Source organism: Lagenorhynchus albirostris, chromosome 4 (assembly GCF_949774975.1).
Source record: "Lagenorhynchus albirostris chromosome 4, mLagAlb1.1, whole genome shotgun sequence".
Classification (NCBI taxonomy): domain Eukaryota; kingdom Metazoa; phylum Chordata; class Mammalia; order Artiodactyla; family Delphinidae; genus Lagenorhynchus; species Lagenorhynchus albirostris.
In genome coordinates this window covers 40,548,069-40,620,157 of record NC_083098.1, presented here as the reverse complement: position 1 = coordinate 40,620,157, position 72,089 = coordinate 40,548,069, and the positions used below count along the sequence as shown (strand labels likewise).

Sequence of the window (72,089 nt, the reverse complement as noted above, 5' to 3'; positions counted from 1 at the left end):
AGCCATCTGGTCCTGGACTTTTGTTTGTTGGAAGATTTTTAATCACAGTTTCAATTTCATGACTTGTGATTGGTCTGTTCATATTTTCTATTTCTTCCTGGCTCAGTCTTGGAAGGTTATACCTTTCTAAGAATGTGTCCATTTCTTCCAGGTTGTCCATTTTATTGGCATAGAGTTGCTTGTAGTAGTCTCTTAGGATGCTTTGTTTTTCTGTGGTGTCTATTGTAACTTCTCCTTTTTCATTTCTAATTCTATTGATTTGAGTCCTCTCCCTCTTTTTCTTGATGAGTCTGGCTAATGGTTTATCAATTTTGTTTATCTTCTCAAAGAACCAGGTTTTAGTTTTATTGATCTTTGCTATTGTTTTCTTTGTTTCTGTTTCATTTATTTCTGCGCTGATCTTGATGATTTCTTTCCTTCTGCTAACTCTGGGTTTTGTTTGTTCTTCTTTCTCTAGCTCCTTTAGGTGTAAGGTTAGATTGTTTATTTGAGATTTTTCTTGTTTCTTGAGGTAGGCTTGTATTGCTATAAACTTCCCTCTTACAAATGTTTTTGCTGCATCCCACAGGTTTTGGATCGTCGTGTTTTCATTGTCATTTGTCTCTAGGTACTTTTTTATTTCCTCTTTGATTTCTTCAGTGATGTCTTGGTTATTTAGTAATGCATTGTTTAGCTTCCATGTGTTTGTGTTTTTTACCTTCTTTTCCCTGTAATTGATTTCTAATCTCATAGCGTTGTGGTCACAAAAGATGCTTGATATGATTTCAATTTTCTTAAGTTTACTGAGGCTTGATTTGTGACCCAAGATGTGATCTATCCTGGAGAATATTCCATGCACCCTTGAGAAGAAAGTGTAATCTGCTGTTTTTGGATGGACTGTCCTATAAATATCAATTAAATCTATCTGGTCTGTTGTGTCATTTAAAGTTTGTGTTTCCTTATTAATTTTCATTTTGGATGATCTGTCCATTGGTGTAAGTGAGTTGTTAAAGTCCCACACTATTATTGTGTTACTGTTGATTTCCTCTTTTATAGCTGTTAGCAGTTGCCTTATGTATTGAGGTGCTCCTATATTGGGTGCATATATATTTATAATTGTTATATCTTCTTCTTGGATTGATCCCTTGATCATTATGTAGTGTTCTTCCTTGTCTCTTGTAACATTCTTTATTTTAAAGTCTATATTATCTGATATGAGTATGGCTATTCCAGTTTTCTTTTGATTTCCATTTGCATGGAATATCTTTTTTCATCCCCTCGCTTTCTGTCTGTATGTGTCCCTAGGTGTAAATGTTGTGTTTACTATTGTTCCAGAGGTCTGTTAGGCTGTCTTCATTCTTTTTTCTTTATTCTGTTCTGTGGCAGTGAATTACACCATTCTGTCTTCCTGGTCACTTATCCGTTCTTCTGCCTCAGTTATTCTGCTATTGATTCTTTCTAGTGTATTTTTCATTTCAGTTATTGTATTGTTAATCTCTGTTTGTTCTTTAATTCTTCTAGGTCTTTGTTAAACATTTCTTGCATCTTCTCGATCTTTGCCTCCATTCTTTTCCCGAGCTCCTGGATCATCTTCACTATCATTATTCTGAATCCTTTTTCTGGAAGGTTGCCTATCTCCACTTCATTTAGTTGTTTTCCTGGGGTTTTCTCTCTTTTTCTTCATCTGGTACATAGCCCTGTGCCTTTTCATCTTGTCTATCTTTCTGTGAATGTGGTTTTTGTTCCACAGGCTGAAGGGTTGTAGTTTTTCTTGGTTCTGCTCTGCAGGCGGATTCTTAACCACTGCGCCACCAGGGAAGTCCCAATCCTGCTTTCTTGAGTAATCATTAACTTACAGGGGTGTCCCATATTTTTTCTACTTATGATCCCCTAGTGGGATTAACTATTTAATCACCTACTTTGTCCCTTTACTCTTCCTATTACTTCAACTATGTAAGATTTTTCTCTCTCCATAAACGCAAATACAGCTTTATTTGTTTTACAGAATTTACATAATTTTCCTTTGTATTATACTCATTTGTATGTTTTTGTCATTTTGATTGTAAACTCCTTAAAGTCTGAGACTAAATAATTTAACAAAATATTTATTGAATTCTTTTTTTATGAAAGCACTCTACTTAGCACAGGGTATGTTAAGGAGAAAATATCCTATTTTCAAGAGGTACACAGACTAGAGGGACAACAGACAGAATTTAATACTATATGACAGTGCTGTGCTATATAGGCCCAGGGCCCTGTGCAAGCATTCAGGAGGAGCATTCTTGTCAAACTTTGAGTGGGAAGGTCAAGAAAGCTTTCCAGAAGAAGTGATGTGTAATCGGAGATCTGAAGTTTCGGCTCAAATTAACCAGGTCAAGACAGGATAGGGGGAGGAGGGATGGAGGCAGGATGTACTAATCGAAGTACACATACAAAGTTCTGAGGTGTAGGAAAATAAATCTTCCTGGATTTCTCAGTGCTCCTGTAAAAAGCCCTGGCCTCCTGAGATACAGAGATATATATGGTATAAAGACAAAGAATGTTGGTGTTCGCTTTCCCTAGAAATACTTTGCTTTTCACATACCATGAGGAGCAGATCTGTAACCATTTATCCAATGAATTGCTCTGACCCAAAGGACAATAAAATTTCTCTTATCTCCCTGTAGAGGACAAATGGTAATACCCCAAACTAGACCTCTAGGTTAAGCTGGGTGTTGTTTCCCCAATAACAATTCCCAGTTTTCAAATCCTCTGATACCAACTGGGTGTCTTAAAATTCAATTCAATTCTGATACTAACTGGCTAGAGCTAGCACAGATCCCATAAGTTAAGTATTCAGTCCCATTAGACTGCCCCTACTTCACATGCCAGCCACAAATGGGATCTCCAGATTAACTGCACTTGGCCTGACTGATCACAAATTCAGGGGTTCCCATGACCCTCTCTCAGGTTTGATAATTCTCTAGAATGATTCATGGAACTCAAGAAGGAACTACACTTATGGTTGCAATTTATTAAAAAGATACAAATGAACAATCAGTTGAAGAGGTACATAGGGCAAGGTTCAGAAGTGTCCCAAGCACAGGAACATCTGTCCCTATGGAGTCAAAGTATACCACCCTCCTGGCATATCAATATGTTCAACAACTTGGAAGTGCTGTGAATCTTGTTCAAGAGTTTATCAAGGCTTGAGATTGGTTCAAGATGGCGGAGTAGAAGGACGTGCTCTCACTCCCTCTTGTGAGAACACCAGAATCACAACTACCTGCTGGACAATCATCGACAGGAAGACACTGGAACTCACCAAAAAAGATAGCCCACATCCAAAGACAAAGGAGAAGCCACGATGAGATGTTAGGAGTGGCGCAATCACAGTAAAATCAAATCCCATAACTGCTGGGGGGTGACGCACAGACTGGACAGCACTTATACCACAAAAGTCCACACACTGGAGTGAAGGTTCTGAACCCCACGTCAGGCTTCCCAACCTGGGGGTCTGGCAATGGGAGGAGGAATTCCTAGAGAATCAGACTTTGAAGCCTAATGGGATTTGATTGCAGGACATAAACAGGACTGGGGAAAACAGAGACTCCACTCTTGGAGGGCACACACAAAGTAGTGTGCACATCAGGACCCGGGGGAAGGAGCAGTGACCCCAGGGGAGACTGAACCAGACCTACCTGCTAGTGTTGGAGGGTCTCCTGCAGAGGTGGGGGGTGGCTGTGGCTCACCGTGGGGACAAGGAAGCTGGCAGCAGACGTTCTGGGAAGTACACCTTGGCATGAGCTCTCCCAGGGTCTGTCATTAGCCCCACCAAAGAGCTGAGGTAGACTCCAGTGTCGGGTTGCCTCAGGCCAAACAACCAACAGGGAGGGAACACAGCCCCACCCAACATCAGTCAAGAAGATTAAAGTTTTACTAAGCTCTGCCCACCAGAGCAACAGTCAGCTCCACCCACCACCAGTCCCTCCCATCAGGAAACTTGCAAAAGCCTCATAGATAGCCTCATCCCCCAGAGGGCACACAGCAGAAACAAGAAGAATTAAGATACAGCAGCCTGTGGAACAAAAACCATATTCACAGAAAGATAGACAAGATGAAAAGGCACAGGGCTATGTACCAGATGAAGAAAAAGAGATAAAACCCCAGGAAAACAGCTAAATGAAGTGGATATAGGCAACCTTCCAGAAAAAGGATTCAGAATAATGATAGTGAAGATGATCCAGGAGCTCGGGAAAAGAATGGAGGCAAAGATCGAGAAGATGCAAGAAATGTTTAACAAAGACCTAGAAGAATTAAAGAACAAGCAAACACAGATGAACAATAAATAACTGAAATGAAAACTGCACTAGAAGGAATCAATAGCAGAATAACTGAGGCAGAATTGAAAAAGTGATGGGGAAGACAGAATGGTGGGATTCACTGCTGCAGAACATAATATAGAAAAAAGAACGAAAAGAAATGAAGACAGCCTAAGAGACCTCTGGGACAACATTAAATGCAACAACATTCACATTATAGGGATCCCTGAAGGAGAAGAGAGAGAAAAAGGAACAAAGAAAATATTTAAAGAGATTATAGTCGAAAACTTCCCTAACATGGGAAAGGAAATAGCCACCCAACTCCAGGAAACACAGTGAGTCCCATACAGGATAAACCCAAGGAGAAACACGCCATGACACATAGTAATCAAATTGGCAAAAATTAAAGGCAAAGAAAATTTATTGAAAGCAGCAAGGGAAAGACAACAAATAACATACAAGGGAACTCTCATAAGGTTAACAGCTGATTTCTCAGAAGAAACTCTACAAGCCAGAAGGGAGTGGCATGATATACTTAAAGTGATGAAAGGGAAGAACCTACAACCAAGATTACTCTACCTGGCAAGGATCTCATTCAGATTCAATGGATAAATCAAAAGCTTTACAGACAAGCTAAAAGAATTCAGCACCACCAAAACAGCTCTACAACAAATGCTAAAGAAACTTATCTAAGTGGGAAACACAGGAGAAGAAAAGGAGCTACAACCGCAAACCCAAAACAATTAAGAAAATGGTCATAGGAACATACATATCGACAATTACCTTAAAGATGAATGGATTAAATGCTCCACCAAAAGACACAGGCTCGCTGAATGGATACAAAAACAAGACCCATATATATGTTGTCTACAAGAGACCCACTTCAGACCTAGGGACATATACAGACTGAAAGTGAGGGGATGGAAGAAGATATTCCATGCAAATGGAAATCAAAGAAAGCTGGAGTAGCAATACTCATATCAGATAAAATAGACTTTAAAATAAAGAATATTACAAGAGACAAGGAAGAACACTACATAATGATCAAGGGATCAATCCAAGAAGAAGATATAACAATTATAAATATATATGCACCCATAATGGAGCACCTCAATATATAAGAGAACTGCTAACAGCTATAAAAGAGGAAATCGATAGTAACACAATAATAGTGGGGAATTTTAACGCCTCACTTACACCAATGGACAGATCATCCAAAATGAAAATAAATAAGGAAACAGAAGCTTTAAATGACACAATAGACCAGATAGATTTAATTGATATTTATAGGACAGTCCATCCAAAAACAGCAGATTACACTTTCTTCTTCAGTGTGCACAGAACATTCTCCAGGATAGATCACACCTTGGATTACAAATCAAGCCTCAGTAAACTTAAGAAAATTGAAATCATATCAAGCATCTTTTGTGACCACAACGCTATGAGATTAGAAATCAATTACAGGGAAAAAAATGTAAAAAACACAAACACATGGAGACTAAACAATGTGTTACTAAATAACCAAGACATCACTGAAGAAATCAAAGAGGAAATAAAGAAGTACCTAGAGACAAATGACAATGAAAACACGACGATCCAAAACCTGTGGGATGCAGCAAAAACATTTGTAAGAGGGAAGTTTATAGCAATACAAGCCTACCTCAAGAAACAAGAAAAATCTCAAATAAACAATCTAACCTTACACCTAAAGGAGCTAGAGAAAGAAGAACAAACAAAACCCAGAGTTAGCAGAAGGAAAGAAATCATCAAGATCAGCGCAGAAATAAATGAAACAGAAACAAAGAAAACAATAGCAAAGATCAATAAAACTAAAACCTGGTTCTTTGAGAAGTTAACAAAATTGATAAACCATTAGCCAGACTCATCAAGAAAAAGAGGGAGAGGACTCAAATCAATAAAATTAGAAATGAAAAAGGAGAAGTTACAACAGACACCGCAGAAAAACAAAGCATCCTAAGAGACTACTACAAGCAACTCTATGCCAATAAAATGGACAACCTGGAAGAAATGGACACATTCTTAGAAAGGTATAACCTTCCAAGACTGAGCCAGGAAGAAATAGAAAATATGAACAGACCAATCACAAGTCACGAAATTGAAACTGTGATTAAAAATCTTCCAACAAACAAAAGTCCAGGACCAGATGGCTTCACAGGTGATTTCCATCAAACATTTAGAGAGGAGCTAACACCCATCCTTCTCAAACTCTTCCAAAAAATTCCAGAGGAAGGAACACTCTCAAACTCATCCAATGAGTCCACCATCACCCTGATACCAAAACCAGACAAAGATACTACAAAAAAAGAAAATTACAGACCAATATCACTGATGAATATAGATGCAAAAATCCTCAACAAAATACTAGCAAACAGAATCCAGCAACACATTAAAAGGATCATACACCACGATCAAGTGGGATTTATCCCAGTAATGCAAGCATTCTTCAATATAGGCAAATCAACCAATGTGATACACCATATTAACAAACTGAAGAATAAAAACCATCTGATCATCTCCATAGATGCAGAAAAAACTTTTGACGTATTTCAACACTGATTTATGATAAAAACTCTCCAGAAAGTGGGCATAGAGGGAACCTACCTCAACATAATAAAGACCATATTCGAGAAACCCACAGCAAACATCATTCTCAATGGTGAAGAACTGAAAGCATTTCCTGTAAGATCAGGAACAAGACAAGAATGTCCACTCTCACCACTGTTATTCAATACAGTTTTGGAAGTCCTAGCCACGGCAATCAGAGAAGAAAAAAATAAAAGGACTACACATTGGAAAAGAAGAACTAAAACTGTCAATGTTTGCAGACGACATGATACTATACATAAGAATACTAAAAATGCCACCAGAAAACTACTAGAGCTAATCCATGAATTTTGTAAAATTTCAGGATAGAAAATTAATGCACAGAAATCTCTTGCATTCCTATACACTAATGATGAAAAATCTGGAAGAGAAATTAAGGAAACACTCCCATTTACCATTGCAATAAAACGAATAAAATACCTAGGAATAAACCTACCTAGGGAGACAAAAGACCTGTATGCAGAAAACTGTAAGACACTGATGAAAGAAATTAAAAACGATACCAACAGACGGAGAGAGATACCATGTGCTTGGATTGGAAGAATCAATATTGTGAAAATGACTGTATTACCCAAAACACTCTACAGATTCAATGCAATTCCTATCAAATTTCCAATGGCATTTTTTACGGAACTACAACAAAAAATCTTAAAATTTGTATGGAGATACAAAATACCCCGAATAGCCAAAGCAGTCTTGAGGGAAAATAATGGAGCAGGAGGAATCAGACTCCCTGACTTCGGACTGTACTACAAAGCTACAGTAATCAAGACAATATGGTACTAGCACAAAAACAGAAACATAGATGAATGGAATAAGATAGAAAGCCCAGAGATATACCCACGCACCTATGGTCAACTAATCTATGACAAAGGAGGCAAGGATATACAATGGAAAAAAGACAGTCTCTTCAATAAGTGGTGCTGGGAAAACTGGACAGTTACATGTAAAAGAATGAAATTAGAATGCTTCCTAACACCATACACAAAAATAAACTCAAAATGGATTTGAGATCTAAATTTAAGACTGGACACTGTAAAACTCTTAGAGGTAAAGGAGGTAAAGTTATGTCAAACAGGAAGAGCACTGTTTGACATAACTGACAGCAAGATCTTTTTTGATCCACCTCCTAGACTACTGGAAATAAAACCAAAAATAACCAAATGGGACCTAATGAAACTTAAAAGCTTTTGCACAGCAATGGAAACCATAAAAAGTACGAAAAGACAACCCTCAGAATGGGAGAACATATTTGCAAATGAATCAATGGACAAAGGATTAATCTCCAAAATATATAAACAGCTCATGCAGCTCAATATTAAAGAAACAAACAACCCAATCCAAAAATGGCCAGAAGACCTAAATAGACATTTCTCCAAAGAAGACATACAGATGGCCAAGAAGCACATGAAAAGCTGCTCAACATCACTAATTATTAGAGAAATGCAAATCAAAACTACGGTGAGGTATCACCTCACACCAGTTAGAATGGGCATCATCAGAAAATCTACAAACAACAAATGCTGGAGAGGGTGTGGAGAAAAGGGAACCCTCTTGCATTGTTGGTAGGAAAGTAAATTGAAACAGCCACTATGGAGAACAATATGGAGGTTCATTAAAATACTAAAAATAGAATTATCATATGATCCAGCAATCCCATTTCTGGGCATATACCCAGAGAAAACCATAATTCTAAAAGACACATGCACCCCAATGTTCATTGCAGCACTATTTACAATAGCCAGGTCATGGAAGCAACCTAAATGCCCATCGACAGACGAATAGATAAGGAAGATGTGGTACATATATATATGATGGAATATTACTCAGCCACAAAAAGGAACGAAATTGGGTCATTTGTAGAGACGTGGATGGATCTAGAGACTGTCATACAGAGTGAACTAAGTCAGAAAGAGAAAAACAAATATCGTATATTAACTCATGTATGTGGAATGTAGAAAAATGGTACAGATGAACTGTTGTGCAGGGCAGAAGTTGATATACAGATGTAGACAACAAATGTATGGAAATCAAGGGGGGAAAGCTGTGGGGGGTAGGGGGCGTGGGATGAATTGGGAGATTGGGATTGACATGTATACAGTGATGTGTATAAAATTGGTGACTAATAAGAAACTGCCATATGAAAAAATCAATAAAGTAAAATTAAAAAATTAAAAAAAAAAGAGGCACGAAGTTAAGTGTTTAAAAAATTGGTAGATAGTGGGGTCAGAAGTAAAGCTACCAGAGAATATAGATGCTGGGAAGATTGGATGGATATGAACTTCTGATTTGAAGGTTCAGTGACTCTTTCTTTACCCAGTACCCAGAGAATAGACTAGTTACATAACTTGTGGGGCCCAGTGCAAAATGAAAATGCAGAGTGCCTTGTTCAAAAATTATTAAGACTTTCAAAATGGCAATAGCAGGACATTAAACCAAGTGTGAGGTTGTTCTGAGTGGAGGATTTTGAGGGACTGCATACATCATGTCTATGATGCTGGCCCTGCCCTGAGGTGATGGGTTCCCAAAAAAACGTGGGCCAATTAAAATGTACAGGAGACTGAGGGAAGTACTCAAATGTCACTGTTTTAATTTATAGGACAATAGAGCAGTCACGTGGAGTGGAACCCCAACTTTCAGGGTCCCCTCTAGACTTTATTGCTGAGGTACTTGCTAGGCATGCAGTATAGTGCCTCTTGGGCAAGGTACTCAACTGCTGTAAACTCTTTAGAAAAAAGCAGAGACTGGATTATCTCTAAAATATCTGCAGCACTCTCATCCCTCAATCTGGATTGTGAGTACCTGGGGGAAGGGACTCTTTATTTTTTTTAAACTTATTACCCATAGGAACCAGGATGGTAAATTTTATGTGTCAACTTGGCTGAGTTATGGTGCTCAGATATTTGGTCAAATATTATTCTGGATGTTTTCATAAGGATGTTTTTGGATGAGAATAACATTTAAAAAGGTGGACTTTGAGTAAAGCAAATTGCCCTCCATAATGTGGGTGAGACTTGTCCAACCATTTGAATGCCTAATAAAACAAAAGACTGACCTCCTCCAAGTGATAAGGAATTCTGCCAGCAAATAACCTTCAGACTTGAACTGCAATGGCTCTTTCCTGGGTCACCAGCCTGCTGGCCTACATTGCAGATTGTGGACTTGGCAGCCTCCATAATCCCATGAGCAAATTCTTTAAAATAAATCATAACTCTCTGGAGAAACCCGCCGAATACAGGAAAATAACACCTAGTGGATGGTGAATAAATTTCTTTATTCCACAAATATTTGTTTAAATGATTAATCAACCAGACATTTCACTCTGTATGCACCATTCATTTTTACGGATTTATATTTTTTAAGTAATTCTATATTCATCATAATAGTTGACCTTTAGAACAATTTTTACTTCTCTACTATATTTCATCTGATTTTTGAACTGAGTCCTAGAGCGGTTTTAGATTTCTTTTTAAGTATCATTTTAAAAAAAAGTATAATTTGACTCCAAAAATGGATGTTAAATTTTAAAAATGAAACACAAAAGACCCCGAATAGCCAAAGCAATCTTGAGAAAGAAAAACGGAGCTGGAGGAATCAGGCTCCCCAACTTCAAACTATACTACAAAGCTACAGTAATCAAAACAGTATGATACCGGCACAAAAACAGTAATATAGATCAACGGTACAGGATAGAAAGCCCAGAGGTAAACCCATGCACCTATGGTCAACTAATCTATGACAAAGGAGGCAAGGATATACAATGGAGAAAAGACAGCCTCTTCAACAAGTGGTGCTGGGAAAACTGGACAGCTACATGTAAAAGAATGAAACTAGAACACTCTCTAACACCATACACAAAAATAAACTCAGAATGGATTAAAGACCTAAATGTAAGATCAGACACTGTAAAACTCTTAGAGGAAAACATAGGAAAAACACTCTTTGACATAAACCATAGCAAGATCTTTTTTGACCCACCTCCTAGAGTAATGAAAATAAAAATAAACAAATCGGACCTAATTAAACTTAAAGCTTTTGCACAGCAAAGGAAACTGTAAACAAAATGAAAAGACGACCCTCAGAATGGGAGAAAAATATTTGCAAACGAAGCAATGGACAAAGGATTAATCTCCAAAATATACAAACAACTCATGGAGCTCAATATCTAAAAAACAAACAACCCAGTCAAAAATTGGGCAGAAGACCCAAATAGACATTTCTCCAAAGAAGACATACAGATGGCCAAGAGGCACATGAAAAGATGCTCAACATCACTAATTATTAGAGAAATGCAACTCAAACCTATAATGAGGTATCACCTCACATCGGTCAGAATGGCCATCATCACAAAATTTACAAACAACAAATGCTGGAGAGGGTGTGGAGAAAAGAGAACCCTCTGGCACTGTTGGTGGGAATGTAAATTGATACAGTAACTAGGGAGAACAGTATGGAGGCCTCCTTAAAAAACTTAAAATAGAACTACCATATGACCCAGCAATTCCACTACTGGGCATATACCCTGAGAAAACCATAATTCAAAAGGACACATGTACGCCAATGTTCATTGCAGCACTATTTACAATAGCCAGGACACAGAAACAAACTAAATGTCCATCAACAGATGAATGGATAAAGATGTGGTACATATATACAATGGAATATTATTCAGCCATAAAAAGGAATGAAATTGGGACTTATGTAGAGATGTGGATGGATCTAGAGACTGTCATACAGAGTTAAGTAAGTCAGAAAGAGAAAAATAAATATTGTATATTAATGCATATATGTGGAATGTAGAAAAATGGTACAGATGAACCTATTTGCAGGGCAGGAATAGAGATGCAGATGTATAGAAAGGACATGTGAACATGGTTGGGAAGGAGGGGTGGGACGAATTGGGACGTTAGGATTGACATATATACACTACCATGTTTAAAATAGATAGCTAGTGGGAACCTGCTATAAAGCACAGGCAGCTCAGCTCAGTGCTATGTGAAGACCTAGATGGGTGGGATGGGAGGGGTGGGAGGGAGGTCCAAGAAGGAGGGGATATATGTATACATATAGCTGATTCACTTCATTGTACAGCAGAAACTAACACCACATTGTAAAGCAATTATACTCCAGTAAAAAAAATTTTAATAAAATAAATAATAAAAATAAATTTGTAAAAGTACCTTTGGAGCTTAAATAGTAGAATCAATAACAATAATGCTTCAGGCCTTAAAATTATTTTATGTGAAGTTGGTGTTCTTTATGAAAATTATTATAAAATGATAGCTGCTAAGAAATATGAGAATAATAAGAGAAAAATTATGAAAGGCATCCATGTTTCTCAGTGGTACTGGTGGAACTGAGTTCTCATTGCCTATTGCAGCAAATTCAGCAACAAACCTAAGTACTGGCTTTTCCTTCTCCTCCATCTCACTCTCCCTGATGTCTCACACCTGCTTCCTGAGATCACCTCCCAAATAAACTACTGGACCCCAAGTCCTTGTCTCAGCCTTTGCTTTAGATGACCCCCAACATCTGATACTTAAGCATAGGAAGGGGTTGAACCCAACACACTAGTGGTTCTATATCCTGTCTATAGACCCTCTAATCAAAAGCTAATTGTTACCGTACTTGGTGTAGCGGACCTGAATTGGTAATTCTATTAACTCTGGCCAGAGGAGTAAATTTGTAGTTTTGGCATGAGAAAATGACATTTTTGTACAAATTGTATTTTTTAAAAAATAAATTTATTTTATTTATTTATTTTTGTCTGCGTTGGGTCTTCGTCGCTGCACGCCGGCTTGCTCTAGTTGCAGTGAGTGGGGGCTACTCTTCATTGTGGTACTCGGGCTTCTCATTGTGCCAGATTCTCTTGTTGCGGAGCACGGGCTTTAGGGCACGTGGACTTCAGTAGTTGTGGTGCACGGACTCAGTAGTTGTGGCTCGTGGGCTCTAGAGTGCAGGCTCAGTGGTTGTGGCGCACGGGCTTAGTTGCTCCGCGGCATTTGGCATCTTCCCCGAACAGGTCTGCCCACCACCAGGGAAGCTCTACAAATTGTATTTATATAGGTTTGCTATCACTGTTGTTTGTTTTTTAAGATGTTGAAATGCTTAGGGAACTTGATCTACTAAATTTGTGTGTGATTTATTAGATATATAAGAATTTTTTTTAAATGTGGTTAGGAAGAATATGTTAAATATGCAAATTTGCCTTATTAATTTTGGAGTGCTGCAGAATCAGAAAACTAGCCTTATTATTGTCCTTTCAAAGGTCTATGGGAATTGAAATAAATATGTTAAGTTGCATTTAATAAAGTAACCTAAGAACCAATTTAAAAACTAGTGACTATCATCAAATATATAAAAGTAAGGAACAAATTTAACTTAAATCAAAGGTGTTATAAAAACTTACAGTGTTTGGACTTCCCTGGTGGTGCAGTGGTTAAGAATCTGCCTGCCAATGCAGGGGACATGGGTTTGAGCCCTGGTCCGGGAAGATCCCACATGCTGCGGAGCAGCTAAGCCTGTGTGCCACGACTACTGAGCCCACGCTCCACAACTACTGAAGCCTGCATGCCTAGAGCCCGTGCTCCACAACAAGAGGAGCCACTGCTATGAGAAGCCTGCACACCCCAACGAAGAGCAGCCCCTGCTCACTGCAACTAGAGAAAGCCCACACGCAACAAAGACCCAATTCAGTCAAAAATAAATAATAAATAAATAAGTTTATATAAAAAAAGAAACAGCGTTTAATGACAGTGATAGGGAAGATTTTTTTAAAAATACTGTTAAATATTTAAGTATCTAACTTGCTCTAGGGCTTTCTAACCCATAAGTCTGTAGAATTGAGAATGGTATAAAATTGCAAAAGGAGAAGACAGGAGTACCTTATCCTTGAAAAAACCCACAAATCTCTGACCCAGGGATGGAGTGAGTATGGGAATGTTCACACTATATTTTTCTAAGGCACACAGTACGTAAGTTGGTCTGCACATCATTGGTAATATTTTCTTCTACAGTTGAAACTAATTATTTATTCTACTACCATTTAATTTTGAATACTACTGCTTTGATTTTGTATTGCATTATCAGATAAAATAGATTGGTATTTATGTTAGTTTGGTTGGTCATCAAAATTCTGGTTAGAAGGATAATTAAAAGACTTATCAACCATGAGGTGTTTCAATAGGTTGATGAGACACATCAGAAGTTTTAAAAAAGAAAATGGGTGCAATTACAGAATTGACAAGCCCTGAACATACAAGTTTCACAGCAGGAGTTGGTAATTCCCATTATCGTGTAGATGAGGTGAATCACAAGGGCCAAACTAAAAGACAGATGTAATTTTGAGCCAATATAATAAGTTGCAGAAAATAAATATATTTGATTGATTAAATAAATTAATGAAATCATATGGGCTCAAAAAGTCTCACTAATGTGACAGGCAAGAAGCTTCCTCTAAAAAAGTTTAAAAAAACCCTATTTATTAATAATGCATTTAATATTCATTAATATACAACTGAGAGCATTCCTTTCTTCACATAACTATGCCCCTGTTCTTCATATAACCACCCACCACAGTAAAAACTTTCTAGTGATAATTTAAAAAAATTTTTTTGAAGTTATCAGGCAATACTTTTTGAGGTTTGAAACATCACTCAGTTTTTCTGTATACTCAAAATCAAACTACCTAAGCTAGTTTCAAATTTGAACGTTCTTCTCTGTCATTAAGGAAACATCTGAATGGCTACTGTGTGCCAATGTGCTAAGCATAGGGAATACAAAGATGATTAAGATATTGAACTTCTTTCTTATAAGCTTAGAGTCAAGTTAGAAAGATATATGGACACAATTTAGATGTATCATAAGTGCCACAGTAAATGTCCAAACTGCTATAGGAGCAAAGAATATGACTAAAGCTACTTGAATGATAGGGGAGGCCTTGAAACTGCTGTTTGAGCTGGGTCTTAATAAACATAAAAGTTTGCCGCATAGAGAGGAGAAGTAGAAGAGTCCAGGTGGAGAGCAGAAAGAGCAGTACCGAAGTTACAGGAGCAAAAGGTAAAAGAGGCTGTGTGTCTGGACTGCTCAACCGATGTGTGGGTGGAGAGCAGAATTCATGGGGAAAGTAGCAAGAATTGAGGCTGAAGAAAACAGCAGGTGGCAGGTTATGGAGGACCTTATATGCTATAGGAAATGGAGAGCCATTTTAATTTTTAAGCAAACTTTAAGCAAAGTTTAAGAATGTTAAGCAAAGTCAGGAAGAACAGAAAATTATTACAATAATACAAGTGAAAAAATGGGCCTTGAATTTATTAAGTGAAGGAGGGGTTAGGGAAAAGAAAAATAGATAGGACCGAACACTGATCATGATTGAATCTACATGATGAGGGAGGAAATCGTGTTTGTGCCTGATGATCTCTTTTCTTCAAGGTCAAGTCGGTATGGGGGAGGCTGAAAGGACAAATAAAGGTAAGAGGTGTAAATAAAGTGGTGAAGGAAACAAGGGATCTGTAGGCTTAAGCTTTATTGAAAGAATAATCAAGGACTTCCCTGGTGGTGCAGTGGTTAAGAATCCGCCTACCAATGCAGGGGACACGGTCTTGATCCCTGGTCCGGGAAGACCCCACATGTTGCGGAGCAACTAAGCCCGTGCTACAACTGAGCCTGTGCTCTAGAGCCCGCGAGCCACAACTACTGAAGCCTGCGCGCCTAGAGCCCGTGCTCCACAGCAACAGAAGCCGCCGCAGTGAGAGGCCCGCGTGCCGCAACGAAGAGTGGCCCCTGCTCGCCACAACTAGAGAAAGCCAACGCGCAGCAACGAAGACCCAACACAGCCAAAAATAAGTAAATAAATTAAAAACAGGAAGAATAATCATGCAATATTGAGGTTATAAAAGTTACTTTATTTCAAATGTGAAAATATAAAAATTACTTACATATAAAATTTAAGGATATTAAAGCATCCAAACTTTAAGTTTCAGCTTTAGTTCCTTATAAATGTACTTAATTGATGACAATATTCATAGCGGGCATAAATATAAGGAGAATTATATTTCTAAGAATTAAGACACAGGAGCAAATAATATATTCTGTTACTGATAAAAGCACAGAACAGTAGTGGTCAGTGTTATAGACTTCCCAACACCCTCTCCATTCCAAAAGATTATTAGGAGACAATTGGAGGAATCTCATTGATGGTGGCAGTGACTGGGGAGAATGGCCATGCGACCATGACACGAGGAGGCATGAGGAGAGTTTTGCTGAGAGAACCTCTGAGAAAGGGTCCTTCAAAAGTCTATGAAGGAGACAGAAAAAATTGCTCATCTTCTTTCTCTGGCTGCTGCCAGGTCTGAATGGGCCCATGGAATAGCTACAGCCATAGTGAAACCAGCTTGAGAATGAAGCCAATACTAAAGGTGACAGAGAAGAGAGATGGAATGAAACCAATTCCTTGATGACATACTGAGCAGTGGAGCTCACCCTACTTGAACTTCTTGTTATGTGGGATTATAAATGTGTGGTGGTTTAAGCCATTGGAATCAGGGTTTTCTGTTACTTGCAGCCAACTAAAACAAGAATTTAAGGTAGATTAAAGGTAAACATTAACAGATGCTTACAATGTATTGAATTAAATTTTCTCCTCTTGGTAAATCAATTTCAGTCAGTTTTTATTTCATTTGAAGTTTACATAATCCCTTCCCTCCAAATTGCCATTAATCATTTTTTTTTTTTTGTGCTATCACATCTAACCATCTGTCCTCTCACACAGTATTGCTGACAGAGACAAACAGAACAGAGGGAAGTGAAGCAGCAGCTGAATTTAGCTCTCTGTTAAGCTGCAAAGAGATTGTCTCTCTTTTATAGATGATTTGAAGGTTGTGGTAGTAAACTTTTTCTGACAGCAGCCCTATGGGAGGAAAGAATATGGAGGAAAGAATCTGACAATCTTCTAATAACTGTTTTTTTTAAAAATAAAAACAACTAAACACTTTCTTAAAACTAATAATATATCCTTCACTTACTTGCCCCCTGGCTGTATTGGGAGTATTTATATACATTTTTAATAATCTTAAATAAAAATAGTACATGCAGAGTACAAACATAGTGTCTGGAACTAGGTATTACTATTAACAGTGGTCTACTTAGAACAAAATACTGTGCTAATCTAGCGCTGAGAGTGTCCTAGTGGCCCTAAAGCAGTCACCAGTTCATCTGCTTGCCTTCCTACAGCCTGAGATTTGCGTTCCTCTTATCAATGCACTTGAAAAATTCAGTCTCTGGGCTAGTGTATGTCTTTCATTTTCAGATGCAAGCAGCAACTTTGGCATTTCTTATCACAAAAAATCCGTATGAGAGAGCTGGCAGGCCCAGTGAACTTCCTGGGCGGAGAGGCTTTTCTGTCAAAGCTGGCAGGGTTTGGTCATCCACCATCTTCAGAGTTTGACCATTGAGCTGGACAGATCTGCAAAGGGGAAAGATACGTCCAAGTTAGCCAAGTTGTGTGTCTTCCACCTACTCTATAAAAGTCATGAGATCTTTTTAAGACCAAAAAATTTTTCTGTGGCGGTTTATATTATGTAATTTGTATTTGAACACTATGTCAGTTAAATATTTGACCTAGATGGTCTTTAAGCTGCACTGGTAGAGTTGAGCAGTTGTGACAGAAACCATATGGCCTGCAAAGCCCCAAATATTTACTATCTGGCCCTTTACAGAAAATGGAACACATGTAACCCATACTAGGCAAGATGATGGAGTTATAAAAAGAACGAAGATGACATACTTCTGGATCTGCAGCATTTTTTTGGATGGTAAGAAACTGAAAACATTTTTATATAAAGCAAATATATAGAATGGAGTGTGAATTTCATGAATTTAACATACAAAATGACAGTCGATTTCCCATTTGTAACTATGTCCATAAACCCTCTTACTCCCCTTTTCCCAGGAGGTATGCATTCATTTTCTTAAATTGTTAAGCTATTTTGGTAGAATGTATATTGCTGTGGTGAAGCAAAAATGATTTTGTTTAGCTAAACCACAGATTCCAAAAAAATTATGTTTTCTTTGCATCTCACTGTTGGAATTTAAAATCAAAACTGAGTCAAAAAATGGAAAAAAAATTAAGGACAAGTATTATTTCTTACGCATATTTATTATTATTTAAGTCAAATTAGTACATGCTTACAGCAATAAATCTCATATAAACAAGAGCTTATGAAGAAAAGCTTTAGTCTGCTTTTAGTTCTGCTGATAGTTACTTCCATAATTCCAAATGATGCTTTTATCTCTATTATCTTTTTCTTAAATGCTTTTTACATTATGAAATTTTTATATATGAAAAAAGTTTTTTATTGTTGAAAATTTAGATTACTGTCAGAGTTTATCTATGTCATGTATATAATACATGTAACAGTACCTTGTATATAGTAAGCACTGTAAAAGTATTATCTATCATCATCATTATTATTCAGATAAATATAACAAAAGCAACCTGTTAACTCATCATAACCATTTTTAAGATTTTGATGTATATTTATTCATCTCTTTTCTATGTATGTATGTACATACATGTTTTCATTTAGACAAAAATGAGCATACAGTATATAGTCTCTTAAAAGTTGATTCTTTTTCCTGTAACACATCCTAACATTTGTTCACACCATTAAACATTCATCCACTACATCATTTTAATGGCTGCACAAGATTCAGTTGTATGAGCATATTAGTTTATTTACTTAATTGTCTAATGTTAGACATTTGATTGTTTCCAATTTAACATTATTATAAAGTTTTCTTTTCTTTTTTTTTTTTTTTTGTGGTACACGGGCCTCTCACTCTTGTGGCCTCTCCCGTTGAGGAGCACAGGCTCTGGACGCGCAGGCTCAGCGGCCATGGCTCACGGGCCCAGCCGCTCCGCGGCATGTGGGATCTTCCCGGACCGGGGCACGAACCCGTGTCCCCTGCATCAGCAGGCGGACTCTCAACCACTGCGCCACCAGGGAAGCCCCTAAAGTTTTCATTTTTAAAGATCTCTCACACTCTATCCTAAGTATCAGTCAGCAGAAAAACTGGTTTCCATTTAACCTTGGTTAAATGCCCAGCTCTGGGCTCTGTGCCTAAAGATGTGATAAGATAACCATGGCTGTGCTGGAGGCTAATAAGCCTGCATAGCTGTTACACTCAGCCCACATGCACCCAAGCTTTATCTTAGCACCTATATCACAGCAGTTCCTGGATGGGGTGTGGGAGGAAACGCCATGACCACCATCAGGAAACCACAGACAAAAATAGGCCTTGAAAACACCTCTAGATGGTGGTAGTAAGACCTCTTCTGCATGAAATTGAAGACCATTACAAGGGTACACAAAAAAGTCTCAGAAATGCTTTAGGAGAGGCCACAGAGTTTAAAGGTAAGTCTGATCATTGTAAATTAATACTGCTCTGGGTTAAGATGATGAAACATGGGCAAGATATTCCATCTGGCTATACTGTTTAATCACCTATAAATATAGCTACAGGATGCTATCAATATACTGAGTGTAAGCTTAAAGCACGCAGAATATTTCCTCATCAGGCTGGGCAATGAGGGTAGGGCTTTTTTTGAGGGTAGTATCTTGTTTTATATTTTTAAGTCAGTAACATGGTGACAAGAAATAGAAGACATGCTTGTCACGTTTCAGATAAATAGAGCTAGAAGGAATTATCAAGCAACAGATTTGGCAAAATTGGCGATGCTGGGCAAAATTTATCTGAGATAACTATTAAATACTGTTTTTATGTTAACATATATTCACTTCAAATATTTATTAAAAACTTACTATGCAGGGCCTTCTATGGGAACTATACAAGTTATTCAAGTAAAAAATAATTTTTTAAAGGTGATTATTATTTAACCCTCTGAGGTCATTAGCGTGAGCAAGTGTGCAGACTGTGCACTCATTAAACGTATCTGCGATGCTTTTGCAACATTTTAAAGAGGGAAAAATATAAGTAATATATACTCATCAAAGAGAACTTAGGGTAATAAAACATTATGCACAATTTCACCAATTTTCCAAGTATAAAGCATGAAACGTGTGATAAGAATGCAACAGGGTCTGGTAAATATAGCAAAGAGAAGAATCATTGAAGAAATTGGGCATATTTAGCCTGGAGAGAAGACAGTCCAATTGTCCTTCAAATATTTGGGAGTTATTCTGGAGAAAAGGAGGTATTCAGCATTGTTCCAGATTAACAGTAGCAAACTCAAATGTCCTCAAGGGCCAAGGAAGTTACGTGTGCCAGTGCAGTAGGACAGGTTTAAGACACAGCAGGGTCACGTAGGGACTAAGGAGCACAGAAAGATGAACGACCTGTCTAAAGTAAACAACCCCAGTTCAACTCCATCGAATTGGGAAAACATCCCAGAGCTGCCAGAGCACCTATTTTCAAAGAAAAGCTAGAAATCCAGATACTTTAGTAGTTGTCAATTTTTACAACATTGACAACTAATTAAAAATAAAAATTAACACAGAATGTATGCCAACCTCCCCTAGCAGAAAAAGAGAAAAAAAAAATCCTCTAAACCCACTTGTCCACAGGCATGAGGTATAGTTTCCATCCTCCGTTCTAGAGAATAGAACTAAGAGCAGCAGATGAAAGGCTTAGAGGCTCACTTTATCCTTGCCACAGAGAGCAGTCGCCAGCAGAGGCTGCAAGATCCAACAGAGGAGGAATCAAACAGAGCTGAATGGCCTTAGATACCCATCTAAAATGATCTCTTAAAACACTTCTAATTCTGCAACTATTATTCAACGACTTCAGAAAAGCTTTTCTCTTATCAGCCTCAGACAGAAATATGCAAAAAATAGCCACTTCAAAAAGGGTCAAAACCCAAATAGAGAAAAGTATCTGTTATCCAAATATACATTATTTACAATAGGGAAAAAAAAAGGTTTAAACAGTAGGAAAATAAGTAAACCATGGCATTTTATAAAACATGCAGCGGGGCTTCCCTGGTGGCGCAGTGGTTGAGAGTCCGCCTGCCAATGCAGGGGACATGGGTTCGTGCCCCGGTCCGGGAAGATCCCACATGCCGCGGAGCAGCTAGGCCCGTGAGCCATGGCTGCTAAGCCTGCGCGTCTGGAGCCTGTGCTCCGCAACAGGAGAGGCCACAACAGCGAGAGGCCCGCGTAACGCAAAAAACAAAACAAAACAAAAAAAAAACATGCAGCCCATTTAGAAGACTACAAAGGCTATATATGGAAAGATACTTTGGGAAACTTGTGGGTTCCCCTTCACTTTTTCCTATTAGAGGTTGTATGATTACAGTTATAGTAAAATAAAGGATAGGGAAAAAAAGTAATGGTACCCAGTGTTAATAATGCTTGTCTATGGGGGATAGGACTTTGGAGAAAGCATGCTTATGGTACTTTTTCAGGTTCTGAGGCTGTCACTGAAAACATCACTCATAGAGCATTTGCAAAGATGCGAGGAGGTAGTAAGAATTTTGTAATCTCAATTTTTTATGCTTTAATGTGAGAATAGCCATGATGGAAAGAGCCCCTTCCAACACACAATGAATTTTTATTTTAATTAATTAATTTTTTTGGCTGCACCACACAGCTTGTGGGATTTTTAGTTCCCTGACTAGGGATTGAACCCGTACCCCCTGATTTGGGAGCATGGAGTCTTAACCACTGGACCATGGGGGAAGTCTCCTTCCAATACATATTAGACAGAAATCTTACAATGTTTGTGTGCCTAACTCTTAAAGGCTTACGGTCATTCTTGGGTATTCTGTTGGATTACAGGCTTTTGTAAGACATAGTCAATGACAGGCTTTTATAACTAAAATGTATTAGAACCAACTTTAAATAATTCACCTAAAAGGCACATTTCTGACCACTTTTTTCTTACTCTAACCAATAAAAACACTACTCTGATACCATAAGAGACTCACACCCAGCTCGCACCATATAATATTTTACAACAACTCCTATGCCTTTATATAGCAATTACATATAGGTATTTTTGTTTTAGTGACTGTGTTACCAAGAATTATGTCTTTTTGGAGCAAATAATCTAAATGCATTGAGTGGATCTTGATATATCAAGTTGCTCTGAAATGAAAACATTTCCCTGAGATAACTGCTAGTTTGTGGTCCCATTCTTCCGCTTGGGACTCTCTGAATGAATCACACTTGTATTAGCATGTATTCATATGTAACTTCCTGAATATTAAGAATTGTTAGAACTTGAAATAGTTGACTTTTTTTTTTTTTTTTGCTCCCTATCAACACATGGTATTCTGACAAACACCAATAAAATTCACTTTTGGTGAAAGTTTGAAATGAACCAAGAAAATTACTCACTTGGAAAATAAGCCATTGGGTCCTGAAGGTTTTATGAGGTATTTGTCCACTTGCTTGTCAAATAAGTGATGTGGTAACTGCAAGCGCTTGGTGACATTATGGAGGTTTAAGGCATACAGAGTTATATCTCCTTCTTTATACCTTGGGCTAAAAGCAAATGGATTAACTCAATAAAAATATTTATCTAATTTAAGCAATTGAATAGTTGATTAAAAATATAGTCATGGACAACACTAAGTATTAGTATCTATAGTGATGATGGGCCCTCTTTGTATCCTTCCATTTATGATAATATTAGGCTACTAATGTGGTCCTATTTTGAAAACATGATAAAAATATTGCTGTTCACACTGCCATTTTCTGGGCTTTAGCACTTTGAGATCTTTGCTGCTTTGCTAGGCTGCGTTGTGAGGAAGCCAGTCAGCCCATATGCATTCAAACATAGGGAAGTTAAATGGTAAAATGGAAATTTTCAGGGTTCATGTGAATTCCTAATATAAACCATATAAACCCAGGCTTTTCCTAACCTTATGAAAAGACTGAAACAAATAAGAAAATTAAATCTACTGACACTTTTCAGAATTTTTCCACCTAAACCATTCCCCCACTTATTCCTAATGGGGCTCACTACCCAGAAACAGAGTTTCCACTCACTGAAACTGGAAACAGTATGTAGCCTTTGTAGCTAGAATTAGCATTTTAATATTATTCTATTAGGAAAGACAGACTGAAACTAAAAAGAGAAAAATCTCAGACTTAGGAACATTTTTCCTACCTAAGGCCAGAGTACTGGACTACAAAAGTCTCTATGGCCTCTCAACTCCAGAAACTGGGTTGAAACTTTTGAAAACATGAGTGTTATTGTTGTCATTGGTGTCATTTTAATTATTCTTCTTTATTAATCAGATATGATACAAAGGGATAAGTATATTCATGTAATTATTCATTCATATGAGTTCATATTCATATTTTATTCATTCATAGCCATTCAATTGATTAATCATTCATACAAAATTGGTTTTATGTGCTTCATTTGTATCATTATTTATTTAAATTCAGGATATAGTTTCATTATGGATTGTGATAATTAAATCATTGTACAAATCTTTGCTGGACTGCAAATGCCTATGTTTAGCCTTTTTTTTTTTTTCATTTTTTTAGCTAGACTCTGGCACCATATCACTATGAGAATGAAAAGAAATGAAGAACAATGACACACCTTAGACCCACTGTATAGATAGAAGACAACAGTGTGTTAGAGTAGGAAGTTGTGTGCTTACTAATTAAAACTTGTTGATTGGTAAAGGGCATCTTACACACTTACTGGTTGATGTTTGTGCAATGAAGGTATACTCGAAGTTTGTTTCTGTCTGGACCTTTCACACTTGCCATTAACACATTGGTGCCCACCAGTTTCTTGAACAGAAGAGAGAGCCAATAATCCTAGTTGTAGTGATTGGGGAGGAGAGGGACAAAAATAAATCTTTACTTACTCTTTAACAAAAACAGTGTCAAGAAAATAGTTATCCTACAAAGAGTGTGACTGTTATCCTAGAGCTATTTTAAAAGGATTCATCTTTTGGTCTGCATTACCACCACGAATCTGAGGGCAATATCTTGTTTGCTGCTTTTTATCACTGGACGACTACACTTCCACAATTCAGAGTGCTAGGAGATAAATCTCAAGGATGTAACTCATTGCTCAGAGACAGTAAATATTCTTTGTTGTCAATCATCCAAGAATTCAAAGCTCAAAGCAAAACTTTTAGATATAGACACACACACTCACATACACACACACACACACACACACACACACACACACACACACACACAAAGCCAAGTTTTAAAAATAAAACTTCTGTTTAAGAGACTAAAACAATTTCCTCTGAAACCTTATAAACCCCCAACCCCTGCCCAATAAGGCAGTGCATTAGGCAGTGACCATCACTAGCTATCAAGGTCAAGAAAAGAGACAATCAGACATTATGTGTCTCTTGATGAAAGCACACACTATCACCTATGAAGAATTCTTGCAAAACAAAAAACCCCACAAAAATCAAGCCTCTGGGTCTAGCTACCAGTTTACAGGAAATACAGGGGACAGAGGAACATGCTAAATGATACCACAGAAATAAATTTAGCAAAATCCATAATGTGGGAAACACTATATAACATTACCTGGTTTCTTAATAAATTCCAAGGGACAAAAAAAAGAGAGGGAGAGAGAACTTAAAGATTAACAGACTTAAGAGATATAATAAATACAATATATGGACCTTGTTTGGGTTCTGATGTGAATAAACCAACAATTAAAAACTTTTGTGACTGGGGGGTGGGGTGGTGGTGTGATGAATTGGGAGATTGGGATTGACAGGTATACACTGATGTGTATAAAATGGATGACTAATAAGAAACAAAAAAAACAAAAAAAAAACCATTTGTGACAATAAGGAAAATGTGAAACACTGATTAAATATTTAATGATACTGAGAAATTATTGTTCATATTTTAAAGTATGATAATTATATTTTGTTATATTTTTACAAAGGAGATACATACTGAAATACTTATGGATAAAGTGGTATACCTGAGATTTGCTTAGAAGTAATCCAGTAGGTGGGAGGTAAAGAGTGGGTACAATTATGGATTAAACAACATTAGGGCTTCATATACTTTTCTCTCTACTTTGAAAATTTTCATAATAAAAAGTTTTGTTTTTTTTTTAAATCCACTCAATATATATATACCCCAACCCTTCCTTCTTGAGCTTGGGTAAGGTAGACTCAACAGGCAAACAGCTTTTGTTTCTCTGCTCAACTTCAAAATTCTTACTGGAGACAAGAAGAGAATCAATTAAATGTTTTCAAAGGAGACGTAGCATGGTTCCATGACTTGGGGTAGAAAGGAAGCAGGCTCAGAGCCAGGATTTGTACAGGATTCTTTAGAGTAACAATGAGACAGCTGTGTGACCTCTAGCAAATCACACAAGTTCATCTCAATTTGAACTTCCTCATTTGAAAAATGGATCTAAGATACCTTCCTTGCCACCTTCCAGGACTGTTTTGCGAATTCCCTGGGATTCTGCAGATGTCAAAGGTACCATTTACTCTTGCAAGTTTTTCTAGCTGACTTGTGCACCTTGAGGAGGAAGTATATTTAGCACATATACAAAGAATTCTTAAGCCAAAAGTTTATGTTTGGCTGAGAAGCTTTAGATAACATCATAAATAGCTGGTACTACTTACAAAGAGTGACAGGATAAGCTGGCTAATTTCTAGGCATTGGACTCAAAGCAAATTGTGAAGAAACTGTTTATTTCTCTTCCTTGTTCAATGTCCATTTAAGAAGGGGCCAGTAGTAGATTTTGGATATTTGTCTAATGAAATGATCACGTTTGGTTTAACTCATTTTATAAATTACTCATAATATACTTGGGGAAGATAGATTCCATTTTGTGCAAAGACATTTTGCTAAAAAATTCTTTTAGCTTATGAACAGTGTGCTCCATGAATTTGGACCACTATAGACTAAAAGCAATTTTGGGGGGAAATCTATCTACAAACCACAAAAGCCTAGCTTATATTTTGGCATGTGCTTTTTGCAGACTTTCTTAGCTTTCCTACAATTTCAAGCAATTCCCTTAGGAATTATTCTTAGAAAATAGATATTCTCAAATGCTATTTTAGACTATAAAAATCAAGGTCATACTTCTCAGGCTATACCTATGCTATCCCAACTTTTAGATATATATATCTTCCAGGTGGCTTTTTAGATAGAAAGGCTATATTTCCTGATTTAGTACCAGATGTAGTTGGAGGTAAGGTGGAAATGAGACTTTACTCATAAATATCTTGAAGATTATTAACAAAATAGCCAATCGTATGGTGATATTTTTAAACAAATACATGGTACTAGCTTATTTTAAGTTAAATAAATTATGATTTCATGACAAAAAATTTTGAAACTTTGGATACTACAGGCAATTTTAACTTTGATTTACTTGGCAAAACATTTGATTCAAGTTTATCTTATAAAATTGAAGTCAAAAAATTTCAAATTACTCCTTTTTAAAAAAATCCCACAACATGCCCCAAATAACCCACATTAAAAACATTATTTCTGGGTCTCAATTTCTTGAGACACAAAAAGGTTAGAATGAGTGATCTCTAAGGTTTCTTCTAATTCATCTGTCTATGGTTTGGCTACTTATTGAGAGCATTGAATTTATTGAGAGAATTGACTATTTATAAAAGTTTAATACAGGGGGCCCTTAGTATACTCTAACCTACTCACGATAATAGGAAAATAATGGTCACTTACAGGCAAAGGTTCAAAATTTTCATCCACTAAATGGTAGTTTCCAGCTCCAAAGAACACTTGCCTCATCACCACTTCTATGCCCATTCTGGCCGACAGGCCCAATTTATCCAGCCACCTGGAACAGAGTGAGGCCAAGCTTTCTTCAGATTTGGAAAACAAAATAACTCGGTTTTAACTATACACTATTCTGATTTATTCCTCCGTGTGGGAGGAATTGACAGGAAGCCAGAAAAGTAGTATTATCAATAAGGCATTCAGATGAAGTAGAGACTATCCTTCACTTCACATGTTCTCACACTTCTGCATGATAACAAATCCTAGAAGACTATTAATATGCTATAGGAGTCCCTATCAGGGTAGGACAACATCTACAAAGCAGAGTTGACAAATGCCCACACTTATAGACTTATTCTTCGTCCTGTGGGATCCAAACCCGCCCTTCCCACTTCCACCCACCGCCTCCCCACCCGCATTTCCATGTGAGGTCTGAAGAAAGGATTGCTGGTGGCCAGCAGCACTAAAATGCGAAATAAGTAGAATCACCCCTAAGCTTTTATGGACACTTCCTCCCCGCCCCGTGTTCAGTCAGTGGCAAAACACACATCTCCTTTCTTTCCTCTCCTCCTCATGCCTCCACAAGCATAAGGGATGTGTGCTCTAGTCGGGGCTTAAAAGAATGAGGATAGGAGAGGAAAGAGAATAAAGCTCAATATGAGCATGTAGAACTATAGACTAAGAGTGTTAACTGAGTTATGAAATGTAAGTAAACCAGTTGGTTTTAAAGCAATCAAGTTTGTGGTGCTTGGATAAGGGGGTGATTTAGTAAATCTTTAAATTCATTGGTAGCCCCTCGGGTGCGACCTCATACTTTCAGGCTCGAAACTTCTTGGGAATCTATGAATAGAGCTACATGTACTCAGAATCCTTCTCAGAGTCAAGGCTCTTGATGCACTCTTTTACAATGTATTTCTTTAGAGAAAGGAATGCTTGACATATTTATGGGCCATAATTAAGGAACAAAACTTCTAAAGCAGTTCATTCATACAGTGATTAATTTGGGCACATGTTAAAGATGTCCAACCAACTTTAGTAAATCATTTTCTTGCAAAATCTGGCACAAACTTTGGAGCTCAGCCACGGAAACTGTCTTTGACCAGATTTTTGTCTGACGAGTTATTTCAACTGAACAGAAGAACAGGAGAATGCTATCTGGTCCCTGAGACAAGTGCAAATTCACTCACATAAAGCCAGCAGCAAAGGTGTTGGACAGCAAGGGCGCTCCACCCCCATATGCAGAGCTGGTCTCTCCTAACCAAACCTTCTTGTGGGGTCTGGTCTCCTCAACAGCCTATGTATGGAACAGAAAAGTCTCCACAGTAATTGCAAACAAGCTGACCAAATATGGTGCTGAAGATTATTCAATATTCAAAACCTTGCATTCCCAGATCCATCCGTTCAGTATAGTTACAAAATATTTTCACGGTCATTTAGGTCTTGGGAAATTACCTTTTATTGGAATACTAGGTGTGGAAGGAATGTAAATAATCCCCTTCTTTTCTTATGGACTCTGAGAGTTCACTCTACCAAAAGGCCATTGGAAGTATTTTTAATTTCCAATCAACATACATGGGTGAGACCCGATACTAAGGGGAACTGAAGGTGAATAAGACCTAGTGCCTGCTCTCTAAAATTGGAAAAACATGTAAATTTATATACCTGTAGAATTTAGGACTAGCTAGACTACAAAATAAGGACTCTGGTTTTACATTAAAAAGAATAAGAAGACTATTACCTGGAAAATTTTTTGCACAGATGAAATAAAAGTGTCCAGTACATCAGGGTTTAGAAAATCTTCTTTGGTAGCAATTCGCCCATTCAAGTAGTAGCTAAATTATTCAGAAAATATTCAGGAAAAAGTAACAAACTTTACTTTCTGCTTTTAAGTTAATTGGCCGCCCTTGCCCACCTTTCTACTTCTTCCCACCCCTGTGCTATTAAAAAAAAAAAAAAAAAGCAGAAGTTCTACTAAGGAGAGAACAAGATGGAAGGGGACCACTTATTCTGTCTTGAGAAAACATAGTCACAAATGCAGGTATTTGTGGGTTACCCATTCTTTGGCAAGCATATTAGTTTTAGCTACTATTAGCTACATCTATTCCATGACTTAAACAATAGTGTGCCTTGATCTTGTAGAAACTACCACGTTACTTAAAACAAGTTTAAATTTCTGTTTTATTAATGTTAAGATCCTAGTACAATGCTGCTTGAGACCATTTCTTATTGGGAACTATAAAGTCAATTAGCAATTAAATGAAAACAACTTTTTGAAAACTAGGTAATAAGTAAAGCTAGCTTTACTTTCTCAGTATAAACAGTAGGAGACATACTTACTGATGCCATGTAACTGAATCAATCACTTCTCCCCCAGCCTTCAGGAAACTAGAAAAAAAAATCTATTATGTTATCACTTAATCTTTATATGAACAATAAATGCACTTGTCTTCCCTAGAAATAGGCTGGTTACTACTTTAGGATAAAGCAACACAAACTTCCTAATTCTGATACAAATTTTATCACAGGTGCCATTTGCCCCCAAATCTTTGGTATTCTGAGCCAGTCAATGTTTCCTCTTTTGGTAAACCTTCTAGTCAGGCAACAAATTGTTTAATAACAGGTGGTTTATTGAGGATTCTCCACCAAAGAAAAATATTATATTTAAGAAAAGTGGTTCTGCTTCCTCTAGCTCTTACCTCTTCAGCATCTTAACAGTCTTTCCTCGAGGCTGGCCAACATCAGGACCATAGAGTTTTGCATTTTTGAAAGCAGATTTTCCTAGAAGTTTATGCAACTCCATAAAATCTTCTCCTAACTGCAATCCATCGATGAAAATACCAGCCTTCTTCCGGAAACTGTTAGGTTCTGAAAGACAGCAATTCACAAAATAATTGCTTACCTAGAAAATTTTTTATTTAAAAGCAAACATAAAAGCAGCATATAAAAGCAACAGAGCATTTTTCATATTACAAAAACTTAGAATCCAAAGTCAAGGAAAGTAAAATCTCCAGTTATAAAGAAGATATTCCAGGAAAATAAAAATATAAGTTATATAAATGAAGGATTGGGGGTAATAAAACAGTTGGAAATTAATAATTGGGATATTAAACTAGTGGATATTTAGGAAATAGTCTGTATTCAGTATTTAATAACCTAATTTACTTAAAAAAAAAGATTGTGTGGGAGAAGACATTTAAAAACCTATTTCTACAATGTAATTAAAAGTCTTCCTGAGGGGCTTCCCTAGTGGCTTCCCTAGTGGCGCAGTGGTTAAGAATACACCTGCCAATGCAGGGACACGGGTTCGAGCCCTGGTCCAGGAAGATCCCACATGCCGCGGAGCAACTAAGCCCGTGCGCCACAACTACTGAGCCTGCGCTCTAGAGCCCACGAGCCACAACTACTGAAGCCTGCACGCCTAGAGCCTGTACTCTGTAACAAATGAAGCCACCACAATGAGAAGCCCGCACACTGCAAAGAAGAGTAGCCCCTGCTCGCTGCAACTAGAGAAAGCCCGTGCAGAGCAACGAAGACCTAACACAGCCAAAAGTAAATAAATAAATTTATTTAAAAAAAAAGTCTTACTGAGAATTATAAGTGCAAATTATATGTGCATGTGAGTCTGGAAGTAGCAAAGCTGAAGGGAGGGGAGGGAGGCATGGAAAGTGTCCAATCTACTTCCCAAATTGCCTTACTCTTCTCCTTCACCCCGGAAACCAGACCTTCCCTTTGCAAAATGGGGCCCGGGGAAGAGGGGCACATGATGACACTCTTTTATCTTACTCTGAAGAGCAGGAGCTGGGGATGGGTAGGGTAGAAAAGTAGGGAAGGTGAGATGTACAGAGATGGGTAAGGATGGGTTCAGATGACCTATTATTCACATAGTTGCTGCAGTAAAGTTGTTCAGCATCTAACTAAGATATGGTTGCCTTGACCCTTCCTTTTATTCTGTTTTCAGTGCTTCAACTTGCCAGTTATCCTCAGTAACTCAATCCCAAAATCTGCTGCTAGACTTTATTATAATACATACCACTATAGACATGTATCACTTCTTTGCTTGCTTTCTGGTTGGTCTGCCTCCCTACCTCTAGAACAGAAGTCTCAAGAGAGCAGGGACCTCCTACTAGAGCCAGACTGCCTGGGTTCAAATCCTAACTCCTGTAAGATTCCTCTCACTGATAATTGCCCAGCATCACACAGCTATTGAGCTAAAATTTTTGTGCCTCTTTTGTCATCTATGAAATGAATGTCATAATTGTGTTCACCTCGGGGCAATTATAAAGATAAAATAAGCTAATACTTATTAAATGCTCAGAGCAGTGCCTGGAATATAGTATGTGCTCATCATATTACTACATCTCACTTCCCATTTTATCTTCAGTTCCATCGGCTGATGTGTGAACAAAGCATTGTAAATATGTTTGAATGAATGTGGCTAATCACTAGCACTTTAGTTACAGTTTATAAGTTCCTTACAATAAAAGAATGACAAAGGAGACAATCAAGAGCTTGACCCAGGTAAGACTCTGTACCAGAACTTCTAGCTTGAACCCATTATGAGTGTTGGGTTGGGGTTGCTGAGATTGACAAGTTGAGAACAGAGGAAGGAATGGAAAGGTAAAAGCAAACTGCTTGAGTCCAACCTGCCAAGCATAAGAGGTCTAGGTGACCCTGAAGATCTCAAGGGAATCAGGGAGCTGTGGAAGTGCTCAAATGTAACATAAACTGGGATTAACGATAGGTTCTGGGATACATAAGGAGTTTTCTGCCACAAGTAATTCCAAACTCACACCACTGAGCACTTACACAAATATTCCAAGGCAAAAAGCATGTTTGCTATTATTAAAAAGAAGGTCATAGATAGGAACAAATAATGCCAAAGTGGGGGAATCTCCTTATTATTGAAATGTTCCCCGGGCAGGGGCAGGGGAGCACTTACCATTGCCTAGTTCCCAAGAAATGTTATAACTCTTGGAAGAGCAGTAGTCCAGGAGTAACTGAGCATTAGAACTGTTCCAGTGCAAATCTGCAGTTCGTAGTAATGCATTTAGACCAAAGATCAGGTCCAGTCCTGAGCAACTGGCAAAAGTATACAGCATATCCACTGAGCTTCCTAAAAGAAAAATGTTACCATTTCGTGGTTAGGTCAGCACCAGAGTGCCGAAGTGAGGAAGGCCTCCAGATTTGTTCCTCATAATGAATTGCTATTTCTGTTGTTAAATGGAAGGAATTCCAATGAGTGCTTATAATTATGAATGTGTCAACAAAATTGGACTGGCAAATTAAAAAAATATATATATATATTACTTTATTTGCTTCAGCTGTTGAATCAAGTCCTATGGAAGGTACCAGAGGCTTTGGTCTGGCACTTGGGTTTTGTTCAAGTGACCTCAGGTGAACTGGGGAAACTGCAGTGTACGGCTCAGGGCTCAACATGCACAGGCCAGATTTTCATTAGTCAACACAAAACCCACACTTCATAATCTAAATATCTCCACTCATAAACTCAGTCACAAAATAACTTGGTAACTTTGATTATATTTTTTTAAAGTTTTTGAAAAATTCATGTATATAATTCATTAATTCAAAATAAATGGAATTTTACATTAAAAAATTGGCCTAGGGCTGTGGTTTCCAAACTCGGCGCCAAGGCACTCTGGGGAGTGAATTCACTGGTACGGTTTAGCAAATAAAAATACAGGACATCTAGCTAAATTTGAACTTCAGATAAATAATGAATAATTTTTAGTGTATGTCATGTGTATTATTTGAGAAATACAGCAAAGAAATTATTGTTTATTTGAAATTAAAATTTGACCAGGCAACCTTACTCACAGGGGCACTGCAGGATCTTTTAAATTTGCAAGGGAATGCATCAACATCTGTTGGACATGATGAGAACTGTTACTATTAGGTTGTTCGGACCTAACAGCTTAATTGAAACTCTCAGGTATTTCTTTTGGGCTAGATGTGCTATGAAAAAAATTGAGTCACTAAGGAGTTATTAAAGCTTTGGAACTTTTGAACTCAGCTTTTTAACCATTAGCTAGCCTATAATCTCTTTTTGAGAGTGGCAGAAAGTATTTTTGAGTGTTTAAATCAGTTATTACCTGCATAGATCTGGTGATCTTAATGTATATTTAGAGCTATCTATTAAACAGAAATTCACTTCCCTAGTTTAAAAAAAAAATCTCTATCTATCTGGCAAACTTACACCCTTTCTCCTTCAAAGTGGCTCTGTTTCTAAGTCTTCAGCCTGAACTACTTGGATTACCAGAGCAGTGAAACCCTAGGTTTAATACTGCACATAACGGCTGAGGGGCGGTAACAACACTAGCAAGCTATTTTAGGTGTTTTTGATATTTGCTGTGTCACCCACTTCCACAAACCTGCTGCCTATCATTAAGGTGTTACAGACATTGGGGTCTGAAAAGCTCTCTGAGTCCTAGCCTGTTCCTGGGATCTTAGGGCCACAGTGGAGGACAGCATGGGACTTTGGGATTATGGAGTCCTCCCCAAACCTCCACCCTCATTTTTCTATAAGGAAACTGACACCCAAAGAAATAAAGTGCTTTGCCCAATATCACATAGCTATTTGGTGACAGTGCCACAGTAATAGAGCCTGTAATAAAGGCCCTGTGACTGTCCTAGTCACAGTTATCTTTTAGACATATACTGCTAATCATGTTGTAGAAAGTGTCCTAAATCAGGAATCATAGATCTGAGCTCCCAGCCCCACTATCCCACTTATAGACTGAATGATCAGGAGTGATCCCTTTACCTGCATGAGCCCTGGCTACAGATCTACAATCCTGGAACTAGTACCATCATCCATCTACCTCACAAAACCAAGTTGAAATAGCACATGTGAAAACCCTTTGTAAGCCATAAAAAACTCTTACAGATATAAAGCACTATTATTGCCTAGACCTTCTACAAGGATTATGGCATTTTCAAGAAACATAGAATGTTTTCATTTTTGAGTATTTATTCAGCTCATTCCTTACTCTTCCTCTATTTCCACATTTTTCCAAAAACACTTTGAATTTAAGTAGCTTGAAATTCTATTATATGCCCTCTGTAACAGTAACATCTCCTAGAATAAGGGCTGTATATTACTGAGTTAAAATCCACTCTTAAAAATAAAACCCACCCAGCCTATTCCCTCCTCAAAATAAGAAAACTCACAGATAATTATCCAATTCCCAGTCATTATCCAATCTCTTATCTCTTACCGTATGAAAGGGTGGAAAGACCCCTGGAATGAAGACAATCTAAATGACACATTATACATTGGCACTGACTATTATACCATTTTTGTTTACATAAATGTGTCCAGCATCCAGTGTGGGAGTGGGATGTGAGGAAGAAAGGTGGAGAAGAAGGAGAAAAAAGGATTAGCTTATTAAATATTATTATTTTAATAAGAGAGTCCTCCTTTCTGTAGTCACACTCAACATTATACCTGTAACATTGCTTCCTTTTCCTGACCAGACAGGTTTACAGTGTGAATCTATATTCTCATGACAAATGTTTTTGTCATTTTCTACTTAAGTGAAACATACCATCCAATGGGTCCTGTAATTAGAAAATTCACCTATATCTTCTAGGACACCTGTTTTAAAGGTGCAGGCCATTAAGCAATTAACACAATAGACTTTTGCTATCTCTTCCATCATATGATGTCGCATCATACGATGTTACTCAGGCATTACCAACCTTAGCCACGGATGCAGAGCCATGTGTAGAGACACCTATTGGCTTCTTAGATAACCCTATAATGAGCTGGTGCCCAGACCAAACGCAGTAGATTTATTTTTTTAAGACTTTTTTAATGTGGACCACTTTTAAAGTCTTTATTGAATTTGTTACAATATTGCTTCTGTTTTACGTTTTGGTTTTTTGGCCATGAGGCATGTGGGATCTTAGCTCTCCAACCAGGGATCAAACCCATACCCGCTGCACTGGAAGGCGAAGTCTTAAACACTGGACCACCAGGGAAGTCCCATAGATTTCTATCTATATGTTTCTAATACATGCAGATTAAAATAGAAAATTTCAAATCAGAAGTCAAATATTTCCAAATACAAATTATCTATCTGTATTTGTTATACATTTTAGCATTGCCAGTAGGGCGGCTGGAATTATACTGACCCAGCTACATAGTTAGTAAAAGAAGGGCTTTCCCCTGGTGCAGAAGCTATGAAGGCCCTGATCCCAAAGGCAGGAAAAAGGTGTTGAAAACCTACCATCTTGGTTCCAAAAAGATCATGTGAGGTAGCAAACATTTTTAAAGAAAAATTTAGGACTTCCCTGGTGGTGCAGTGGTTAAGAATCCACCTGCCAATGCAGGAGACACGGGTTCAAGCCCTGGTCTGGGAAGATACCACATGCCACAGAGCAACTAAGCCCATGAGCCACAACTACTGAAGCCCACGTGCCTAGAGCCCGTGCTCCACAACAAAAGAAGCCACCACAAAGAGAAGCCTGCCACTGCAACGAAGAGTAGCCCAGCTCGCTGCAACTGGGGAAAGCCCACGCACAGCAACAAAGATCCAACACAGCCAAAAATAAATAATTAATTTAAAAAATTAAGGTAAATTGGCATATGTTTAAGATGACCAAGAAAAAAAGTATAAAGCTATAGATTACCTAATACCATAGGGTCTTCTCCTAGCAGGCTTATTTCAGATGATTAATTACAAATAAGGCCTTCCTGCTGTGGGTCTCTTGGACTTCTGTTATCCCGTTAATGGGATCTGAGAAGGCTCTGTCCTGCCAAATTCTGTTCAACCATAGATCATGTTATTAAACCATTAGCATAGCTCCCCTCTGCCCTCTGCTTTAAAATGCAAAAATTAATTTAGAGGACCACATTTTCTATTAGCATATAACCTATTTTCTGATCTCTTATGTGTTACTTTTTCCCTTACCTTATAAATAAAAAATATAAAAATAAAAAATCCATTGTACACACTGGAATCTAGGTAGTGTATAGTAAAATCTTACAAAGAAATAATTTACTGTCAATAATGTACTCTTAGAAATGTTGACTAACCCAAACTAACTTCAAGATCATTTATTTTTCAAAAGCCAAAAGAAGACAGTTGTAGCGTATCTAAGCAGGTTACTTTCTTAACTGAGATCTGGGGCAACATCATTCCTTAGTTGGGTATAAAACATCAACTTTTGGATAAAAATATATTTCATAGTTAGATAAGGATTGCTTGTTTCAGTTGTTTGTGGTAAAGCCCTGCATGACATCATCCCATTTAAACACTGGAAAAGTGTTTCCATGAATGGAAATAAATTCCTGGTTAGTTGAGCTAGTCCTGTGTTTTCAAACCCACAGAGGAAAGAAAATGAGAAAGCTGCCCTGCCAGTGATACACAACACATCACTGGCAGGGCAGTGGCTGCTTCTTGGAGGGGAAACAGAATGCACAATGAGGTGTGAATGGTTTCACGTTTTACTCTTCACACTTTTATATTTTACTTTTACACAAGGAGTATATCCATGTCTTCCTTGACTTCCTAGTTCTTCAGAGCAGTAAAGGTCATTATTAGCTTGTGAATGAATGATTCTATATTTCACTCTGTGGCTAGTAGGCAAAGTCAGGAGAAGAAAAGTAAAAAACAGAAGTTTGGGGTTGAAGATTGCCCATTAACTCTTGCTAACATTTGAGGATTATGCAGCTTTACGTAACTGCTATAGGGCTTATTAGATTCAAGCCCAAGTTCAAGCCATCCAAATATTTTGGGGGCTGGGACACTTGCAGGATACCTTTCATTTCTTACTTGAGTAGGTACTGTTCCTGAACTTTTTCTGATACTGTTCTCTGAGTAGCAATTGCTCCTGGAAGGGCCATTCCAACTTCAACCTCCTCTCCACATCAGAAGGGACGGATCCAGATTCGCAAATATCTGCAAATGGAGTAAAAAATTTAGAGAATCTATTTTCACAGTGACACGGTTGAAATCCCATACACTTATTTAGTTAGCTATTTATGTGACTAAAGCAGGATAATTGAGTTTCTGGTTGTTAAGTGTAACATCAGAGAAGGATATATTCTGCTATACATGTCAAATTTGCTGGCTAATCAATTACCACAAAAAAACAGCCAAAGGGCAGGTTTCTGAAGAAACACTGGACATATACTGGACATAGATACATTGGACATAACTTCAAGTTATTTAACAATTCAGAAGGCTCCTCAGAAACCTGAAATTACTAGAGAACCCACCGGAAAAAAACATAGTTCAGTTCTCTTAAGGTTCACTTTCAACATACATAGAAATTTGTTTTACATGGACTATATCTGCTTTATGGTGATTTCCTCTTGCCAAATGGTAGGACAGGAAATGTTGACTTTTATTCCTTCAAATTTGGTATCATCAAAGCTCCTGAGACCACAACATGTGTACTTGGAAAATCCACCACTATCCTATCAGGCAGACTGTGCTTCCTTATCACAAGACAGCAGGGCTGCTGGGGGCGGCTGTCAGGACTGGCTGACCCCCCAGTGACTTCCTTTCTGGGAAGCTGCACATGCTGGCTCTCTGACAGCGGGTGCCTCATCTACCCCTGTGCTCACAAAGGATGTTTCTGAAGCACTTGGATAACCCCAGTGATCCCCCCTCCCTACAGGATGAAGAAAATTGATGAGCAAAGGACAGTTTCCTATCTAAATTTATGGGACCTTTTGAATGCATATGACTGGTGAGAAAGGGCCAGGTCTAAACATATTCCAACGTGTTACACTAAGAAAACTCTCCTGCGTTTTTCTTTTTTTCTAATCACTATTCTATCAATTGGCACTGTTATTAATGGTTCTAAACACTTCCTAACTGCAGAAAATAAACAGAAGGAAATATGTAATATATAAAATAATAAAATATTGTTCATTTTTATATATCATAATTCACTATTGTAATTCAATGATGTACATGGTTCTTTAATAACTGTTAAGATAATGATTTAGCTTCCATTTGATGTCTGTATAGCACTTATGAAAGACACAGGGCAAATCCTCGTGGCGCCCCAGGGTGTTTCTCAGATGAAGCCCACAGACTCCCAATATCAGAATCACCTGAGGAGCCTGCTAAACTTGTAACCTAAGTTTGGAGCCCAAGAATCCAAATATTCAAACTCACCCCAGGTGATTATGTCTAGTCAATAAAGTTTGAGAACCACTGCCCAACAAATCAAGTCTTGAAATCCATTCTTAGAAGCAGAGCATATCTACATGTCCCCTTATTACACCTTTCATCCACATTTTTTGGAATAAATGGGTCTTGATCAGTGCTGTGTCTTGAGCAGGAAATACTCTTTTTGTTTTGGTGCATTTCTACCCACAGGCCCCTCTAGGCAGCTCTGTCCTTTTAGCTACAATCATTGTTCTGTTTACACCACAATTAACTCTCCCCTGCCCCAATGTTGTGTCCAGCACACCATCCCCCCTGCCCCAATGTCTCACATTCATGAAAACATCAGGAGGAGGAAACCTGCCCACCGCTTCCTCTTTTTGTATAGGTGCCTCCACGGGTCCGCTGGGAGCCCTTCATCTCTTATTAATTGTTAGATGTGAGCAATAGCTCTCCTCTGAGAATGCCCACGAGTGACTCAAGTTATCAAGTTAACTCAGATATATGGTTAATCTTTAAAGTTTCACCCTGGTTGACTTGAGATTGCCAGTAACTTCTCTCTTCAAAGGTTGGTTCCTTCTTGGGATCAAAAATGAGAAAGTCCGTCTTCGTGCCACCAAATCTCAGGTATGCGGGAGACAAACCTCTGGCCAAAGTACGAAGCTTTGAAGAACTGTTATAAAGACAAGCAAGAAATTAAAATTATTTTTTCCAAGACAATGCAGTCAAACAGATTTACTCCCTTCTCTCTTGGTGGACCCATTTCCTAATAGCTGTACAGGCCCTGGAGGGAGAAATATCGCTCTAACAGGGACATCGTCTCAATTGGAATCTTCCTAATTGCAAGACTGCTCTTCTAGGCACCTGAGAAAACTTGGAGCTCTGACTCGGGCAAGAGCTTATATTTCAACTTGACAAGCAGGATAATGTTCAGTACTTTCAAAAAATTCATAACCTTTTGTGATTCATGGAGGAAAAGAGGTGAGAGAGTGGAAAGATGACTCTGTTTCTTTGAAAAATAGATTGTCTTCAAAAATTTATGTTACCAGAGAAGTTCATAAATGATTGGGAGTCCTCTTCATCTCCTTAACCAAGCCCCACCTCCACCCCAAGGAAAACCTTCCTTTTAAATTTAAGTCAAATGACTTAGAACGATGTAAGATTCTAATTCCTACCCACCTAGGACACTTCCAATTCAAGCAATTCTAAATGCGTATGTCATCAAGCCCAAAATGCTCCTGATAGGTGCCTATTATGCACTCAGAATGGTACAGAATGCTATAGAATGGAATTAGAATGATTTATAATTCCTTCTCTCAGAGAGATGAAGATGTCATGAATATTTAAGTGAACAAAACTAAAAAAACAGAAGACCCAGGTAACGGGGACATTTGCCATGTATTTCTGAAGCCTCACATATGTGATCCTGGCTTCAGTGCTCTCTGGAAAGCTCTTAAAACACATGGAACCAATGCTGTGCATTCTCAAAATGGCCCAGTTAATTAGTTTACATTTGGGTTTATTTCAAATTGGAAAATCATGCCAGGAGGACTATCTAATTGACAGTATTTCTTGACATCTTAGGAACTGAAGACAGGACCTAAAATTTAAAATTTCAATGCATGCTCCTGCTTTAACTATATATAGTGCTATGTAAAATTTCTGTAAGATTTCTTTATTTTTGCTTAGGAAAGAGAAATTAAAAGGTGGAAATTGACCAAAGGATAAGTGTCTTGCGTTAAAAACTTCAGTGATTCCTCCTCACCATTTTTTTTGTTTGTAACATGAAAGCATTTACAGTACTACCTAGGCACTTTTGCCTTCATGAACCTCTTCCACCATAAAAAAATTTTTTTAATTATATTTTGTGATGATATTCATGGAAAGACAAATATGTTAACGTTATATATTAAAACATTTTCGAGGGCCCCTGAACCTATTGTGGGTCCTGGCATGAGGAGACATAGCACAAAGTTAGACTTCAGGGATGTTATCAACATGGAATTGACTGAACTACCTGACAGCACCAAAGAACTCTGGGAAGGATGGCATCTGCCAGGAAATCCTCAGAACCTCTTGAAGATAAATGGGAATGTTCGCTTGAACTGAGTAAGGATTCAGAAGAAAGCCATTTCCACTATGCTATGAACCCAAATAAAACTAAACTGTAGGGACTTCCCTGGTGATTCAGTGGTTAAGATTCCAATGCAGGGGGCACGGGTTCAATCCCTGGTTGGGGCACTAAGATCCCATATGCTTCAAGCATGGCCAAAAGAATAAATAAATAAACTGTAGGAAGGGGGAATAGCACATTATTGTTTAATGGGTACAGAGTTTCAGTTTGGGAACATGAAAAAGTTCTAAGATGGCTGGTGGTGATGGCTGCACAACAATGTGAATACACTTAATGCCAGGGAACTCTGCACTTTAAATAACCACAACTTTTACTATTAAAGGAACAACCTGTAGACATAGTATGATTTCAACAATGAAAATAATATATATATAGAAGGAGATAACAGGAGTCATAATTACGTGGTGAAATGGATGGTAGACTCTTTCTTATTGCTTTTATGTATTTTTCACATTTTCTATAAACACATAATTTTTTTTTTTTGTGGTACGCGGGCCTCTCACTGTTGTGGCCTCTCCTGTTGCGGAGCACAGGCTCCAGATGCGCAGGCTCAGTGGCCATGGCTCAAGGGCCCAGCCGCTCCGGGGCATGTGGGATCTTCCCGGACCTGGGCACGAACTCGCATCCCCTGCATCAGCAGGCAGACTCTCAACCATTGCGCCACCAGGGAAGTCCAATAAGCACATAATATTTTAATTCGTACAAGGTGACTCTGTGTGTGTGTGTGTTTCTGTCATTTTAAGAATAGGTGAAAAAAACAAGAGTTACTTAAAGGAGACATAGTCATCCATTAATTTATTCAATAAGTATTCATTGTAGGCGCACTCTGTGTCAGGCATTATGTTAGTTGCTGGGGCTACAATGGCAAAAAAGCCACAGGCAGCTGCTGTTCTCATATAATTTATAGTCCAGTGATTATATATATATATATATATATATATATATATATATATATATATAAACAAGTAAATAGGCAATTCCAAAACAATGCTATCAGAACATACAAAGGGGATCTTAACCCAGACTTTGTCCTAGAGGTAGGAGGTGGTTAGAGGTTTTCCAGGGGCAAGCGTCTTCACTGTTAGATGTTCAAAAGGAAAAAATTTTATCCAGATCGAAGATAGTGAGGTGGGATTGAAGAAAGTGTTCCAGGTGTAGAGAAAAGTCTGTGCAAACAACAGAGGTAGAAGAAGGGAATATGGCACCACCGAAGAGCTGACAGGTGTGGCGAGAGCCTAGAGATTGGGGACAGTAAGGTGCTGGGAGAAGATACACTGGAGAGGCAAGCAGGACCATATCATGGAGGGCTTGTAAGCCACCATGTCCAGGAGTTCCAATTTTATATCAAGGCAGTGGGGAGCCATGGAAGGATTTAAAGCAGTGGAGTGCCCGCACCAGACTTTTATTTTAGAAAAGAATCTCAGGCTTCAGTGTAAATAACTGAATAGAAGGACCAAGACTGTGGTCACATTAATGTAGACAGAAAGTGATGGGCTGAGGTAAGGTAAAAACAGTGGGGATGAAGAGAGGGATAAATTCAAGATACATGTGGAGACACAAATACTAGATTTGGTGTTTAACTGGATGTTGGAGAAGAGTCCAAGATCACCCCTGGGAAGCATCTGGAAGATGGTAATATCATTTGCTGAGATGAAGAATAGGTGATAGACTGGAGATAGGGAGGAAGATGGGGGCAGGGCACAGTGCTGTAGAATTTGAGATGCCAGTAAAAGCCAAAAAACATTGCCATTAGGCCCTTGGCCACGTGTGCCTGGAGCTCAGAAGACACATAAAGGCGAGGTGTAGAATGGAGAGTCCTCAGTCTAGAAGTCAGTGACTAGTGAATCCCTAGCCCACAGGTGCAGAGATGTGGCCCTAAAACTGATACAAGGAACTTTCCCAGAGTCACTCTGGGATGGCCCTGTTCCACTGCTTTTGTCCAGGCACCGATTCTGGTCCTCGATTTTGATTTTGATTGTGTTTGATGATAGAGGAAGCTCATTTAGATTTGTGTAACTGGTATCTGTAAGTAATTGAGACAGGAGAGACTGGCGCTGTCTGGGAAAGGAAGGGTAAGTGAGCAGCAGGAAGGAGCTGTGGTATCACAAGATATGTGTCTGTGCACGACCTTGCTCAGATGCCTGAGGATCAGAGCCTGATTCCCAGAAGGCATGACTGTACCACCTCGGGTCACTCTCGACCACATTACCCTGCCTTTATGTTCTTCACAGCGTTCACCACCCTCTGAAATTAGCTTCCTTTTTTGTTGATTTGGTTTACTATCTATCCCCACCCCTGAGCTAAGCTCTGTGAAAGCAGGGACTCTGTATGGCTCATCAGAATCTCCTCAGCACCTAGATAAGTACCTGGCCCACAGCTGGTGCTTAATAAATATTCGTCAAGTGAATGAACAGTTAAGTCCAGCCTGATGAAAGGGCAAGTGGGTCCAGACAAAGACTGTTTTCTGAACAAAATTAAAACCCAGTGCTACGGCTCCTGCCAAGTAAAGGAAATCACATGTTTCAAAGTATTGGTATGAAGGACTTTTTTGTCTCCTTTGTAATGGAATATTTTCTTGTTTTGAGATACAATTTTGATGCCCTCTGACAAAAACCAGATTTAAAACAGCTGCAAACTTTTCATAAAAACAAAATTGATCAAAGGTACAGTATTTCTATCATATACAGTGAAAATAAAGGGGGGAAAATCCACTGGCATCAGCACTGCCACCACAACGACGTGGAAATAACAAAAGAACACGTAAAAGCAGCTGCAGATATTCCATTTCTGGAACAGTTTGTTAGGGGAAAGAAACGTCTGCAGGTATTTTTATTTTACCTTAAGTGTAAAAATAAGTTGCTTATCTCTGACACAAAAGCAGAGATGAGTTGGAGCCACCCTGCACTGACTCGTACCAGCTTGTGAGAGCCAACTGTTTTGTTCTGAGAACCAGCTGTTAAACTGTTGGCAGTTTGAAGTCAGCCATGGTGGGGATATTTATACTACAGAAATCAGAAAAAAACATAAATCAGTCTCCTCTCCTCCCAGAGAGCCAGTCGTGAAACATTTTCTGGCACACCACTGCATGAACAGTAATTCAAGCCACGGAAGTGGGTGAAACCACTCAGATTATGTGAAGTAAAAAAGAAGGCCTAGGTCAGAAGTCTGAGGAACATCAACACTGAAGATAAGCTAGAAGAAGAGGTGGAGAAGAACTGTTAGAGAGATTGGGGAAATCCCCAGAAATGGAAGTGACACAGGGATGAGTGTTTCCATTGTCAACCTTGTCAAATGCTTCTGGGAAACTGTATTGGTTTGCTAGGGCTGTAGTAACAAAGTACCACAAACTGAGTGGCTTAAACAGTGGAAATTTATTGTCTTATAGTTCTGGAGGCTAGAAGTCTGAAATCAAGGTGTTGGCAAGGCCATACTCCCTCTGCAGGTGCTGGGGGAAGATCTGCTCCAGGCCTTTTTCCCAACTTCGGGTAGTTCCTTGTAGCAGTGTAACTCCAATCTGCACAGGGTGTTCTCTGTGTATGTCTGTCTCCAAATTTCCCCTTTTTATAAGCTCATCAGTCATATAGGATTGGGGCCCACTCCATTCCATTCTGACCAATTCTTAACTAGTTATGTCTGTAATGACACTATTTCCAAATAAGGTCACAGACTGAGGTACCAGGGGTTAGGACTTCAGCATATGAATTTGGAGGGGACACCCAGACATTCAACCCATAATAGAGACAAATAAGATAAGGATTGAAAGGTAGTCATTGGATTTCACAATAAAAGGTCACTGATGATGTGGGAGAGATTGATTTTATGACACGATGATGGGGACATCATGAGGATGGACTAAGGAAGGCATGGTTAGTAAGAAAGGCTGCAAAGGAGAGGAGAAAGAGGGTGGTGAATGCAGAGACACACGTGCTGGGAGGTATTTGAGATGGGAAAGACTTGAGGATGTTTCTATGCTGAGAAGAAGGATCCAACAAAAAGGGAGAGGTTAAAGATACTGGAGAGAGAAGAATCTCTCTAGATGATTGCTAGAGCAAAGTCCTTGGGGAGGGGACAGGATCCACAGCAGACCTAGAAGAACTGGGCTGAGAAGAGAGAAAGGAAAAAAGCTAGAGGTAGCCATGCTGTCTGCAGGATCGACTGCAGGAAGAAAAGGAAGTTCCTATCTAGCGACTTCATTTTCTTTGGGAAAGAGAAATGTGGTCATAGACTAAGAGTGATGAAGTGGAAGTGGGATCAGAGTTTTGAAGGAAGTGGAGAACGAGAGAGGCCAGAAAAGGAGTGTTAAGGAGTAGCATTAAAGGCCAAGTAAGTCTGGAGGCCAGGAATTTACAGCACAACATCAATCCATGTCACTGGGAGATTCCCCTCTGCCCCCAAGAGCGTAACAGCCCTGCTATGCAGGGTGGCCACTAAGACTGGAAGCAGAGGCAAATACCTATAAGTGGCTTATTAATATGTATGACAGTACATGATTAGATAATATTTTCCATTTCCAGACTTTATGGCCACCTTATAGATTCCAAAGAGGGAAAATATAGTTAGACTAAGCTAGGTTTGGGTTTTAGCAAGAAGAAAAATGGGGCAGGAGTTTGGGGAATATTATCATAAAAATGATTCATGTGATAAATCAAGAAGCCCAAATCAGATATGGAAGAAGTAAAAGGAAGAGGCTGTTCAGTGGAGGTACTTAAAAAATAGTTGTGGTGGGATCCACAAAGTAAAAAAAAGCTAAGAGGGTAAGGAGTACAGTCCAAGAATTGGAGATTTTAAGATTTCAGATGTTGAAAGGTTCTTAGTGATGGAAAGAGTCAAGGCATGGCCATGGCATCAGGTGGTTGAAATGGAGTGAAATGGTGTGTTCTAGGAAGCTGCCCGCCGCCCCCAGAAAAGTGCCCTGTTTTTTGCATTTGTCAATTTCCATGCTGTAAATATTCCCATCAAGGCTGATTTCAAGATAATGGTGTTGATGTCACTGAATATGGAGTTGCGAAGAAATGCACACATTTCACCAGCTGGTGGAAACTGGCTCCAGTAAAACACTGAGTGAAGATTATTAGAAAACGTGGGTGTGAGGAAACTGAGAGACAGTATTCAAGTGGACTTGAATTCATCTAGGATGATGGTGGGACGTGGGAGTGCAGAGGAGACTGTGAGATCGATGTGGATCTTCAGTCAATAATGAGGAGTGAATAAGAGGGGAGCAGAGTTCGGTCGCAAGGAGCGTAGGAGGAGAGCCAGACGTGGAGATAGCAAACCTCACCCTGGATCAGGACAGTCATCTCTAGCAGGCATCAAGTTATCCAAACTGAGTGTTTTACACACTTTGCATAGATTATTTCACTTAATGCCCAAGCAACCCAAAGAGGTAGGTGTCATTATTACCCTCATTTTACAGACAAGGAACCTGAACAAAAGCAGGCTAGGTAATTTGCCCAAGGTAACAAGCCAATGGGGATTTGAACCACAGCAATCTGGAGTTCAAACCAGTGGGCAATTATCTAGAAGCTACACTGGGGAATGGGGGAGGGCTGCAGTGTGGGAGAATGCACAGCTTCTACTCCAAAGGGCTACTTCAGAGAAGTAGTTGCGTCTACTTCTCCACTTGGGTCTTCAAAAGAAGAGCCAAGTTTTAGCTAGGGCAAAGAGGAGGCCAGAATATTCTCCAGGGAAAATGGAGCAGGGTTACCATTGCAAAGGGCTCTAGGCTGCACAATGAAAGACTTTGTGGAGGAAGGAAACAGTGAGCGCTGCTCAACCAGGGGGAAGCGCAGAGTCTCAGGGGTCAGAAACTATGAGCCTATGGCTTGTTGATTGTTCTCAGTTTTCTGTTTCTCTGGCTGTGGTTCTTTCTCTCAGCAACAGGCACAAAGAGGGCCTGAGGTTATTTCCAACATTGCTTATCAAAACATGCATTTGACATTGATAATAAGTGCTTTTCTAATATGGAAAGCAACTTTGTCCATGAAGATGCAGGAATCTGATTATTGAAAGTTATTAATAATAAATATTTATCAAATTGGCAAGAAGGGATGAACTTTGCTGAAATAAAATAGGCAAATCCTTATGAAATACAAGCACAGCTGCATTATCACTGCAATCGCTGTGTAGCATCACCGTTTTTGCTCTGTGATTTCTACCACTGACTCGGCGCTCTAATTTTTACCTTGAATTAGTGAACAGTGCTTGTATTGAAATGTGGCTGCACTGCCAAGGCAGTAACCACATGCAGCTTGAAATGTGCCTAGTCTGAACTGAGATGTGCTGGGAATATAAAACATACACCAGACTTTGAAGACTTGGTTTGAAAAAGAATGTAAAATATCTGATTAATATTTTGTGTTGATTACATGTTGAATGATAGTAATTTGGATATTTTGTGTTTAGTAAAATATATTATTAAAATTAATTTTACCTGTTTCTGTTTTCCCTTTTTTAATATGGCTACTAGAAAACTTTAAATTACATTATGTGGCCTACTCATGAGGCCCACATTCTATTTCTGTTTAGCCCTGCTGGTCTCTGTCCTCCCATCTTTGAGGGCCAGGGCCCCTTGGGAGCTCTGCATGTAGTTGGGTTTAGGAAGTTTTTGACTGGGTTGATGAGTTACCTCCAGGAAGAGGGCAAACTGAAAAGATGCTCCTTTCTGATTCTAGATTGTTCTACCATTGGCATTTAAGTTCTGTGTACTCCATGTTCTTTAACTGCAAATGTGGGGGAAAAAAAAAACAAACCCAAAACACATCTGTTTGCCACCATGGGAAACCAGAACCGTGCCATCTGACTGAATTTGCTTAGGCCTCTTTTGAAGTACCGTAGCGATATGGGCCATGATTCTCCTGTTCTCAAGACAGTGCTTCTTTTCATTACATCAGTGTCTCAATTTATTTCCAGACAATCTTTTTCTACCATTCCTCCTCTGCTGCCTTTAAAAAATATGAACTACTTTATTTTCTTTTTGTGTACTCGTGTGTCTACAATTAGCATCTGGCTTCAAATTCTGTTCCTTCATGTCATAGTTGGCTGACCATGGGCAAGTTGTTGAATCTCCCTAGGCCTCAATCTCTTCATTTTAAAAATGGGGATGATAACAGTACTGACCTCACAGTTTTGTAGCAAGGACTAAATGAATTAGTGCCTAGGAGATGCTTAGAACAGGGCCTGGCCTATGACGGTGGTTCAATTAGTGCCAGCTATTTTTATAATCCTTCCCTTCTTAGTACTTCAGCTTTCATCTGCTCAGCTCTTGCCATCTTCACCCAAGCAGCTTCACTCTTGAGGAACTGAAATACAACAATGCCCATCTGACTCTCCGCTCCTGTGATAGATGATAAGCCCTGTGTTGTCTTTTGAGATGGAAGCTAAATATTCTGTCTTCTGAGATGGCCAGGTCACTTTGGGCACTGTGACAGCCATCCTGGGGAGATGGACCCTCAAACCCTAATTCAGAAGCTCCGTCTCAGGTGAGAAGGGGAGGGAGCTCATTCCTCTTTGAGCTGCAGTCCTTAAGGTCTCAGATGAGAACTGTGTGGATGCCTCTGGGGAGTAGGCATGGAAAACAGCTTCTGCTCAGGGAAGGGACCTGGAGGGGTCAGGAGCCAGCCCTGGAGAGAAGCCCATATGAACAGGAATACACTGTGTTTTGTAAACAAACAGTCTTATTGATTGCATGCCATGCTTTTTTCGTTTCATTATCCTCCAGCCTTTAACAAAAAGGTGGAGACCAGGGGGGAAGAAAGAGTGCTATGGGAAATTAAGAGATGTGTTTCAGAAGAATGGAAGTTCTGTGTGTGTTTGGGGATGGGGAGCATTGCTATCAAGTTGGTTAGCTTGCCTGCAGGGTGATCAGGCCTGGACCCCAAAAGTCATACTGTAGGTTTTTTATTTTGGACTTGTGTCTCCAGGAAGGGATACCCAAACTCTCCTCCTTGGGGAGGGGTAGGGTATATGCTGGCTGCAGCAGCAGAAAAGGGCTTAAGTTCTCATATTTCAAGAAGTACGTGAAGTACTTCTCACATTCAATAAATGGTCATTTACTTAATCTTTCTGTTTGCAGTAAGGCACCTCACACCCTCTCTTCCCCTATCACCACCACCCCCCACCCCCATCCCAAGCTAGGCCTGGGGTCCTCAGATATGGAGCCCTCTAGTTCAGTGTTTCACCAGAATAATCCTTCTGTCTCTCAGCCAGCTTCTGCCTGATATCAGCTCACTTTCCATAAGGGAAAGGGGAAAAAGTGGGAACTCCTTTCCACCAGGAAATTCTTCCTTTCTTGCCACATGGGGAAAGATAGAGGTTAACTACCATTGAAAGAAATGCACAGAGAACTGATGAATTGTTAGCAAATACTCACCAATTTCCAGGAAGAAGCAATTAACAAATTTTGAGCACTGTCAAACACTAAGTGCTTATTTATTATCTCATCCAATGCTCATAGCAATTCTACAGGAAGGTTTTAGAAGTTCCATTCTACAGTTGAAGAAATCGAGGCTTGGAGCTGCCAAGCAACCTGTAAAAACCAAGCCACCGGTTTGGACAGAGCTGGGAACCAAGGCTGGTCTCACTGCCAATCTCGCAACCTTAGACTATCTGCTTTTATTTGCAAAGGAAGTGACTGAAATTAGCAATAGCAGCTGAAGGTGTGGGCACAGAAAGCCCAGCCTGTAGGTGTTTGGCAATGGCAGGATTCGAGTTGTTTGTGCTGGTTGAGGTATGGTCATCTCTGGAGGCTCTCATGACCTAGATGAGTGGCCTAGATGACCTGGGTCTGTCCCTGTGGCGCCCTATCTTGGAATCAGCCTGCACTCATGGGCAGGGGCCAGTGAACCTGCACTAGGCTCAGTCTTTCTCAAGTGAGAAAAAAAATTACAGCTAGTAAAGCAGCGCCACATCTTGCACATCTCTTGGAGAGAGAGCTTTTTATTAAGGCTCTGTAAGTCACTGAAATAGTCTTCCAGGTCTCACTGATGTGATATTAAAAAATTTTTTAAAGAGCGTAGTATGGGAAATCTGTGTACATTGTGCTCAATTTTGCTGTGAACGTAAAACTGCTCTTTAAAAGTCTTATTATAGAATAAGTAAGCTTATTCTCCTTTGTGGCCTTTTCCTTCCCCCACCCCTCCCCCAAGGAAAAAGTTGTTTTTTTCCTTTAACCTTACTAACAGAGTTTAAGAGACTGAAGCCTGGCACACAGTGTTACTTGTCCTACAAGGTGCAGCAAATTCAAATGCTCAAAGCCCTCCAGGTGCACTTGCCGGGCCCCCTCCTTCCGGCGAGTTTCTGGGGCAGATGGGAAGTTTCTTTCCTCAGTTTCCCCTAATACCTGGCCTTTAGTTGGCACTCAGGCAACACTTGCTGAATGAATGAAGGCAGAAAACAAGGGTTGGGGGACCTGCAGGGTGTGGGCTGGGGAGAAAAAGAGAGAGAGAGAGAGAGAGAGAGAGAGAGAGAGAGATGAGAAGGTCCCAGAGTATAGAGAAGAGAGCGGCCGGCAGGGCGGGCGTGATGTCAGCAGGGCAGGAGAGAGGACAAGGGCCCGCAGGCCCGCACTTACCCCAGGAAGGTGAGGAACCGCGGGTCCGTGGCCAGATTGGCGTCGATGGTGAAGGACAGGAACGCGGGACTCACCAGATGCACTGGCCGCTCGGTGGAGAAAACCAGCACCACGACGTCCTCAGCTGGCGCGAGTTCCGCCAGGGCGCCCGGGGAGCAGGGACACAGCGGCCCCAGGAGCAGCAGCAGCCGCAGCGGCAGCCCGGGCTTCCAGCTCAGCAGCATCTCGGGCTCACCTGGAGGCCCCACCCGCCAGGGGTGCGCAGCGACCGTCGAGACCCGGCGCACTTCCTCCTGCCCGGCCACAGCGTCCTTCTCTCCTTTCCGCCGCCCTCTCACTCCTCACCCCTCCCACTGCTCCCTCTCCACCCGCCCCGCCTCCCCGCTCGCTCCCACCTCCTTGCGCGCTTTCCCCTCGGCGGTGGTCACGTCCACTTAAGAAACCACCCACACCTATTTAAAGGGTGAGGACGTGGCTAGGATCCAAGCGCCCGGGAGGCCTGGGGAGGGAGCTCCCGGGGAGGAGCGCTGGGCATCCCGGATCGGCTTCCTGAAGCACAATGTCCGGTGAGCGCTGGTGAGAACGCCAGTGGTGCCCTCTTCCAGGTCCTCGCCTGTGGCGCCTGGTCTTCTGACCTCAACTAAGGCCTCCAGTGAGCATTTATCGCTTCCCTTCTCATCTGGCTTCTGAACACTTGCCTGTTCCTTGAGCTTGCCAAAATCTGATTAACTATGTGTCCTCTGGTGGGACTGCTGTTTCCCAGGCATCTTTTGCCAGGAAAAAAATCTGAGCATTGGCTAACATACACCTAGAAAGAGATTAACTCCAAATATTTCTTATCAATTTCTCATGAAAACAGTATTTAGCAGAGCCTTAAAGTATTAGGTGTCCCAATATCTGAAACTCGGGACATACAGCCTCCATACAAGTGTGGGGTAACGACTGTCCCTTGAATTTGGGGACTTTGCCAAGTTTCCCCTCCATACATTTACCTTTAGCTGTTGGCCAAACTTTTCTTCAGTTTCCCTTTGATGCCTACATTGGTATGTAATTACACCAAGCGCCATGCACTTCGGGCTTACTACATGCCTGATACCGCAGGATGTGCTTTACCTTGTATTCTCTTTCACTCCCACAGCGCTGACAAGTGGGCATTATCCTCATTTTACAGGTGAGGACCCAAGCTCTGAGACATTAACATGTCCAAGGGTCAGAATTGGGATGGGAATGCATTTACACAACCCGGAGCAGATGGCAGTCTGTCTCAGCTGAAACGTAACTTCCTCAAAGACACTTTGCCTGAATCTCCAGACAGCTGAATTCTCCCCATGACACACTCTTACAGCATCCTGAACTTGCTAGAACTTACCACATTTGTTAGTATTGTATTGTTCCACGTTGGCCTCACCTCCTGGATTATAAACTCTGTGAAAGCAGAGATGGGGTTTGTCTTGTCTCGAAGCTCACAGCACCGTGCTTGGCACTTAGTAGGCATCCAGTCAATATTGAGTAAGCAAATGACACCAAAACCCTTAGATTTTTCTGCTTAGATTGTACGACCAATAAAGTAATAAATAAAAATGGATTGTTTTGAGATTTATGTCTAATTTTCATAGATCTGTCTATTCTTAAGCAATTTAAAAGATTTTCCCCCGTGCTGCGTGGCTTGTGTGATCTTAGGTCCCCCAAAGTCCCCCAAAGTCCCTGACTAGAGATCGAACCCGGGTCCCGGCAGTGAAAGTGCTGAGTCCTAACCACTGCAGAGTTCCAGAGAATTCCCATTAAAAGTTAAATGTATAGTTAATTGAGAAGGTTACAGTTTGGAGATTTTGTGTGTATGTATCCATTACTTAGCAACTGTGCAATCTGAATCAGGTTTCTAGCCTACAATTACACATAAGAAAAAAATTCATATATAAACACCAAGCTACCAAGGGATCATATGGCCACAGACATGAAGATGGAAAAGCAGATGCCTGGGCTCCTTTTCTGCCTTTGTTCATACAACCTACCCCACTCCACCCATGCCCCTGTTGTCATGGGGCAAATCACACCAATTTCTTTGGAATATTTGGGCGATTTTGAAAACTGATATGGCAAGTTTTCTAAATAGTAAATCCTTGTGACATGGTGAGATGTGGGTCAGTGCGGTCCCCATGTGAGTTACTAATATGGAAACTGAGAAAACATAAATGAGGAAGTGAAGAAAAGCGACTTGCATAAATGATGGCTGAGATCAGATGAGTTCCCAGCTCCTGGATCTAAGCTGGTTTGATTCACTGCGCCAGATAAGAATATACAGGCACATAGAAGGGAGGCTATGTGGTAATATTAAAAGAACTTGTCATTTCAGAGAGACTTTATAATTAGATACCTTATATTTTTATGGCAAGTCCAGCTTACACACATCCTAGCTAGAGCCCTTTTACATGCATCTGAGGCCTGCAGCTTGGAAGGGTGTGGAAGCTTGGGCCAGTTTTTCAACTTCCCAGAGCCTCAGCTTCCTCATTTGGAAACTGGGTGTAATAATACATATTTCACAGTGCTTCTTTTAAGACTCATTTAACCTAATATATGTAACACATCTAACTCCATATGCAGTATGAAGTACGTGTTCAACAGATGAGTTATTATTATTACTCATTTAATCTTCATAATAATCTTGTAAAGTAGATTTGGACCCAGCTTTCTGATTCTAGGTCCAGAGGTTTTCCACTATTATCTCCCAGATTTAGTGACTCACAAATTATGTGACGATAATGATTTAGAAGTAAAAACCTTTAAATGAACTATGACCAGTGCATGCGAATCATTTAATAGTTATGATGTAGCATCATTTCCATGTGGCCTTGGATTGACTTTCAGTAGTGGCATCGAACTAAAAGCCTAAAAGGGACTCACAGAAAGTTTACCAGGTCAACGACTACAAACACTTGTAAGACAACAGCTGACTGCAGGGCGTCTTCAGAAAATAATAATCTTTTCACTTGTCTGTCTAGAAAATTAAGATTTTCCTAATGTAGAAATCCCTCAGTGATGGCACTCTCTCAGGCATTTGTGGCTCCCTTCAGACTGTGTAAATAGTACACAGATAATATGTTGTTTTCAGTTATTGGGTTAAGACTTACTAAAGTTTTACTTTTAATTTTTCGACGATCAAACTATACTCTAAAACAAGGGGAAACTAAAAGCAAATATATGCTAGAGACTGGAAAGAAGGAAGTTAACATGCACTGAGCATATGTTACTCTTCAAGGTGCTTTCACATATTTGTTTATTCATCTAATCATTCAAAAATGTATTGGGTGCCTATCATGTGTCAAGCAGTGGGCTGGGCAGCAGGAAGTAGCAAGCAGGAGGGGTCCCTGCACTCTGCAGCTCTCAGTCTCCCTGGGGAGGCAGATGGTATTAAAACATAAAAATCACACAGAAGTGAAATTGCAAGTGTGACAGATGTTTCAAAGATGATCATGGTGGTTTACACGGGTATGTTGGAAGATTTGAATTTGTGTGGGTGGGAGAGTTCCAATGGAGATAAAACAAGTCGAGAGCTGAAAGATGAGTAAACAACTTGGCAAAGTTGGGGGCTGGGAAGCATTCAAGGCCAAGGGGATGGCATGTGCAAGGATGAGGGAGCCAGGAAGGAAGAGGTTAAGAGAAGTCTAGGGAAGCTGGACAGAGAGAGCGAGGGGACTGGCATTGCAGGGTCTTGTAATATCCTTGCAGTGATGGGGTTGAAGCTCTGGAAGGGCTTCAAGCTTTCAGCAGGCAGAGAGGGGATGTGATATGATCAGATTTATATTTCATTTTATTTTTTTATTAAAAAATTTTTTTGGCCACGTTGGGTCTTCGTTGCTGCGTGTGGGCTTTCTCTAGTTGCGGCGAGTGGGGGCCACTCTTCGTTGTGGTGTGCGGGCTTATCATTGCGGTAGTTTCTCTTGTTGTGGAGCACGGGCTCTAGGCGCACGGGTTCAGTAGTTGTGGCTCGCGGGCTCTAGAGCGCAGGCTCAGTAGTTGTGGTGCACAGGCTTAGTTGCTCCATAGCATGTGGGATCTTCCCGGACCAGGGCTTGAACCCATGTCCCCTGCATTGGCAGGTGGATTCCCAACCACTGCACCACCAGGGAAGTCCCAGATTTATATTTTAAAAAGTAAACTATAGATGTTCTGTTTCCTCTCTTGTGTGTATGTCTGTTCATAGAACATGGATGTGCATTTCTCTATAGCTCTAGACTGGGTTCCCAGTTTTTTTCTATTAAGTTTATGTCTATGTATACCTTATAAATATGTATTTCACTCTGTGTATGTAGGAAAGTAGGTACTTGGGGCCAGGAAGTGAGCCTAGGGGTGTCAGAGAAAGCAGGAAGTGTCCCTAGAATAAGGATTTATAAGTCCCAATGGTCACACACAGTAACCAGGTAGGTTACTGTGGTGTAGGCAGAAGGATTATTCAAAGATCCCCAGAGGAAAGCTGACAGCCCAATTTTGGTCACCTGTCTCTGGGATGGTGAAGGCCCTGGAAGACCCTGTTAATTATACTTATGCCAAAAAAAGCACAATGAAGTGAGTGAAGTGGACATTATTTATTATTATCTCCAGGTTCTATAAACAGTATAAACAATACAAATATGGGCAAAGAAGGAAATTTCCAGCAAATGCATTGGAAATAAGTAAATGGTTGGGAGATAGGGAGGAGGTGTCCTACCCCCATACTATATGTAAGACAGACTCTCTACTATGTTCTTGATTTGGGTCCAGGCTTCAGGTAGTTTGGGGCCCTCTCAAGAAATAAGTGCTATGAAGTGGGGTGAAAGTATTTCCTGCTTTGTTGACTCCAGATAAACAGTTAATAAGGAAGGTGGCCTGTGTAGGAAACTGTCCTTGTGATGGAAATGATTTAGTGCTGGTGACTTAGGCATTGTAATGGCTACTGTTTGCGTCCAGATTGTGGCCAAAGTGCATGTTGGAATGCTCCATGAGCTGGGCGGGCAATGGCTTCTACAACTTCCATTGAATAGTTGGTTCGGGCATGATTGTGCAATTATTTGAATATTGCATTAGATTTTGTCATTATTTCATAAAAAGAATAGAAAATGGAAAATACTGTTGCTGAGAAGCATGCATCTCATTAACTTACTTCATTTGCAACCAGGTGGGAAATCGTTAGGTGTGCTGATAGAGAAAAATCTTTTTTTTTTTTTGCATTTTTTAAATTGAAGTATAGTTGATTTACAATGTTGTGTTAATTACTGATGTACAACAAAGTGATTCAGTAATGCATATATATTTATATAGTTTCTTTTTTTTAATATATTCTTTTCCATTATGGTTTATCATAGGATATTGGATATAGTTCTCTGTGCTATACAGTAGGACCTTGTTATTTATCCATTCTGTATATAAAAGCTTACATCTGCTAACCCCACCCTCCTACTCCATCCCTCCCCCAACCCCCTCCCCTTTGGCAAGTACCAGTCTGTTCCCTATGTCCACAATTCTGTTTCTGTTTCATATATAGGTTCATTTCTGTCATATTTTAGATTCCACATATGAGTGATATTATATGGTATTTGTCTTTCTCTTTCTGACTTACTTCACTTAGTATGATAATCTCTAGTTGTATCCATGTTGCTACAAATGGTATTACTTTGTTCTTTTTTATGGCTGAGTAGTGTTCCATTGTGTATATGTACCACATCTTCTTTATCCATGCATCTGTTGATGGACATTTAAGTTGTTTCCATGTTTTGGCTATTGTGAATAGTGCTGCTATGAACATAGGGGTGCATGTATCTTTTTGAATTATAGTTTTGTCTGGATATATGCCCAGGAGTGGGATTGCTGGATCATATGGTAATTCTATTTCTAGTTTTCTGAGGAATCCCCACACTGTGTCCCACAGGGGCTGCACCTAGATACAAATTTTTATCCTCAATCTGAAGCTCTTCAGACATACTCAGGCCAAATGTGCATTCAGTTCTGAAGGAAAAATTTATATTAAAGACTCTATTCAAAAAATGCTAGAAATAACCTGATTCCAATCCCAACTCAAACAAACAAACTTTGTTTTAAAAAATTTATGAGGCAACTAGGGAAACACAGACTGAATATTTAATGATACAAGACAAGTTATTGTTAATTTTTTTAAGGTGGGATAATGGCATTGTGGCTGTTTTTCAAGAATCTTTATGTTTTAGAGATATACACTGAAGGTGTTTATGGGTACAATGATATGATGTTTGGGATTTGCTTCAAAATAAACTCAGCAGGAGGAGGGAAGTGGGTTTGGGTATGGATGAAACAAGAGTGATGGGACTTCCCTGGTGGTTCAGTGGGTAAGACTCTGCACTCCCAATGCAGGGGACCCAGGGTCAGGGATCTAGATCCCGCATGCATGCCACAACTAAGAGTTCGCATGTTGCAACTATGAACCTGCGTGCCACAATTAAGACCCAGCACAGGCAAAATAAATAAATAAATATTTTAAAAAATAAGATAAAATCAAGGACAAAGAATAATAATAAAAAAAAGATTGACTGTGAGTGAATGATTATTGATGCTGGGTGATGGGTATGTGATTTTATTTTCTAAATATGGAAACAGTATTTCCCAAACCACATATCCTTCTGTAATTTGACCTATCCAACCTCCCATAGAAAGGTGGGGATCTATGTTTCTTCTCTTTGAAAATTAGGCAGGCTTATAATGACTTTGATCAATATGGCGTAAGAGGAATGACACAAGGTGACTTCAAAGGCTAGGTCATAAAAGCCACATGGCTCCCACCTGATTCCCTTGGTACACTTGCTCTCCAGACACTCCCTCTCAGGATGTTCCATCTGGAAACCCAGTTGCCATATTATGAGGAGCCCAAGTCAAATGGAGAGGCCATGTACAGATGCTCCAGTCGACAACCTCACCTAAATTCAGCCTCGAAGTCACCCCAGCACCTGGACGGATCTGTGAGTGAAGAAACCTCCAGATGATTCCATCCTTGGTGATTCAAATCACACCAACCATTCTGTTCTTTTCACTTGAGGCACCAGACATTGTGAAGCAGAAATAAGCCATCTCTGCTCTGTGCTGTCCAAATTCCTGACCTTTAGAATCCATGAACATGGTAAAATGGTTCTTGATTTCTATCATAAAATTTGGGGTTATGCAGCAACAGAGAAATGAAATAGAGGGGCATTTTGTTCTTTATCTTTTGTATATATTTGAAATTGTCCATAATAAAAAGCTTTGAAAAGGTTTGTATGCACATTTAAAAAAAGAATGCTAGAAATACACCATCAGGTTGTCTAAAAGGTGAGGTGCAATGAAGGATTTTACAATGGTTTTAGCTCTCTGGGGACAGCATCCCCCTTATGGTACGGTAAACTCTCAGACCCCTTGATCATACACGTGTAGCCTGTGAAAAAGTCAGAGACGGTCTAGATGAGATTTCTTGTATTAAATTGGAGAGGAGAGAGTGTGGGGGAGATAGTGGGAAAGGTAGACTCCTGTATTCAGAGTGAAAGGTCAAATTAGAGTAAATTGCAAGTTCTAGGTAGATTTCTTTTTTTTTTTAAATTTTCTTTTTTTGATGTGGACTATTTTTAAAGTCTTTATTGAATTTGTTACAATATTGTTTTTATGTTTTGGCTTTTTGGCAGCGAGGCATGTGGGATCTTAGTTCCTCGACCAGGGATCAAACCCACACCCCCTGCACTGGAAGGCGAAGTCTTAACCACTGGACAGCCTGGGAAATCCTAAGCTTCTAGGTAGATTTCTATATTTTATGTGTCAAGAAGCTGTCTAAGCCCTTATTTCTTCTTCATGAATATTGAGATTGTGAAGTAAAGTTCATATTTTATGGCAAGACAAGAAAAATTTAAATATAAAAAATGTTCTCTGCCCTTTGCCCTCTTCTCTCCCCGCACTGTGCACTGTGTATCTGCATTATGCAGTGAGCAAACCTCTCCCGTAGGCAGAAATACCTGCTCAACCATAAAAGAGCAACATCCTCCCAGCACCAATAAGACAACACCTTAAAAGACAACATTCCTTCTTGATCATGTAAGGGGTCACGATGACGCTTAGATCTGGACTGTGTGAACTGTCAATAATATGTCATTTGATGTACAGCCCTTGGTCTCAAAAAATTAATGTAACTCTGCCTTGACTTCTAAAGTTCTCAGAGCTTTCTGAGATGTTTTTCCTGAGTTATAATCCTCAAATTTGGCTCAAATAAAATATTCCATTTCTTGCTTAGATCGACTGCTTAATTTTTCATTGACAAGATTATGGACAATCTTTTCTTTTCCTTCATAGTTGACTAAATTCCCAGGAGTCTTGCACAATAGGCTGATCAGCTAAGTTAAAGACCTTTATACCTCCCTTTCCTTCTCTTTGTTACCTGTGCTTTTTGAGGGAGAATGTGTTGTCTTTTTCCAAAATGGATATAGCCTTATTTTATTTCTATTTATAAAGTGAATTCATGTTCTTTAAAAAATTAGTATCTTTAGAAGCAACTCAAATGTCTATTAGTGAATAAATATGTAAACAAATGTGGTATATACATACAATAAAATGTTATTGTCTTAAAAAGGAAGGAAATCCTGTCACATGCTATAACATAGATGAACCTAAGTGATATTATGCTATGTAAAATAAGCCAATCACGCACACAAAAACCAAATATTCTATAATTCCACTTTATGAGGTTCCTAAATTAGTCAGATTCATAGGAACAGGAAGTAGAATGGTGGTTGCCAGTGTCTGGGGGCTGGGGGGAACAGGGAGTTTTTGTTTATTGAGTATAGAGTTTCAGATTTGCAAGGTGTAAAATATCTAGAGGTCTGGTTCACAGCAATGTGAATATACTTAGCACTACTGGACTGTACACTTGAAGAGGTTGAAATGGTGAATTGTATGTTATGTGTTTTTTACCACAGTAAAATGTTTCAAATTAGTATATAAAGAAAAGGAATAAAGAAAATAAATATCTTCATAATCTTATAACCTAGAAATAATTAGCATTAATAGACATGTATCCTTCCATACATTTTTCCCTATGGGTATACACACACACACACACACACACACACACACACACACACATTTATTTTAATTAAATATGGGATCACACCATACCCATTTAACAATAAAGAAGATATCTTTTCATTCAATAGATATGTTTCCATGCTCCATTTCAGTGGTTGCAGAGTTTTCTGCCATACTAGATGTGTGGCAGAATGAAACTTTGGAAGTGGTACTCAAAGTTTTTGCTCGTAGGAACACTTTACACAATTATAAATTATTGGGGCCTCCCCGCCACGTCGGCCTCCCTCTCCCTCCTACGTGGGCATTGCTGTATCTCCCGTAGAACAATGAAGGGCTACCAAGTTTGCTAAGACTCCCAGGCACATTCTTTGGACTTCTGTGATAGTCTTCAAAATGTTTTGCCACTGGCTTTTACAAGAAGCTGTTTTTTTAAAAGCCCTTCCCTTCATGGATTGCTTTGTCTGAAGATTACTCAGGGTGACCATGGCTCAGCACTTTATCCTCAGAAGGCAGCTAATCAGGAGTGTTTTTGTGTGTGTCTATCTGTTGAGACTTAGGAAACTAGCCACAAATGTTGGTCTCAACAAATTCTCTTTGGGCAAAATTGAAAATCTGACTGAGGCTATTCAGTATCTAGTGCCCAAAATGCAGCATCTGGGAGCAAAGTTTCACACTCGGAACTCTGGTCTGAAGTACCAGGTGGAGGCCTCTGCATGCAGCACCCTATGAGCAAGTGAAACTAGATGAAGCACAAAGGAAAACAAACAAACAAAAAAAAGATCTAAGGAAACCAGAGGCTGGAGATATGGAGTAATTGTCCCAGCTCTTAAGGTGATAGAGTGAACATAAGTGTTTGTATTTCCTGACTCATGCTCTTCTGGGTATTGTCAGAGCCTAAGAGCTGGCTTTAGAAGAGGCAGCAGTTCAAACCCTAGTAACACCACTTCCAAGCTGGGAGACTGGTCTTTGTGCTCTGGCCCAGTGGCAGGCCTGAGCCTCTGAGGTGGGAGAGCCAAGTTCAGCACATTGGTCCACCAGAGATCTCCCAGCCCCTCATAATATCAATCAGTAAGAGCTCTCCCAGAGACCTCCATCTCAATGCTAACACCCAGCTCACTCAATGACCAGCAAGCACCAGTGGTGGACTCCCCATGCCGAACAACTACCAAGACAGGAACACAAACCCACCCACTAGCAGAGGCTGTCTAAAATCATAATAAGTTCACAGACACCCCAAAACACACCACCAGATGTGGTCCTGCCCACCAGAAAGACAAGATCCAGCCTCATCCACCAGAACACAGGCACCAGTCCCCTCCACCAGGAAGCCTACACAACACATGAACCAAACTTGTGCACTGGGGGCAGACACCAAAGAAAAAAAAGGAAACTATGAACCTGCAGCCTGTGAAAAGGAGACCCCAAACACAGTAAGTTAAGAAAAGTAAGAAGACAGAGAAATACACAGCAGATGAAGGAGCAAGGTAAAAACCCACCAGACCAAACAAATGAAGAGGAAATACGCAGTCTACCTGAAAAAGCATCCAGAGTAATGATAGTAAACATGATCCAAAATCTTGGAAATAGAATGGAGAAAATGCAAGAAATGTTTAACAAGGACCTAGAAGAATTAAAGAGCAAACAATGATGAAAAACGAAATAAATGAAATTAAAAATTCTCTGGAGGGGGGCTTCCCTTGTGGCGCAGTGGTTGAGAGTCTGCCTGCCGATGCAGGGAACATGGGTTCGTGCCCCAGTCTGGGAGGATCCCACATGCCGTGGAGCAGCTAGACCCGTGAGCCATGGCTGCTGAGCCTGCACATCTGGAGCCTGTGCTCTGCAATGGGAAAGGCCACAACAGTGAGAGGCCCGCAAACCACCAAAAAAAAAAAAAAAATTCTCTAGAGGGAATCAATAGTAGAATAACTGAGGCAGAAGAACGGATAAGGGACCTGGAAGACAAAATGGTGGAAATAACTACTGCAGAGCAGAATAAAGAAAACAGAATGAAAAGAATTGAGGACAGTCTCAGAGACCTCTGGGACAACATTAAATGCGCCAACATTCAAATTATAGGGGTCCCAGAAGAAGAGAAAAAGAAGGGAACTGAGAAAATATTTGAAGAGATTATAGTTGAAAAATTCCCTAACGTGGAAAAAGAAATAGTCAGTCAAGTCCAGGAAGTGCAGAGAGTCTCATACAGGATAAATCCAAGGAGAAACACACCAAGACATATATTAATCAAACTATCAAAAATTAAATTCAAAGAAAAAATATTAAAAGCAGCAAGGGAAAAGCAACAAATAATATACAACGGAATCCACATAAGGTAAACAGCTGACCTTTCAGCAGAAACTCTGCAAGCCAGAAGGGAGTGGCAGGATATATTTAAAGTGATGAAAGGGAAAAACCTAAAATCAAGATTACTCTACCCAGCAAGGATCTCATTCAGATTCAACAGAGAAATTAAAACTTTTACAGACAAGCAAAAGCTAAGAGAATTCAGCACCACCAAACCAGTTTTACAACAAATGCTAAAGGAAATTCTCTAGACAGAAAACACAAGAAAAGGAAAAGACCTATAATAACAAACCCTAATGATTAAGAAAATGGTAATAGGAACATACATATTGATAATTACCTTAAATGTAAATGGATTAAATGCTCCAACCAAAAGACATAGACTGGCTGAATAGATACAAAAACAAGACCCATATATATGCTGTCTAAAGAGATCCACTTCAGACCTAGGGACACATACAGATTGAAAGTGGGGGGATGAAAAAAGATATTCCATGCAAATGGAAATCTAAAGAAAGCTGGAGTAGCTATACTCATATCAGATAAAATAGACTTTAAAATAAAGACTATTACAAGAGACAAAGAAGGACACTACATAATGATCAAGGGATCAATCCAAGAAGAAGATATAACAATTATAAATATATATGCACCCAAATTAGGAGCACCTCAATACATAAGGCAAATGCTAACAGCCATAAAAGGGGAAATCAACAGTAACACAATCATAGTAGGGGACTTTTAACATCCCACTTTTACCAATGGACAGATCATCTAAAATGAAAATAAATAAGGAAACACAAGCTTTACATGATACATTAAACAAGATGGACTTAATTGATATTTATAGGACATTCCACCCAAAAACAACAGAATACACTTTCTTCTTAAGTACTCATGGAACATTTTCCAGGATAGATCATATCTTGGGTGACAAATCAAGCCTTGGTAAATATAAGAAAACTGAAATTGTATCAAGTATCTTTTCTGACCACAACGCTATGAGACTAGATATCAATTACAGGAAAAAAACTGTAATAAATACAAACACATGGAGGCTAAACAATACGCTACTAAACAACCAAGAGATCACTGAAGAAATCAAAGAGAAAACGAAAAAATACCTAGAAACAAATGACAATGAAAACACGACCACCCAAAATCTATGGGATGCAGCAAAAGCAGTTCTAAGAAGAAAGTTTATAGCAATACAATCCTACCTCAAGAAACAAGAAACAGGGCTTCCCTGGTGGTGCAGTGGTTGAGAGTCCACCTGCCAATGCAGGGGACACGGGTTCGTGCCCTGGTCCAGGAGGTTCCCACACACCGCGGAGCGGCTGGGCCCATGAGCCATGGCCGCTGAACCTGCATATCAGGAGCCTGTGCTCTGCAACGGGAGAGGCCACAACAGTGAGAGGCCCATGTACCGCAAAAAAAAAAAGAAAAGAAAAAAAGAAACAAGAAACATCTCAAATAAACAACCTAACCTTACACATAGAGCAATTCCAAATAAGAAAAGAAGTAAAACTGTCACTGTTTGCAGATGACATGATACTATACAAAGATAATCCTAAAGATTCTACCAGAAAACTACTAGAGCTAATCAATGAATTTGGTAAAGTAGCGGGATACAAACTTAATGCACAGAAATCTCTTGCATTCTTCTACACTAATGATGAAAAATCTGAAAGAGAAATTAAGGAAACACTCCCATTTACCACTGCAACAAAAAGAATAAAATACCTAGAAATAAACCTACCTTAGGAGACAAAAGTCCTGCATGCAGAAAACTGTAAGACACTGATGAAAGAAATTAAAGATGATAAAAACAGATGGAGAGATATACTATGTTCTTGGATTGGAAGAATAAACATTGTGAAAAGAACTATATTACCCAAAGCAATCTACAGATTTGGTGCAATCTCTATCAAACTACCAATGGCATTTTTCACAGAACTAGAACAAAATATTTCATAATTTGTATGGAAACACAAAAGATCCCGAATAGCCAAAGCAATCTTGAGAACGAAAAACAGAGCTGGAGGAATCAGGCTCCCTGACTTCAGACTATACTACAAGTCTACAGTAATCAAAACAGTATGGTATGGGCACAAAAACAGAAATAGAGATCAATAGAACAGAATAGAAAGCCCAGGGATAAACCCACGCACCTATGGTCAACTAATCTATGACAAAGGAGGCAAGAATATATAATGGAGAAAAGACAGCCTCTTCAGTAAGTGGTGCTGGGAAAACTGAACAGCTACATGTAAAAGAATGAATTTAGAACACTCCTTAACACTGTACACAAAAATAAACTCAAAATAGATAAAAGACCTAAATATAAGGCCAGACATTATAAAACTCTTAGAGAAAAAAAAAGACAGAACATTCTATGACATAAATTACAGCAAGATCCTTTTTGACCCACCTCCTAGAGAAATGGAAATAAAAACAAAAATAAACAAATGGGACCTAATTAAACTTCAAAGCTTTTGCACAACAAAGGAAACCATAAACAAGACCAAAAGACAACCATCAGAATGGGAAAAAATATTTGCAAATGAAGCAACTGACAAAGGATTAATCTCCAAAATATACAAGCAGCTCATGCAGCTCAATATCAAAAAACAAACAACCCAATCCAAAAATGGGCAGAAGACCTAAATAGACATTTCTCCAAAGAAGATATACAGATTGCCAGCAAACACATGAAAAGATGCTCAACATCACTAATCATTAGAGAAATGCAAATCAAAACTACAATGAGGTATCACCTCACACTGATCAGAATGGCCATCATCAAAAAATCTATAGACAATAAATGCTGGAGAGGGTGTGGAGAAAAGGGAACCCTCTTGCACTGTTGGTGGGAATGTAAATTGATACAGCCACTATGGAGAACAGTATGGAGTTTCCTTAAAAAACTAAAAATAGAACTACCATATGACCCAGCAATCCCACTACTGGGCTCATACCCTGAGAAAACCATAATTCAAAAAGAGTCATGTACTACAATGTTCATTGCAGCACTATTTACAACAGCCAGGACATGGAAGCAACCTAGGTTTCCATTGATAGATGAATGGATAAAGAAGATGTGGCACATATATACAATGGAATATTACTCAGCCATAAAAAGAAACAAAATTGAGTTATTTGTAGTGAGGTGGATGGGCATGGAGTCCGTCATACAGAGTGAAATAAGTCAGAAGGAGAAAAACAAATACCGTATGGTAACACATATATATGGAATCTAAAAGAAAAAAATGTTTCTGAAGAACCTAGGGCTAGGACAGGAATAAAGACGCAGACGTAGAGAATGGGCTTGAGGATATGGGGAGGGGGAAGGGTAAGCTGGGACGAAGTGAGAGAGTGGCATGGACATATATACACTACCAAATGTAAAATAGATAGCTAGTGGGAAGCAGCCACATAGCACAGAGAGATCAGCTCGGTGCTTTGTGTCCACATAGAGGGGTGGGATAGGGAGGGTGGGAGGAAGACACAAGAGGGAGGGGATATGGGGATATATGTATACATATAGGTAATTCACTTTGTTATGCAGCAGAAACTAATGCAACAGTGTAACGCAATTATACTCCAATAAAGATGTCAAAAAAAATTATTAGGATCCCAAATAATTTTTTTGTAGTTATATCTGTGATATATGATGTACTAGATATTAAAACTGAAGAAGTTAAAATATCTATTCATTTAAAAATAACTATAATAAACACATTTTAAATTAATATAAATAACATTATTGTGAAAAATAACTATATTTTCTAAAACAACAATTAGTGAAAAAGGTGGCATTGTTTTACATTTCTGCAAATCCCTTTCATGTCTGGCTTAATAGAAGATGCTGGATTCTCATATCAACTTCTGCAGTCAATCTGTTAGCATATCACATATGTAGCTTCTGGAAAACTGCACTGTTCTCTCATGAGAGAATGAAAATGAAAAGAGCAAATAACATTTTAGTATTGTTATGAAAAGTGCTTTGATCTCACAGACCCTCTGCATGGGTGCCTGAGACCCTTTATGGACTGTGGACTACATTTCAAGAACAGTCTTTTTATACAATAGATATTACCATATGTCCAGTTCAAAAATTTTTTGAAAATTTCAGCTTTATTGAAGTACTATTGCCAAAATTTTAAGACATTTAACGTGTACATGGGGACTTCCCTGGTGGCACAGTGGTAAAGAATCCACCTGCCAATGCAGGGGACACGGGTTCAAGCCCTGGTCTGGGAAGATCCCACATGCCGCGGAGCAACTAAGCCCGTGTGCCACAACTACTGATCCTGTGCTCTAGAGCTCGCGAGCCACAACTACTGAGTCCCTGAGTGCCACAGCTATTGAGGCCTGCGTGCCTAGAGCCTGTGCTCTGCAACAAAAACAAGCCTCCACTATGAGAAGCCCGCGCACCGCAATGAGAGTAACCTCCGGCTCACCGCAACTAGAGAAAGCCCATGCACAACAACAAAGACCCAACACAGCCAAAACAATAAATAAATAAATAAATAAATAATATTAAAAAAAATAAAGTGTATGTCATGGGAATTCCTTGGTTGTCCAGTGGTTAGGATTCCACGCTTTCACTACCGAGGGTGTGGGTTCAATCCCTGGTTGGGGAATTAAGATCCCGCAAGCTGCGCAGCGTGGCCAGAAGTAAAGTGTACATCATAGTGATGTGATACATGTTTGCACTGTGAAAGGATTTCCCACTCTAGTTAATTAATACCTCTATCACCTCAGGTATTTATTTTGTGTGTGTGAGAGAGAAAACATTTAATTTCCACTCTCTAAGCAAATTTCAAGTATACCCTACAGTGTTATCAACTATAATCACCACTATAGATCCTCAGACTTTATTCATCTTATAGTTGAAAGTTTGTACCCTTTTACCACCCTCTATATGTTTTGTTTTGTTTTTTCTTTCTAGTCTTCCCTTTAGAACAAGTAACAAGGCAGGCTCTTTGCCCCATGGTAGGGATGTGACAAGGCAAAAAAAAAAAAAAAAGAAGAAAGAAAAAAAGCTTTCATTTCTAAAAGCATATGCCTAAATCCTCTAAGGAGCTTATATGATGTGCATCAGAGGTAACATGTCACCGTAGTGCAGCTGCCCAACCTCGTACTTGTTTTGACATACACAGGAAACTACAGCATTTGTAGGGCACTCTAGGGAAAGCTAGTGCTTTGGAGGGAGTCTATATATACTTGGTGAAAAATCATTCCATTTTGTATATTATATAATTATGATAAGAAAAGTAAAATACAGAGCATATGCTTCTTAAATATTTGATTTGTACACAACTTCCAAATACTGTCTCTTCCATTTTCTTAACAAAAGACTTGAGCTTGATTCCATGAACAGAAATTTTTAACATCCAATGTTGTGCTTGAAATGGCTGACCACCATCTTGGTCAAAAGCTTTAAATGATGATCTCTTCAAATTCTTGAGAAAAACTTTACTCACACAGTATATAATAAAAAAAATTTTTTTTTACTAGTTGTAATTCTATTACGAGAATCTTACAGCAATTCCTTTTCTTTCATGACAAAGATAATGTTGAAATTTCCTGTGATAAAGTGAATAGATTTTTAGATATAATTTAACTTTTGATAGTAAGTATTTCAAAATACTGATGAACCTGTAATTGTCAGAAAGGGCTTGCTGATGACCAAGAGGCAGATGGGCCAGTAGACGTTCCAGCTGACACCAGAGTGGACGGATGCCCAGAACCTCAGTCCCATCCATCACTTGCCTGCTCCCTCCAAATACCACACCTTGGCACTGTGCAAGCATCCCCAAACTCAGAATAATCCTACAGAAGAGGGAAAATTCTTTTTTTATTTTTCTTTTCCATTATGGTTTATTACAAGATTTTGAATATAGTTCCCTCTGCTATACAATAGGACCTTGCTGTTTATCCATTCTCTATATAATAGTCTGCATCTGCTCACCCCAAACTCCCTCCCCCTCACCCCACCCCACCCTACCAACCTCAAGTCTGTTTCCTGTGTCTGTGAGTCTGTTTCTGTTTCATAGATATGTTCATTCATGTCATATTTTAGATTCCATGGATAAGTGATATCATATCGTATTTGTCTTCCTCTTTCTGACTTGCTTTGCTTAGTATGATGATCTCTAGGTCCATCCATGTAGCTGCAAATGGCATTATTTCATTCTTTTTATGGCTGAGTAATATTCCACTGTACCACATCTTTTTAAAAAAATGCCATTTATTCTATGAGTATTATTTTTTTGTTTTGTTTTTTGGCCGCGTGGCATGTGGGATATTAGTTCCCTACCAGGGATCAAACCTGCACTCCCTGCATTGGAAGCACAAGTCTTAACCACTGGACCACTTGGGATGTCCCACCACATCTTTATCCATTCATCTGTCAGTGGACATTTAGGTTGCTTCCACATCTTGGCTGTTGTAAATAGTGCTGCTATGAACATAGGGGTGCATGTATTTTTTGAATTATAGTTTTGTTTGGATATATGCGCAGGAGTGGGATTGCTGGATCATATGGTAACTCTATTTTTAGTTTTTTGAGGAATCTCCATACTGTTCTCCATAGCTGCTGCACCAATTTACATTCCCACCAACAGTGTAGGAGGATTCTCTTTTCTCCACACCTGAAGAGGGAAAGTTCTTAATTGACTGAGATTGTGTCTACCCTTCCTATGGAATGGGCTCAAAACAAAAATTAAGTTGTCATAGAAAATGTGTTTAAAGTTTTTTGTGTTTTTTTTAAGGTGGAACTCTATTCTCCCATGTTCTTTTTTTTAAATCTTTATTGGGGTATAATTGCTTTACAATGTTGTGTTATTTTCTGATGTATAACAAAGTGAATCAACTATATGTATGCATATATCCCCATATCCCTCCCTCTTGAGCCTCCCTCCCACCCTCCCTATCCCACCCCTCTAGGTCATCACAAAGCATCGAGCTGATCTCCCTGTGCTATGCAGCAGCTTCCCACTAGCCATCCATTTTACATTTGGTAGTGTATGTATGTCAGTACTATGTTTAAAGTTTTATACTTAAGGCACACCTCAGTTTGTGCTCTGAGATTCATTTCTGTCACAGTATTTGTTTAGGATATTTCCAAGTGTTTTGCTATGATAAACAACACTTTGGGAAACTTCTTTCCACATACATTTTTTTCAGTTAAGATATGATTATTTCCTTAGATTAAGTTGCTGAACAGACTTGCTGGGTCTAAGGTTTGTGGTATCTATCTATCACCTATCATCTATTTATACTCTGTTTTTTTATTTTTTAAAATGTCCTTGATATATGTTGGTAAAATCATCTTAAAAGTTGAATAACTTGATCATTCGGGGGTTTTTTCATCATTTTGTTATAAAAGCTGCAAATATAAAGAAAAGTTGAAAGAATCATACAGTGAACACTCATAGCCACCACCTAAATTCTACTATTAACATTTTGCTATGTTTGTTCTATCGCGTGTCTATCCATCTAACCATCCCTCTATCCCATCCATCAATCCATTTTATTTTTCTCACTGAGGTACAATTCTCATATTATAAATTCACCCTTTTAAAGTGTACAATTCAGTGGTTTTTAATATATTCACAATGTTGTGCAACCATCATCACTATCTAATTCCAAAACATTTTCATCACCCCTAAAAGAAATCTTATACCCATGAAGCAGTCACTCTATGCTGCTATCTACTTCCTGTCTCTATGGATTTGCCTATTCTGGACATTTCATACAAAAGTAATCACAATCTGTGGCCTTTTGAGACTGGCTCCTTTCACTTAGCACGGTGTTTCCAAGGTTCTTCATTGTTGTTGCATGACTCAGTATGTTGTTCTTTTTATGGCTGAATGATATTCCATTGTATGGATATATACCACCTGTATTTATCCATTTATTGGTTGACAGACATTTATGTTTTTTCCATTTTTTAGCTATTATGTATAGTGCTCCTGTGAACATTCATGTACAAGTTTTTGTATGGACATATGTTTTCAATTTTCTTAAGTATATACCTTAGGAGTGGAATTGCTGAGTCGTATGATAACTCTGTGTTTAATATTTTGAAGAATGTTTTTCCATGGTGACTGTACCACATTACATTTCCAACAGCAATACATGAGGGTTCTAATTTTTCCACATACTTGCAAATACTTGTTATTGTCTGTCTTTTTTTTTTCATTATACTTATCCTAGGAGGTGTGAAGTGATATTTTATCGTGGTTTTCATTTGCATTTCCCTATTGAAAAATGATGCTGAACATCTTTTCATGTTCTTATTAGGTACTTGTATATTTTCTTTGAAGAAAAGTCTACTTAAATTCTTTGTCCGTCATCTTATTTTTTTGATATTGCAATGTAAGCTGCAGATAGTATACTTTAAAGACTTCAATATGCATACTATTACCTATAGTTCAATATTTGTTTATGGCTTTTTCATTTTTAGGAAAAATTTACATACAATATGTTAAAAACAACAGTCCTCAAATGGAGTCATTTAGGCTAAAACCCATGTCACTAAACCGAGATAGATATAGTTTCAGCATCTCCCAGAAACGGAATCTTCAACCAGTCAATCAGGAATCACTTGATCAGCACTAGTTAGGTAATCGGCCTGCTAGACCCCTGTCATCCCCTAAAGAAAAGTGATCTTGCAGTAACCAACCTGCTTTTTTGCCTAGTATAACTTCCTTGTTCCCACTCCCTATAAAAGTCTTTCATTTTGTACAGCTCCTCGGAGCTCCTTTCTGTCTGCTAGATTGGATGCTGCCTGATTCATGAATCATTGAATAAAGCCAATAAGATCTTTAAAATTTACTCAGTTGAATTTTGTTTTTTAACAGGTGAGATGCACTAATTCTAAGTGTAACATTTGATGAGTTTTGACAATGCATGAACCCAAATCTCTATCACTCCAGAAAGTTCCTTCAAACTCTTCCCCCGTAAATCCCTTCTCCCATCCCCAAAGGCAATCACTGCTCTGACTATATTCATCAAATATTAGTTTAGCCTGCTCTAGAACTAAAAAAAGAATCACTAGAATCATACATTATATACTCTTGTGTAATACTCCTTTCACTCAGCATAATGTTTTTTAAATTAATTCAGGTTGTTGCATGTATCAGAATTTATTCATTTTTTTTTCTAAGCAGTTTCTTTTTTTTTCTTCTTTTCTGTATGCGGGCATCTCAGTGTTGTGGCCTCTCCCATTGCGGAGCACAGGCTCCGGACGCGCAGGCTCAGCGGCCATGGCTCACGGGCCTAGCCGCTCCGCGGCATGTGGGATCCTCCCGGACCGGGGCACGAACCCACGTCCCCTGCATCGGCAGGCGGACTCTCAATTACTGCGCCACCAGGGAAGCCCTAAGCAGTTTCTACTGTGTGAATATACCACAGCTTGTTTATCCATTTTTCTATTGATGGGCATTTTAGGTTGTTGCCTATTTGGGGCTATTATGAGTAAAGCTGCTTAGGACATTATCTTAGTCTTTTTGTGGACATATATTTGCATTTCTCTAGGGTACATAGCCAGGAGTGAAATTGTTGGGTCATAGGGTCATTATGAAACTGCCAAAACTTTTTTCCCAAGAGACTGTACCATTTCACACTCCCTTAAACAATGTTTGGGAGTCCTGGTTGTTCCATGCCCTCACCAACATTTAGTGTTGTCAATTTAAAAAATTGTACCCATTATATGCCCATACAGGGCGTATAATCCTATCTCACTGTGGTTTCAATTTTCATTTCTCTGATGACTAATTATGTTATTTATGTGCTTATTTGCCATTTGAATAGCTTCCTTTATGAAATGATTGCCCAAAAGTTTGTTAACTGTATAGCGTTTTAATATATGTAAGGGTTGTATGCCCTTCAAGGTAGTAAAATTTTAAAAAGAACACAGAATTCTGAGAATTCAGACACATATATCTGAAGAGCCAAGGAAATGCAAAATGCATTTGGCATGAAGGGCCCATCTAGGTGGGATGTCAGAGTTCTGCAGATTGATTTAAGAATTAGGTCCTGATAGAACTCACACACAGGGAAGTGTGCTAAGTGACTAGAGTGCCATTATGACTTCATAGACTCTGGGCACTTTTGCCTTTATGGAAAAAAGATATTAAAATTTGTATTTTACTACTGCATTGGAATAAAGATGAATATAATCCACGCTTGATTTGATATATATTCATTACTGTTATACTAATATTTTTCTTCTGATTTTAAAAGATATTAAAATTAAAATATATTTGTGGGCACCTAAAAGTATTGTAGGTCCTAGACACTGTGCCACTCAGCTTAATGGATAATTCAGCCCTATTGTTCATCGCCCCTTCCTTAAATTATGGCATAAAACACCACAGTGATTACAGATGGGAACTCAGCCTAGGCTGGGATTGTAAGAAAAGCTGGTCAGGTTGCAACTTCTGGTTGTTCTGCAACCTCTCAAGCATCTGAGAAGATAATTCCCTAAGAGTGTGGAATGACATCTTCTTTTCCTTGGTGGGTAAGCACCTCTCAAGCTCAGAAAGCATTAAGTATAGGAGTTTAGGAAAATCACACCTATACATGAATATCTTTGGGTTAAAGAAATTGTACATATTTGATATTTAAGTGTTTAGGGAATTTGGCCTCTTTTCTTAGTATTTTAGCTTTGTAACTCCCAGTTAAATGTATAACTGAGCAACTGATTTAGCTCCTGATTTTAAGTTGAGGTGTTATATAAATTTAATTTATTAGATTTTAACTCACCTAAGAACATAGGAAGGTTTTGTTTGTTTAAACAGTACGTGAAAGGTAAATCCAATATGTTAAAAGTATAAATATAGTTGGAAATATTTAAGGGAATCTACTCCCTTTAAAAATCCATCTTTAAGGTGAGTGTTAAAATTGTCTAGAAATATAAAGAGAATTATATGTTTTAAAAAAACTGTGACTTCTTGTGTGGTGAATCGGGAGATTGGGATTGACATATATACGCTAATATGTATAAAATGGATAACTAATAAGAACCTGCTGTATAAATAAATAAATAAATAAAATTCAAAAACAAACTGTGACTTCTTAAAAGCTTAGGAAATAATCAGGTTTTAAATAAATGAGATACTAATTTTTTAAATGAAAATACCTTTCTGTGCACAGAAACTACCCATGAGGACATTAAAAAAAAAAAACGTGTTGACAATATATATTGCCACAGTGGAGGAAACTTGCTTTAGATGAGTGGTGAGG

The 72,089-nt window shown here is 39.0% G+C and overlaps 1 protein-coding gene across 5 annotated transcripts; it reads right to left on the bottom strand.

Moving 5' to 3' along the window:
- Positions 1-15,878: 15,878 nt before the first annotated feature.
- On the bottom strand, positions 15,879-49,801 carry HPSE (heparanase). Of its 5 annotated transcripts, XM_060147179.1 has the most exons (12): positions 49,485-49,801; positions 38,310-38,455; positions 36,436-36,561; positions 31,578-31,751; positions 29,335-29,503; positions 28,976-29,023; positions 28,377-28,470; positions 27,826-27,932; positions 26,585-26,699; positions 23,586-23,704; positions 22,262-22,408; positions 15,879-17,367 (listed from the first exon to the last, which is right to left on the bottom strand). In XM_060147179.1, exons 1-12 carry the CDS (start codon positions 49,706-49,708, stop codon positions 17,208-17,210), a joined length of 1,629 nt encoding a protein of 542 aa, XP_060003162.1. In that variant the 5' UTR covers positions 49,709-49,801; the 3' UTR covers positions 15,879-17,207. The 5 variants fall into 5 exon arrangements, with proteins under 5 accessions (XP_060003162.1, XP_060003163.1, XP_060003164.1 ...); XM_060147180.1 differs by lacking the exon at positions 22,262-22,408; XM_060147181.1 differs by lacking the exon at positions 31,578-31,751.
- Between the last annotated feature and the right edge of the window lie 22,288 nt (positions 49,802-72,089).

What these genes read in the sequence shown, in the direction of transcription:
- HPSE (XM_060147179.1), bottom strand. Translation starts at nt 49,708, where the DNA reads ATGCTGCTGAGCTGGAAGCCCGGGCTGCCGCTGCGGCTGCTGCTGCTC. An exon ending in CTGTGCAAAAAATTTTCCAG is followed by an intron (nt 27,933 to 28,376) that starts GTAATAGTCTTC and finishes TTCCATACATAG; the next exon opens with GCTGTTGAGGAGACCAGACC. An exon ending in CATTGCACAAACATCAACCA is followed by an intron (nt 22,409 to 23,585) that starts GTAAGTGTGTAA and finishes ATTTGCTTTTAG; the next exon opens with CCCAAGGTATAAAGAAGGAG.